The sequence below is a fragment of the Oncorhynchus tshawytscha genome, linkage group LG11 (genome assembly GCF_018296145.1).
Source record: "Oncorhynchus tshawytscha isolate Ot180627B linkage group LG11, Otsh_v2.0, whole genome shotgun sequence".
In the NCBI taxonomy this organism is placed as follows: domain Eukaryota; kingdom Metazoa; phylum Chordata; class Actinopteri; order Salmoniformes; family Salmonidae; genus Oncorhynchus; species Oncorhynchus tshawytscha.
Window position 1 is genome coordinate 31,275,315 of NC_056439.1, and position 72,089 is coordinate 31,347,403.

Genomic DNA, 72,089 nt, shown 5'->3' on the forward strand with positions numbered 1-72,089 from the left:
ATGCAAGTCTTTAAAGGGGCAATCTGCACTTCAAACAACAGCAAAGCGGGCACCCTGCCACTGTTTCGGTAAACAGTTGTGGGATGGGGCTGAAGAAATGTAACCACTCCACAAATTTGTAGACAGAGCTTCATAGACCGTCCATGATATCAAAATTATAGTTTTAACCATCTTTACATTTTTTGGGGCTATACAGCAGTGGTGTTCAAAGTCAGATGGAATCGCAGTGGGGTGGCTTCGTAAGAAGCATTTCAAGGTCCTGGAGTGGCCTAGCCAGTCTCCAGATCTCAACCCCATAGAAAATCTTTGGAGGGAGTTGAAAGTCCGTGTTGCCCAGCAACAGCCCCAAAACATCACTGCTCTAGAGGATATCTGCATGGAGGAATGGGCCAAAATACCAGCAACAGTGTGTGAAAACCTTGTGAAGACTTACAGAAAACATTTGACCTCTGTCATTGCCAACAAAGGGTATATAACAAAGTATTGAGATAAACTTGTGTCATTGACCAAATACTTATTTTCCACCATAATTTGCAAATAAATTCATTAAAAATCCTACAATGTGATTTTCTGGATTTTCTTTTCTAATTTTGTCTGTCATAGTTGAAGTGTACCTATGATGAAAATTACAGGGCTCTCTCATCTTTTTAAGTGGGAGAACTTGCACAATTGGTGGCTGACTAAATACTTTTTTGCCCCACTGTAGATGCCCTGAGAGAGAACAGAGAACAAGAAAGAAAGACAGAAAAAGCCAAATTCAAAATCCCCCTGTAAGGTTCCCTGGGATGAGGCCAGTCTTAGAGGTGCTGTGATTTAAACCATAAAGGCTTCCCTGTTCCTTTGACCGTAACTCAGTGTACTTCTCTATTCATCTTTAAACACGCAATTAAGGGATGCTCTCATTTCTCCCTTTCTTCTAAAGGGGCATCACTCCAGTGGTCTCCAAATAGAGTGGTTTTGAAACCTGCTCAAGTGGTTTGAGAGATGGAAGGGGATCGTATAAGGGGGAATAATCACATTGAGATGAGGAAGACAGAGAGAGAAGAATAATCTTTTGAACATCCTCACCCAGTTTGGATCTTCTCTAATAATCACAATTCCACTTCTACTGGCAGATAGAAGGAAAAGCTTGATGGTAATTGAGACTAATTGTTCTTTGACTGGTGCTTCTCAAAAGAAAGAACAGCCCCCAGAGTGGGCTGAGGTCTCTAGAATGTCATAGATTAAACATGTCCAGCTATTCAACAACAAATAAAAATGAACATTGCTTTTCTTTCAGCTACTTGATGTGATTGTTTTTTAGCTTTAGTTGGCTAGCTAGCAAAGCAGAAGTAGCTAGCCTGCATGGCAACCTTTTTTGCTTAGAACGTTTGGCATGGAGGACCAGCTAGTTCGTCTAGCATCTTCAGATTCTCAAAATTAACAGCTGGCTTTTGCCAGGACTATATTGTCCGGTGGAAGGATGAAATAAAACAAATGTACTCATTAAAATAAGGTTGAATGAAAACACTTTGAAAAAAAATATGTTGGTAACCATTTTATAAAAACAATAAGACCCTTGAACCTGGGAATTATGGTGAATAACACCTCTAACACGTTGGACCTTAGAGCTGCCCTTTAGTCGGGAGTTATTCACACAATAATCTCTGAGTTGTCATGCCTGATTGCTTAATTGAATTCTCTCTCAGACTACATCTGAAAAACCTATTTGAATTTCCCTCTACAAAGACAGGCTACCTTGATTTACACCTCCTGTACCCAAACTGTCAGCTGGCTCTGCTACTGTAGAAAGACCTTGCCTCTTGTTGGACGGCTTAGGAGCCTATGTCTTTCTTCTGTGTGTCTTAGCCACGGCACACACAGTGAACACGCGCCAGTTTAATTAAGAGAACAATGTGTGGAGACTGGCGTCCTGGCAGGGCAGGGGGAGGGCTGTTGGCGAGGAACCGGTTGGGGCGGAGGTGGCCTGCTGTGTTGGGTCTACGCCGGGCCTGCTGCTCCTGGCTGATATCTCCAAGACAGAACCCAGGGAACTGGGTCTGCAGCACTAACATTACCAGGACATCAGACACACACTATGGTACACACTGAGAACCTTGTGTAAAGTGGAGGTCACCCCTGCTCGACCACAGAGTCCTGAGTGACAGTTCTGCGACAATGACAAACCGATTGGACATATTACTGTTTGAATCTGAAACTGAATCTAGCATACATTCTTGATGACATTGTGTGTAGTGTTGGCATTTTACACAAGACACAGTGATCTTCAAACAGACTAAGGTGACATGTAAAACCTGTTATTCAGGGATTCTTGTTCATCCTGTCTAGAACTATAGCTACGACTTCATCGCATTAAGATTATAGTGTCACATCTAGAGACATGCATCCAGGAGTGTGACAACTACATGAGACAGTAGCAATCTACTGTAACCGATACAGAGCAGAAGACATTCCCGTTCAGTTCTCACTCTAAATCTCTGTTGTATCCAGTAGCTCCGTGAGCTGAGCTGCAGTATTGTGTCTCCGTTCATTCATTGGGCTGTAATCCCATATTGAGGAGTAATCCATAGGCTGAGCAGTCATATTGAAAGCTGCTCGATTACCCAGCCAAGCCTATCTGAGGAGGTTTGAGAGCTTTACCTCTCTATATGGTCTGCCGACAGGGTTAGTAAGGGGTGAGTAGAAGACTCAGGCATTCGTGAGGTCCAGACGAGGCTCAATGTCACAATCCACAGGGTGACAGAAGGGTGAGGATGAATCTGTGGGGAATTCTGATTAGCTGCCAGTTGTTGTTCACTGAGCAGAAAAAAACAGCAGGGGCCACGCACAGTACTGTAGATGCAGGACTGTACACTGCACACACACATGCATGTATAGACACAGACGCTTACACACAGGCACCGCCACATTTCTGTGCATAAGGCAGACTGATTGACTTGTTCTGCATGCATCATTCATAATTCTGGCTGTCAGAGAAAGATATATTCTACTGCGTAAATTCCCAACATCAGCACTCCATGGTAATTTCCTGCCATGCTCAGGGCATGCTACAGTAGGATGGCAGCAGGCTAAATTGCAGTGGGGACCATTACCTCAGAAAGGTGCCTGGCTGGCTCTCAGACAGGGGCTATTAGCACTGCAGTGTGCCCAATGATACAGAGGCCCCCAGGGAACCCATGGAGAGAGAGGTTGGAATGATGACAGCCACCACTCTCAATCTACGTGTGCTTCTGCTCAACTGAGGCGGGAAATGTAAGACACTGAATACACTGACACATTTGGATGTCCATCCATATATTCCTAATTTGAACATTAGGTTTCATGGGTAATATCTGAGGCCTATCTGGGATTTCACTATCATTTAAGGACCGGAGTAGTTACATGAGCACAAACAATATACAACCTGAACAGAATACAGATTAAGCTACAATATTATCTTTACAATATATCATATATGCCTACATATTACCATGAATAAAATTACCAGTTGAATGCCATTTAAATTTGGTTTATCATCCCAGGCTGTTTTACACATTCAAATGAATTGACAATGATTACCCTTAAAGGCCCAAAGCAGCTGTTTTTATATCAATATCAAATGATTTCTGAGTAACAACCTTACTGTAATAGATTACAATTAAAATGGCAAAAATATATTTTTAGTAAAAAACTATTACTCAAGTAAGAATGTTGCTAGAACTGTATTGGAGTGGTCTGAGTGGAGAGGGGGAAACTGAAAACTAGATGTTATTGTCAGATTGCTTTGGAACCCTCTTCATTATTGGTCAATTAACCAATTTACTGCATGGTGATATCACCACAGAAAGCCAAAACTCCCGCCCAGGCAAACCTGTTGATTAGCAGGTCCTGTGCAGATTGTATTTTCATCCAGCAAATATTATGAAATAACACAGATCAAATGTTTTATACAAATGATACACAGGAAAAACAGAATTATGACTGCACTGGGCCTTCACCAAAAGACAGTTTGATGAGAACCCCGAAAAATTATGTAAATTTGACAATAAAGAAACAAACCTGTTGAGGTTACAAATTTGTTTCCCAAAACTTCAGGAACTTTGGGGGGGAAAACCTGTGGTGCAATGGGACATTTGTGCTGGTCCCCAGCTGCACCGATACGGATGCCAGAGAGCACGGTGTACCTCGCCAAGCTCTAAGTACAACACCTGTACCACATTCACCCTGCGTTATCTCCAACAGCCAGCCCAGCGCTGCAACAAACAACCTGTAATCCTCTTAACTTAATATACAACACCCCGCAGACACAACAGAACCCACACTAACACTAACCATAGTCAGTTAGTCAAATACTTAGTATTTTTTTGTGTAAACACACTAGCATTGTCTTTCCATCCATTTCCCAAGACTGATGCAAAGGAAATTAAATCCTGGGCTTTTGGGAATTTTCAGGGATGCAGTGATGTCGCACGCACGTTTGTATACGGGAACACAATGCTGTGGGTCAGTGTTCCTCTCCATTTCTCACTCACACACACGAGACACAGGGGTGTGTGGTGTGTGTATGTGGGGGGGAGGGCCGGGGTGGCACTGATGACCTTGACTGTCTCGTGGCTGTCTGCCGCTGTCACCAGGCTGGCGCCGACTTTGATTAGGAGTAATTAATGCTCTCACATCTGGTGGCACTCCCCTCTCCCTCTCCCCCTTTCTCTATCACCCTTCTATCATTCTACCTCTCCTTGATGTCTTCTACCTCAATGCTTATTCTCTCTTTCTCCTTCTCACCTCTTTCATCTCTCTGTCTTTCCATCTCTCCTCTCCTTAACCAAGCGGTGTATCATTGATTATCTGACGTGTCCACTTCTGTACGTTGACGATACATCTGACGTGTCCACTTCTGTACGTTGACGATACATCTGACGTGTCCACTTCTGTACGTTGACGATACATCTGACGTGTCCACTTCTGTACGTTGATGATACATCTGACGTGTCCACTTCTGTACGTTGACGATACATCTGACGTGTCCACTTCTGTACGTTGATGATACATCTGACGTGTCCACTTCTGTACGTTGACGATACATCTGACGTGTCCACTTCTGTACACGTTGACGATACATCTGACGTGTCCCCACTTCTGTACGTTGATGATACATCTGACGTGTCCACTTCTGTACGTTGACGATACATCTGGCGTGTCCACTTCTGTACGTTGACGATACATCTGGCGTGTCCACTTCTGTACGTTGACGATACATCTGGCGTGTCCACTTCTGTACGTTGACGATACATCTGGCGTGTCCACTTCTGTACGTTGACGATACATCTGGCGTGTCCACTTCTGTACGTTGACGATACATCTGACGTGTCCACTTCTGTACGTTGATGATACATCTGGCGTGTCCACTTCTGTACGTTGACGATACATCTGACGTGTCCACTTCTGTACGTTGACGATACATCTGGCGTGTCCACTTCTGTACGTTGACGATACATCTGACGTGTCCCCTTCTGTGCGTTGACGATACATCTGACGTGTCCACTTCTGACGTGTCCACTTCTGTACGTTGACGATACATCTGGCGTGTCCACTTCTGTACGTTGACGATACATCTGGCGTGTCCACTTCTGTACGTTGACGATACATCTGACGTGTCCACTTCTGTACGTTGATGATACATCTGACGTGTCCACTTCTGTACGTTGACGATACATCTGGCGTGTCCACTTCTGTACGTTGACGATACATCGTGTCCACTTCTGTACGTTGACGATACATCTGACGTGTCCACTTCTGTACGTTGATGATACATCTGACGTGTCCACTTCTGTACGTTGACGATACATCTGACGTGTCCACTTCTGTACGTTGACGATACATCTGACGTGTCCACTTCTGTACATTGACGATACATCTGACGTGTCCACTTCTGTACTTTGACGATACATCTGACGTGTCCACTTCTGTACATTGACGATACATCTGACGTGTCCACTTCTGTACGTTGACGATACATCTGACGTGTCCACTTCTGTACTTTGACGATACATCTGACGTGTCCACTTCTGTACATTGACGATACATCTGACGTGTCCACTTCTGTACGTTGACGATACATCTGACGTGTCCCCTTCTGTACGTTGAAGATACTCTCCATCCCTTCCCTAGTCTAACTTCACCCCATTCTTCCAGCCGTTTGTCTGTCAGGGTGGATACGGGTGGGTCTCTGTCATTGTCACCTTCAGTTTTACTTCCTTTTGATCTGGTTTCCATGCTAAGCTGCGCCGTTTGAGTGCGCTGGAGATGAAACGGCTGTTTTCTTGGAACCTGAGCAAAGGAAGTCCCCCAGCAGTGATCCCTAACCAGCCCGGGCTCTCTCAGGAATCACACATCACATGCTCTGGAAACAACACAGGAAGAGAGAAAAATAAACAGTTGGCGAGAAAAGGGCTCTCTTCAATTACCAACGACAGATGTGAGCAGGGGGAGATAGACAGAGACACACAGGGAGGGAGATGGAGGTGTAGGAGTTATAGCACAATTATATATCAACAACATCTCAGAGTTGGGGACAAGAGGTTAAAAATGATTACATACTGTAAGGCTTAATAGCCTAATGTATCATAATTGATGTATACGTAATTGATTTATGAACTGTATATGTATGTACATTAAAAATGAGTTGGTTTATGACAATACTCATGCAGGGACCTTTGTCCTTACACATACCCACCGTTCCTCCCATCCATCCATCCCTCCCTGCCTCCCTCTACAAAGCCAAACCTGCCTGCCTGATACCGTTGGGCCCAGAACACTGGCCTGGCTCTGGGTTAGGTTACCCAGACTGGACTATGATGACTAGCCAGGCCTCACATTCCTGTTCCCAGCTAGGGCCGCCAGGGGCTTTGCTGTCAACACCAGCCCAATGACTGTGGCCCTGAACTGGGTCCACCAAGCCACCTGCCCCCTCCCTCCTCTGGTTTCCCTGGCCAAGGACAGAGAGCAGCTGCCTGCCAGGGAGTTGGCCATGTCCAGCCATTATCACTCCGAGCATGGGGCATTGCAGCAGGGAAGGGAAGGGCGGGGGATCCTTCAGGCCACTCTTTGCACACCACATTACACCATCTCCTCCCTCCATCTCTCTGCCCATCCTAAACCACACAGAGAACAAGATCACAGAAAGGGATGACACCTCTTTGTCTGTTTCTGAGGTGATGTCATATTTATATTTATGTATCTTTTTATTTATCTGGAAATATATCCTATGGAATGCATACTGTCAAATACTGCATGTGTCTGTGCATGGGTGAATGTATGTGTTGGGTATGTGTGCATGTTGGTGCCTGTCGTTTGAAAATGCATTTATCATCCTTTTTTCAGTAGTGACTGTAATCCGACCAGTTTACCTTGAAAATGATACATATTTTCCATATGTGATACAGACATGGCTTGGTGCAGATGGTAATGGGAGAGTGTGTACATTTGAAGAAAGGTTTATGGTGTGTGTTTTGTGGTGTGTGTACTGTATGTGTAAACTAGTCTAGGGGGATGGGGCTTGTGTGTATTTGTGTCTGTATGGAAAATTGAGGTGGCAGGGGGTCTGGGGGAAGGACATGTGTGTGTGTCGTATCTGGGGAGTAGAAGATGAACACAGATACATATTCAACAGAGATACACACAGGTGAAAGGCCAATAACGCATGACCGCATGAATAAACATTGTCTCCTATCCTGCTGCAATTATGCCCAGCAAGCAAGTGGTCTAGCTAAGTGATTCAGGCCCCAAACGCTCTCAGCTCAGCGCCACTGGACCAAACTGCAAATTGGGTTTCCACCCAGGTGATAACCAGGGATGGCTCCATCACCCCCACTTGTATGCTCTTTTGTAGTTGTGTTTTCATCCATTACTAGAAAGCGTATGTGTGTCTGTCCCTGCCTGTATGCATCCGTGCATTTGCGTGTGTGTGGGGAAGTGGGGGGCGTGATGTGTTTTTCTAGCCCCACACAGAAGCAGTGAACTCTGCCACAGTGCGCCAGCCGCCAGGCAGCCAGCAGGATAGCAGGTCCTGCTCTGGGTCTCTGTATGCGGGGCGAGGGGCCAGGACTACTGGTCATTCCCTTCAGCAGGACACACCTACTCTATTAACTCTCTCTACAACACTACAACCTCAGTCCAACAACCACATGCTCTTCCATCCCAAAACAGTTTCAATTCTGAGGTAGAGTGGAGATTGAATGATCCAAATTTCACAATAATTCTAAAAGTGCTAACCAACTGGACAAAAATAAGATATCTGACTGCAATTCCATGCACAACAATCCAGACCGTTTTTTATTCTTCCATATACACTCAGATTGGAGTGAATCATTTGTCGTTCTAACCCCAATATAAAATCATCAGCACAGTAGCTTATGCAAACAAAACAATTAGATAGAATTCAAATAGCATAATTGTAATCGTAAGACAAATGAGAGCTGAAAGGAGTAATCTTGAGACGGTTCCAACAAACACTCAAATGAGCATAGCGAAGAGCTTCAATTTGCTTACCCATGTTGCCACTGTGATTTCCCACCTCATTTAAATGGAATCAATAAATCTGGAAAATGTGAAACTAATCAAGGCTGTTAAATTATGCAGGAAGGTGTGCTGTGTGACTTGACAGGCCCATCCCCTGGAAGAAAGGAAGGGGAGGGGGGAGATCTTAATTCCCTATCCATGATTTATATGATGTTATAAAATGGAGGACAAAAGACCAAGCATGGTCGACTGGCTGCTCCATGTTAGCCCCACATGTAAAGCACTGATGGTCCCCTATGGCAGGGTTTCCCAAACTCAGTCCTGAACACCCCCCGCCCCATTTTGGTTTTTGCCCTGGCACTATACAAGTGATTCAAATAACCAACCAAGCTTTGATTTGTGTGTAGTGCTAGGGCAAAAAACAAAATGTGCACCCAGGGGCGGCCAGGGCCGAGTTTGGGAAACCCTGCCCTATGGAGACACAGATAAAAACACAGCTCGGATCAGAATACAACATTAATCATGTGATTTTCAGCACGTGGGAGACATGAAATAGAAAGAAGCCGGAATTTATTTACTCTCACCACTAGCTCAAGAGCTGCAGCAGCAGACTCCTCTGTACTAGCAGGTGAAATTCTAATGCAGATTATGGTGAATGTCACGTTCTGACCTTAGTTCCTTTGTGATGTCTTTGTTTTAGTATGGTCAGGGCGTGAGTTGGGTGGGCAGTCTATGTTATTTTTTGTATGATTTGGTATTTCTGTGTTTGGCCTGGTATGGTTCTCAATCAGAGGCAGCTGTCAATCGTTGTCCCTGATTGAGAACCATACTTAGGCAGCATGTTTTCACCCTTGAGTTGTGGGTGATTATACTTTCTGTTTAGTGTGGGTTGCACCTGATGGAGCTGTTTTGGTTGTGCTTTTTTTTTTTCTTTGTTAGATGTTGTTCAGTTTAAATAAATAACATGAACATGTACCACGCTACGCTTTGGTCCTCACCTTCTTCCACCGACAGCCGTTACAGTGAACCCCTGACCTGAGTGGCTGTTCACTCAGATTCATGATATGACTCTTCGATGCTTTGTTTCCGTAAATATTTGGCATCTATGTACAAGTTGGGGATTTGTTGGGTCATCTGACTGGGTTTATAGTGGTCTTAACAACAGTTGAGTTGAGGCACCACCAACATGCATTAAGTGAGCATCAGTATTCTCGGAGGAAACCCAGAGGGGTCATTCTATTTTAAAAGGCTAATGTGTACCTTTGGATGTGCACATCCAACTGGCCAGAGCACAATGCATGCTAATGTCCAATCTAGGATGAATACACACAATCACGCACACACACAATTGCAGCATGGGGCTTATCCAACAAGAGAACATACCCCCCGGGGATTCCAATTCCAATCCCCAGATTACAGAGACTGGTAAAACGTTAACAGAAGATGATTAATCATCTGCAAGAGTGTGTCTATGAATATCTCAACCCAACAAAGATAGAAAGAGGATTCTGCTCTGGGAGCATAAGTATGAAAATCCTAACCAGAGTCGACTAAATGAGCCCTTATTTCTGTCCACAATTATAGAAATCATATACTTAGACTAGTGGAGCTGTACAGCAATAGCCAGTTGGATTCTTTAACACCCATGTATGAAAGCCTATCAAGGTATTCCTAGGTGTTGATTGAGTGCAAAGTAATATATCATGAAAATAGTAATGTAAAATAGTTTCCACTACATTCAGTGCCATCTCTTCAGCTTAGTTTATATCCCACAGTGTTGCCATGGCCTGTGTTCCTCACTGCTCAGTAACTGTGTAGGCCAGTCCAATTTATGTGCTGTCTTGTCACCTGGGGATGCAAGGCAAATAATCCAGGAACACAAGGACAAAATTCAAGGGCCTGTCAGCCCTCCCCTCGTCAAGAGGACAAAATCTTTCTCTCTCTCTCCAATTCAAAGGGGCTTTATTTGCATGGGAAATATACACTGTACAAAACATTAACAAGACCTGCTCTTTCCATGACATAGACTGACCAGGTGAATCCAGGTGAAAGCTATGATCCCTTACTGATGTGCAGGGGAGAAGACATGTAAAAAAAAAGTTCACCCCTTTATCGTGATATCCAATTGGTAGTTACAGTCTTGTTCCATCACTCTCCTTCTTGGTCAAATAGCCCTTACAGAGCCTGGAGGTGTGTTGGGTCATTGTCCTCTTGAAAAACAAATGATAGTCCCACTAAGCGCAAACCAGATGGGATGGCAAATCGCTGCAGAATGGTGTGGTAGCCATGCTGGTAATTGTGCCTTGAATTCTAAATAAATCCCAGACAGTGTCACTAGCAAAGCACCCCCACACCATCACACCTCCTCCTCCCTGCTTCACGGGGGGAACCACAAATGCGGAGATCATCCATTCACCTACTCTGCGTCTCACAAAGACACAGCGGTTAATACCAAAAATCTCAGATTTGGACTAATCAGGCCAAAGGACATATTTCCACCAGTCTAATGTCCATTGCTCGTGTTTCTTGGCCCAAGCAAGTCTCTTCTTCTTATTGGTGTCCTTTAGTAGTAGTTTCTTTGCAGAAATTCGACCATGAAGGCCTGATTCACGTAGTCTCCTCTGAACAGTTGATGTTCAGATGTGTCTGTTACTTGAACTCTGTGAAGCATTTATTTGGGCTGCAATTTCTGAGTCTGGTAACTCTAATGAACTTCTCTTCTGCAGCAAAGGTAACTCTGGGTCTTACTTTCCTGTGGCGGTCCTCATGAGAGCCAGTTTCATCATAGCGCTTGATGGTTTTTGCGACTGCACTTGAAGAAACTTTCAAAGTTCTTGATATTTTTCGGCTTGATGGAACTTCATGTCTTAAAGTAATGATGGACTGTTGTTTCTCTGTGCTTATTTGAGCTCTGTTCTTGCCATAATATGGACTTTGTCTTTTAGGGCTATCTTTTGTATACCACCCCTACCTTGTCACAACACAACTGTCTTAAACGCATTAAGAAGGAAAAAAATTCCACAAATAAATTTTTAACAAGGCACACTTGTTAATTGAAATGCATTCCAACTACCTCAACATTCTGGTTGCAAAGAGTGTGCAAAGCTGTCATTTGTTTAACACTTTTTTGGTTACTGCATGATTCCATATGTGTTATTTCATAGTTTTGATGTCTTCAGTATTATCCAAGGATGTGGAAAATAGTAAAAATAAAGAAAAACCCTTGAATAAGTAGGTGTCCAAACTTTTGACTGGTACTGTAAACAGTAACACCTTTTTTTTTAAATGTTGTGGCTATTGTATTCAACTCTAAGGCAAGTGGGATCAGACACTGAAAACTGTGATTTTTTACAGTCAAAGGTTCCTCTGTGGATTTCATATGTTTAGCACCTACTCTTACAATTACATTAGGGGGCACCCCTAGATTTGATTCCGAATCCAATATGGCGTCCAAAATCCAATGGCTGCCAAAATAACATTAATTGGTGTTTTAATCACCTGTGTATATACGAGTTTAAAATAAAATATGAATAATTGTGTACTGTGCTTATGACGTGTAGTCAAGACTGTTTTGGTGTACTTCAATTATGTAAGACATCCAATATGCCCACCATATACACTCAAACACGTTTGTCTGGCAATATAAAAAGGCAGCAGACTGTTTGGCATCGCAACACTAAGCATTCCAAGGCACAAACCTCTTTAGGACAAATGAGGCAACTGGGAGGCTCCAACGAATAGAAGAGAATCCAACCCTGAATGCCGACACCCTCTCCCTATCTTTACATCTTGCCCCCACTGTGGTATAACCTGAGCCTCCAGGATTGGTCTCTTAGGTCACTTTCTTATCATTTATCATTTGCCACATTCAACATAAAAAACTCCACCCACAGACCAATTAGACATTGGAAAGCTCTAAAGGCAAGTTTGCTTGTGACAGCCCTTGCATGGACTCTCCTTCACAACCAGACAACAAACCATTCCACTACTGGAGAAACCCCAGCAACATTCAGACTGGGATATCATTTTCCAGTTAGTCAATAGGTCTCATCAGCATGCAAACTGCATCTGCTGACTGCCTGCACCCAACTGTAGAAAAGGAAACTGAGGGACTCCCGAGTGGCGCAGTGCCACAAGAGATTCTGGGTTCAAGTCCAGGCTCTGTCGCAGCTGGCCGTGACCGGGAGACCCATGAGGCGGCGCACAATTGGCCCAGCGTTGTCCAGGTAAGTGGATGGTTTGGCCGGCAGGGATGTCATTGTCCCATTGCGCTCTTGTGACTCCTGTGGTGGGCCAGGTGCAGTGCACACTGACATGGTCGCCAGGTGCACGGTGTTTCCCCCGACACATTGGTGTGGATGGCTTCCGGGTTAAGTGGGCATTGTGTCACGAAGCAGTGTGACTTGGTTGGGTTGTGTTTCGGAGGACGCACGGCTCTCGACCTTCGCCTCTCCCGAGTCCGTATGGGAGTTGCAGTGATGAGACAAGACTGTAACTACCAATTGAGGAGAAAACGGAGTAAAAAAATGGAAACTGATCACCCTACAGCCCCAATACCTCACCAGTCATACAGGAAGGATAATGCCCTTCTCACTGCAGATTGCCCAGAATGGCCAGTTAGATGGTAAGGCCCCAGAACTACAACCTCCACTGGCTACTTTGTCTCCTTACCCTATTTGGAAACACTCATGTCCTGGTCAGCTCAAAGACTTTGAATCAACCTTGCACACTTCGTTTTGGTAGGGAATAAAGGGCTGTGCATTCTGAAAGTATTCATACCCTTTCACCTTTTCCACATTTTGTTATATTACAGCCTTATTCTAAAATTGATTTAATAGGAAAACAATCTCATCAATCTACACACAATACCGCATAATGACAAAGTGAAAACATTTTTTTTTTTTTTGCAAATGCCTAATAAAACGAACAGAAATGACTTATTTACATAAGCATTCAGACCCTTTGCCACGAGACTTGAACTTGAGATCAGGTGCATCCTGTTTCCATTGATCATCCTTGAGATGTTTCTACATCTTAATTGGAGTCCACCTGTGGTAAATTCAATTGATTGGAAATGATTTGGAAAGGCACACACCTGTCTATGTAAGGTCCCACAGTTGACGGTGCTTGTCAGAGCAAAAACCAAGCCATGAGGTCAAAGGAATTGTCTGTAGATTTCCGAGACAGGATTGTGTCCAGGCACAGATCTGGGGAGGGGTACTAAAACATTTATGCAGTATTGAAGGTCCCCAAGAAGATAGTGGCCATCATTCTTAAATGGAAGAAGTTTGGAACCACCAAGACTCTTCCTAGAGCTGTCCGCCTGGCCAAACTGAGCAATTAGGGGAGAAGGGCCTTGGTCAGGCAGGTGACCAAGAACCTGATAGTCACTCTGACAGAGGTCTAGAGTTCCTCTGTGGGGATGGGAGAACCTTCCAGAAGGAAAACCATCAATGCAGCACTCCACCAATCAAGAGGTGGTTAGAATAGGATGGGAGGCCACCTCTCTCCGGCTTTGTATTCATGCTACCTGATGCAATTGCTGTATGATATGATCTTGTTGCCATCTGATGCACATTCAGATGTCATAAATCAACACTGCAGAGCTCTCCCTGTACTATGCCGTGCCTTGATTGTAATACTGATGATGATATCTGGAAATGTACATGTACACCCTGGCCCACCTACTGTTGCTATCTCCAATTCTGACTTGTGCTGATATCTGCTTCACTGATTTCTGTTCTCGTAAAAGCCTGGGTTTTCTGCATGTTAACACTAGAAACCTATTACCGAATATGGATCAATTGAAAGCTGTGGGTTCACAGCTCCAATCCAGATATGTTGGTCATTACTGAGACATGGTTATTCAGAAAGAGTGCTTTGAATACTCATGTTAACCTTTCTAGTTATAACCTTTTTCGGCAAGGCAGATCTTCCAAAGGTGGGGGAGTGGCAATCTTTACCAAGGATCACCTTCAGTGCTTGAATTTGTCCTGGTAGGTGACCTAAACTGGGACATGCTTAATTAGGGATAGGGTGCAGTATTTTCACGTCCGGAAGAAAAGCGTGCCCAAAGTAAACTGCCTGTTACTCAGGCCCAGAAGCTAGGATATGGATATAATTGGTACATTTGGATAGAAAACACTCTAAAGATTCTAAAACTGTTAAAATAATGCATGTGAGTAATAAAACAGAACTGATTTGGCAGGCAAAACCCAGAGGAAAAACCATCCAGGGAAAAAACAAATTGAGGTCATAGTATTTCCCAATGAATTTCTATGGGAAGCCCTATTTAATAGGAACCTGGTTGCAGTTCCTATGGCTTCCACTAGATGTCAACAGTCTTTAGAAATTGTTCAATGTTTTTCTTTTGAGAAATGAAGTATGGCTGTTCTTTGTAAGTGTCACTCCAGGTGGACTCAAATGTTTGGTATGTGTGAACAGGAACACGCTTAACGTTGTTTTTATCCGGTATTGGAAACAGTTTATCCCGTCTTAATTTTTTTATTGGTTATTTACGTTTTAGGATACCTGAAGTTGGATTAGGAACGTTATTTGAAATGTTTGGACCAAGTTTACATGTAACTTATTAGATACTATGTAGTCATGTTGGGCGAGTTGGAACCGGTGTATTTCTGAATCAAACGCGCCAAATAAATTGACATTTTGGGGATATAAAGAAGGAATTTATCGAACTAAATGACCATTCGTTGTGTCACTGATGCATTTGAGATTGCAAAAAGAAGAAGATCTTCAAAGCTAAGGCATTTATTATATTGTTATTTCTAACTTTTGTGTCGCCACCTGCCTGGTTGAAAATTATTTTCATGTGTTTGTATACGGGGCGCTGTCCTCAGATAATCATATGATCTGCTTTCACAGTAAAGCCTTTTTGAAATCTGACACTGCGGCTGGATTAACAATAAATTAAGCTTTATTTTGATGTATTACCCTTACACTTTCGTGGAATTTAATATTGATATTTCTGTAGTTTGAATTTGGCACTGCAATTTCACTGGATGTTGTCAAATCGATCACGCTAAAGGGGTTGGCGTGCGAAGGGATCACTAACAGGTTAAACTGCCTGACCAAGTCCTAAAGCAATGGGACTCCCCAAATCTTTCTCAGATTATCACCAATCCCACAAGGTATGACTCCAAACACCCAGACAAGGCTACTCTCCTCGATGTTATCCTCACAAATAATCCTGATAGGTATCAGTCTGGTGTTTTCTGTAATGAACAGTGATCACTTTTTTACATTATGTGTTCGTAATGGCTGCTCAGTGAAATGACCTGTCCTGAATTGTCATAGATGCTTGCTAAAAAACTTAAATGACCAAGCCTTCTTTCATGAACTGGCCTCTGTAAAATGGTATAGAATCAGCTTGATCCCTTCTGTCGAAGATGCTTGGAACTTCTTTTTTGATATTTTCAGTGGTATTGTTAACAAACATGCCCCCATAAAGAAAATGAAAATGAAAAACAGGTTCAGTCACTGGTTCGACCGTGATCTTGTGGAGTTACTCCACCTCAAGAATTGTATTTGGCGAAAGGCTCGGCATACTCAAACTGACTGGCTATCGTTCAAATGAGAAATAAGTGCACTCAGGCTGTCCGGAAGGCCAAAGTTAGTTACTTTAAGGAGCAGTTCTCTCTCTGTGGGTCTAACCCCAAGAAGTCCTGGAAAGCGGTTATAAACCTGGAAAATAAACCCTCCTCCTCACAGCTGCCCATGTCCCTTAATGTTGATGATGTGGTTGTTACTGTCAAGAAGCACATGGCTGAGCTCTTTAATCACCACTTCATTAAGTCAGGATTACTATTTGACTCAGCCATGCCTCCTTGCCCATCCAACATTTCCTCATCTCCCACCCCTTGTAATGTGACTATCCCTGATGCTTCTCCCTCTTTTCCCCCTGCCCCGCTACAAAGTTTCTCCCTGCAGGCAGTCACTGAGTCCGAGGTGCTAAAGGTGCGCCTTAAACTTGACCTCACAAAAACATCTGGGTCAAATGGTTTAGACCCTTTCTTTTTTAATGTTGCTGCCCCTAACATCACCAAGCCTATCTCCAACCTTTTTAACCTGTCTCTCCTTTCTGGGGAGGTTCCCATTGCTTGGAAGGCAGTCACAGTTTGTCCTTTATTTAAAGGGGGAGATCAAGCTGATCCTAACTGTTATAGGCCTATTTATATTTTGCCCTGTTTATCAAAAGTGTTGGAAAAACGTGTCAATAATCAACTGCCTGGCTTTCTTGATGTCTATAGTATTCTCTCGGGTATGCAATCTGGTTTCTGTTCAGGTTATGGATGTGTCACTGCAACCTTAAAGGTCCTCAATGATGTCACCATTGCCCTTGATTCTAAGCAATATTGTGCACCTATTTTATTGACTTGGCCAAAGCGTTTGATAAGGTAGACCATTCCATTCTTGTGGGCCGGTTAAGGAGTATTAGCGTCTCTGAGGGGTCTTTGGCCTGGTTTGCTAACTACCTCTCTCAAAGAGTACATTGTATAAAGTCAGAAAATCTGCTGTCTCAGCCACTGCCTGTCACCGAGGGAGTACCCCAAGGCTCAATCCTAAGCCCCACGCTCTTCTCAATTTACATCAACAACATAGTTCAGACAGTAGGAAGCTCTTTCATCCATTTATATGCAGATGATACAGTCTTTAACCCAGCTGGCCCCTCCCTGTATTTGTGTTAAATGCTCTACAACAAAGCTTTCTGGTCATCTCTGTATACCTGTCGCAAGACCCACTGCTTGATGCTTATTTATAGAACCCTCTTAGGCCCCTCATCCTCCACATACAACACCCATTCTGCCAGTCACATTCTGTTAAAGGTCCCCAAAGCACACAATCCCTGGGTCGCTCCTCTTTTCGGTTCGCTGCAGCTAGCGACTGGAACGAGCTGCAAGAAACACTCAAACTGGACAGTTTTATCTCAATCTCTTCATTCAAAGAGTCAATCATGGACACTCTTATTGACAGTTGTGGCTGCTTTGTGTGATCTATTGTTGTCTCTACCTTCTTGACCTTTGTGCTGTTGACTGTGTCCAATAATGTTTGTACCATGTTTTGTGTTGCTACCATGCTGTGTTGTCCTGTTTTGCTGCCTTGTTATGTTGTTGTCTTTAGGTCTCTCTTTATGAAGTGTTGTGTTGTCTCTCTTGTTGTGATGTGTGTTTTTGTCCTTAATTTATATTATATTTATAAATGTAAAACAATTGCAGGCCCCCGTCCCCACAGGAGGCCTTTTGCCTTTTGCTAGGCCGTCATTGTAAATAATTACTTGTTCTTAACTGACTTGCCTAGTTAAATAAAGGTTAAATTTAAAAAACTGACAGAGATTGAGACGATCTGCAGAGAAGAATGGGAGAAACTCTCCAAATACAGGTGTGCCAAGCTTGTAGCGTCATCCCCAAGAGGACTCGAGGCTGTAATCGCTACCAAAGGTGCTTCAACAAAGTACTGATTAAAGGGGCTGAATACTTATGCAAATGTGATATTTATGTTATTTTTTACTTTATAATTTTGCTAACATTTCTAAAAACCTGTTTTTGATTTGTCGTTATTGGGTATTGTGTGTAGGTTAATGAGGGGAGAAAAGCTATTTAATACATTTTAGAATAAGGCTGTAATGTAACAAAATGTAGAAAAAGTCAAGGGATCTGAATACTTTCCGAATGCACTGTATGCTCTTCAAGAGGTGACGATATTACAACCAAATATTCTGAACAAAAATATAAACACAACATGCTACATTTTCAATGATATCAGGAAATCAGTAAATAAATAAATGAGGCCCTAATCTATGGATTTCACATGACTGGGCAGGGGCGCAGTCCTACCCACAGGCCCAGCCAATCAGAATGAGTTTTTCCCCACAAAAGGGAATTATTACAGATAGAAATACTCCGGGTGGCTGGTCTCAGATGATCCCGCAGGGTAAGAAGCTATGAGACTCGTGGTCTGCGGTTGTGAGGCCGCAGACCAATATATAAATTAGACGTACCTACAAATTCTCTAAAACGACACTGAAGGTGACTTATGGTAGAGAAATGAACATTCAATTCTCTGTCAACAGCTCTGGTGGACATTCCTGCAGTCACCATTCAAATTGCACACTCCCTCAAAACTTGAGACATCTGTGGCATTGTGTTGTGTGACAAAACTGCACATTTTAGAGTGACCTTTTATTGTCCCCAGCACAAGGTGCACTTGTGTAATGATCATGTTAGTGGACTGATTATCTTGGAAAAGTAGAAATGTTCACAAACAGGGATGTAAACAAATTTGTGCACAACATTTGAGATAAAGACTATTTTTGTGCGTACTGATTTTTTAAATTTCAGCTCATGAAAAATGGGTCCAACACTATATGTTGCCTTTATATTTTTGTTACGTATATTTAACATTTATTTAACAATCACTTGAAGACACAATTGTCAATGGTTTTAGGGAGCTGTTCCCTAATGGTTTTATGGATCTCTCCTTGCCCACCAGGCAGGCAAATTGAATGCTCTACACGTTATTGTTTGTGACATTTTATTGAAAACAACCTATAGTTAGAATCCATGAAGTGTTATGCTAATTTATGCAAGTAATTTTTTTAAATACACTACATGACCAAAAGTATTTGATCACCTGCTCGTCGAACATCTCATTCCAAAATCATGGGCATAAATATGGAGTTGGTTCCACTTTGCTGCTATAACAGCTTCCAGCATTAGTGGGGTCGAGCACTGATGTTGGGGACTAGGCCTGTCTAGCAGTCGGCATTCCAATTCATCCCAAAGGTGTTCGATGGGGTTGAGGTCAGGGCTCTGTGCAGGCCAGTCAAGTTCTTCCATACTAATCTCAACAAACCATTTCTGTGTGGCCCTGGATTTATGCACGGGGGCATTGTCATGCTGAAATAGGAAAGGTTCTTCCCCAAACTGTTGCCACAAAGTTGGAAGCACAGAATCGTCTAGAATGTCATTGTATGCTATAGCAGATAGTGTTCTCCTGGCATCCGTCAAACCCAGATTCGTCACAGATGGTAAAGCATGATTCATCACTCCAGAGAATGCATTTCCACTGCTCGAGAGTCCAATGGCGGAGAGATTCACACCACTCCAGCCAACGCTTGGCATTGCAAATGGTGATCTGAGGCTTGTGAACGGCTGCTCGGCCATGGAAACCATCTCATGAAGCTCCCGATGAACAGTTATTGTTCTGACGTTGCTTCCAGAGGTAGTTTGGAACTCGATAGTGAGTGTTGCAACTGAGGACAGACAAGTTTTACATGTTACGCGCTTCAGCACTCAGTAGTCTCATTCTGTGAGCTTGTGTGACCTACCACTTCACGGCTGAGCCGCTGTTGCTCCTAGACTATTCCAGCTCACAATAACAGCACTTACAGTTGACCGGGGCAGCTCTAGCAGGGCAGAAATTTGACGAACTGACTTGTTGGAAAGGTGGCATCCTATGTCGCTGCCACGTTGAAAGTCACTGAGCTCTTCAGTAAGGACATTCTACTGCCAATGTTTGTCTATGGAGATTGCATAGCCATGTGCTCAATTTTATACACCTGTCAGCAAATGGTGTGTCTGAAATAGCCTAATCTACTAATTTGAAAGAGTGTCCACATACTTTTGTATATTTAGTGTAGTTTATAAAAGTGTTAGAGCATTAGAAGTTATGATAGCCTGAATGCTGTAAAGTTAGTCTTATATATTAATTGGCCAAGGAGCAGGACCATTTTGAATAGCAATCACTTTATTCCTATCATTCTCATTCAAAACCATGTTAATTCATGCAAACGTTAAATTATATTTCTAAAAGTATGCATAGTATCCATAAATCCTTTGACAAGCCATCTAAGTTGGGCCAGTCTGTGTCACATCTGCTCCTGCCCTTTAGTGCTCATCCGGTGTCTCCCTGACCTGCTGCCACTCCCCCAGTGCTCTCTCTCTCCCTCTCCCTCTCTCTCTCTCTGTGTGTGTGGGCGGAGACGTGTGCTGGCGTCAGAGCAGATCCCCACCAGCTGCAATCTGTTCCATAATCAAGACCTCTACAAATACTCAGTCCTGACACTTTCACACTGCCAGATCGCAACTGTTTCTAGCAGTTTGTTCCTGGTTTCCCTTGCCTGATGCTGTTTTCCTCTCCGCTACAGTTCTGCCCGCTCTGACTCTGGTCCCTGTCTCCAGTCCGACTTCTCATCAGTCCTGCTACTCTGTCTTGGATTCTACGCTCCCTTGGAATCCCCTCCAGACCTGCTTACACAGTCACCACACCTCTCACCTCAGCCTCCGCACATGGTTTCCAGCAACCCGCCTGAGCTTCCCCTGACCTGCATGCAACCCCCCCCCCCATGTTTCAATAAATACCTTGGTTACCTCATCCCAGTCTCCTCGTCTGAGTCTGCTCTTAGGTTCACCTGTTCCGCGTGACCGTCTGCACATCTCAACGTTAGTTTGGAGGTGGCAGCGTAAACGGTGTATTCAAATTCTAGACAACTGGAGATTTCTTACATACTAATATTATTAGTGTGCTTGCTGAAGGCATTTCTTATATACTCATATTATTATTCCGTTAGCTCTAGCGCTTAAACCGCTTAAGCTATTAACACTAAACCAAATTTAGAATGTGACAGACCATCTTCAGATTGCTTGAATATAATGTAACATTTATAATATTAAATGGAGTCAGATTTATTAAACAATATTTAACCTTCTACAACTGTCCCCTGGGTGTCTGACGAGCACCAAGTTGGCTTCTCACTTCATGTGTTGGTCTGTTAATTTCAGTGGCCTGGGAGGAAAACTGCATCTTGAATTAGACAACATAAGCAAAAGCATCTTTCCTTACCAACGAGCTGAATATGAGAGAGAATATACTAGCTCTGGCTGAAAAGCTTAATTTCATTGGACAGAAATAGTAAATTAGCCCTGGGTTTTCCCAGTGAGCCAGCTGAAGGTTGAGGCTGTAGATGTCTCAGAGGCCAATGGAAGTTTAAATGGTTCTGGAAGGGGATCTACAGATTAGAGTTTTCCACCAACACAAAGTCAATGTAACACTGGGCTTGGCCATATACCGTATACCGGGTATTTGGAAATAGCCATAGGATGGTTTTCAATACCGTTAAAACCTTTTTAAACAAAAAATATAAATTAGAATATTTGTAGATACTTTTTAATATATTTGTTTTACTTATCTTCAAGTAGGTGCTCTCCTTTGCGAGGCATTGTAAAACCTCCCTGGTCTTTGTGGTTCACTGCTCGACTGAGGAAACTTACAATTATCCATATGTGTGGGGTACAGAAATGAGGTAGTCATTCAAAAAATCATGTTAAACACTATTGCAACTTGTGACTTGCTAAGCACATTTTTACTCCTGAACTTATTTAGGCTTGCCATAAAGAGGTTGAATACTTATTGACTCAACATTTCAACTTTTCATTTTTAATACTATTTTTTTTATATTTCAACAACCCTGCACTTTTAATGGGAATATGTGCATGTTTAGAACAAAGTAAAGTGAATTCCTTTTAGAACAGTAATTGGTGACATATTTTATCTAAACCTAGACTTTCAAATCTCTTATCCCCCCCCAATCCCCAAAAAGAACTGGACATTTCAGTTTCCTTTGGTCTGCTGTATCTCAGGCTCTGTAGTAGTCATATAGGCTCTGTAGGAGTTGTATAATCTCACAGGTTTGACCTTTCTGGCAGTACTAAGAATGTTTGTAAGACATATAGTTTTGAAACTCGAAATGTACTTTGAGGGTAGTGTACAATATTATGCGTTGTTTAGAAAACGCCACCAAAAGTGGTCAGTGTTTAATTAACAGGTTGTGTACATACCAGTTGGGGCAATACATTAGGAGAAAAAGCAGATTACATTCTTAATTTCACCTGTCACATTATTTTTCATTATGAAGTTTACCGGTAGTCCCCAGACACGTTTGTTTAGAAGCACACAACGACGAGAGACCAGAGCCTTGTGAGTCACTCACTGTTGTGCAGCATGCAACAATACAGTATATACCAGCTAGCTATTATAACTATTAAGTTACCTGTCTAAAATGTGCTAAATGCTCTGCAGTTGTGCATTTAGTTTTCTAATTTAGTAGCTAGTTATCTTGCTTAGTAGTTAGTTTCTTGCAAAATCAAGCTTCTCTTGGTAACAGCAGAGATTCGCCTCCTGGTTCAAGAGCCTTGCTGCCTAATATTTGTTTTGTGTATGCAGCAAACTGTGAGTAGCATGTTTTAGTTAGTTGTATAACTTTATGAGCTGGAATGTATGTCCTGCAAATAGTTTACGTCAGACTGTATGAAATGTTTGCAACACTTAGCGAGCATTCGCTCAGTGGGGTTTGAAAATAGCGCCTCTGTTCAGTGCCAGAATTACTGAATACACTCAATTAGTGTTTGGCAGCATTGCCTTTAAATTGTTTAACTTAGGTCAAATGATTTGGGTAGCCTTCCACAAGCTTCCCAAAATAATTTGGGTGAATTTTGGCCCCTTCCTCCAGAGCTGCTGTAACGGAGTCAGGTTTGTAGGCCTCCTTGCTCGCACACGCTTTTTCAGTTCTGCCCACACATTTTCTATAGGGTTGAGGTCAGGGCTTTGTGATAGCCACTCCAAGACCTTGACTTTGTTGTCCTTAACCCATTTTTCCACAACTTTGGAAGTATGCTTGGGGTCATTGTCCATTTGGAAGGCTCATTTGTGACCAAGCTTTAACTTCCTGACTGATGTCTTGAGATGTTGCTTCAATATATCCACATAATTTTCCATCCTCATGATGCCACCTATTTTGTGAAGTGCACCAGTCCCTCCTGCAGCAAAGCACCCCCACAACATGATGCTGCCACCACCGTGCTCCATGGTTGGGATGGTGTTCTTTGGCTTGCAAGCATCCCCCTTTTTCCTAAAAACATAACGTTGGTCATTATGGCCAAACAGTCAGACCAGAACATTTCTCCAAAATGTATGCCCTTTGTCTCCATGTGCAGTTGCAAACCGTAGTCGGGCTTTTTTTTATGTCGGTTTTGGAGCAATGGGAGCTTGCTGAGCGGCCTTTCAGGTTATGTCAACACAGGACTCGTTTAACTGTGAATAAAGATACTTTTGTACCTGTTTCCTCCAGCAGCTTCACAAGGTCCTTTGCTGCTTTTCTGGGATTGATTTGCACTTTTCGCACCAAAGTAGGTTCATCTCTAGGAGACAGAACACTGTTGGAAAAATGACTTGTGTCATGCACAAAGTAGCTGTCCTAACCAACATGCCAAAATAGTTTGTTAACAAGAAATCTGTGGAGTGGTTGAAAAATGAGTTTTAATGACTCCAACCTAAGTGGATTTAAACTTCCTACTTCAACTATAACACACTGCTACATATGCACACATACCGTACTTTGCCACACTTACGCACACACACACACACACACACACACACACACACACACACACACACACACACACACACACACACACACACACACACACACACACACACACACACACACACACACACACACACACACACACACACACACACACACACACACACACACACACACACACACACACACACACACACACACACACACACACACACACACACACACACACACACACACACACACACACACACACACACACACACACAGCCTTGGTCTAGTGGGAAAGAAAAGTAATAGCTCAATTAGGTGCCAAATGGCTTTCTGGGGGCTAGTATTTAATCGCCAATGCAGCAGGAAGCAAAGTAGATAGAGGCAATGCATTCTGAAATGTAAGGAGAGACATAAATTTCCTATTACAATGATTTTATAGCCTTTAAAACATACAGGCTTGATCAAGTCTGTTGATATGGGCTTAAACTACCTAGATAACCTGCATTCTGCAAGTAGTTCATGTCCTTTGCCAAGGTAATCATTGGTACATTGAGAGCAAAATGGTACTTTCATCGACATGCAAGGCTATGCAACTGATTAGGAAAGCAACAACCGACTCAGGACTAAACCGACTAAGGACTAAATCAAGGAAAGTCACAACAGCCTCTCATTGCTTTTTGTCACTGATAAAGCACTGGTTTTCTATAGCTACTATATGAGGAAGCAGTCACACTCCTAACACTGCTCCAGAGTCTGCACTACACACAGAAAACTATAGAGATAGATTAGGAAGAAGTTATCAGAGCCATTATTCCACCAATTCCCCCTGTATGCATGCATCCAAATCTATTGGCATGGTGTATAATTGACAGTTGCATCTGAATATTGAGTGTCCAACACTGTCAATGACCTTTTTTAGCAGGGAGGAATATTCAACATTCAAATGCTTAGAGCATAGTCAAACAAATCACTCGAGGCAAAATGAGGACCGCTGGACCAAGCTCTGGTGACAGCGGCCAAAATATTTAGCAATGCTGTCAAGTAGTGCTTGACCCAGACTGAACCTTGTCTTTGACAATACAAAACACACACACATACAAAAGACAAGATACAGATGCACACAAACATCAATGACATCACACGCCCAGACACACCTGTTCTCACCCTTATTTCCAGTGCCTGCACTACTCTCCTCCATGACCTCACATTGCACCATTTTGTTCCTCTCCGTCGCCCATGCTCTTTCAATATTTAGATGGTGAAGCATGTGATTTTTCCATTGTCTTAACATTGGAGGATTGGTTGGTTTACACACAACATTTCTGAAACATCCCTTAGATGAGCCTATTGCAAATCAAATGTTGATGTTAAACAAACCTAGAGAGGAGCAAACAGCAGCAGCTAAGTATGAGCTATTCCTGGGCTGCTTCAGCAGCAGCCCATCTAGATCAATAACACTGAGACATGTTTGTTAGACCCCACAGACCCTCCAAACCTGGATTTCTTTATCTCCAGGCTCTATACTGGGGTATTTCACCCAACGTGTGTTTTATTTACAGTGTAACTAATTCAGTATGGTCTTGTTATCTAGACCCTCCAGTGGCCTGTTCCTCCAGGGATGTTGTGGCCTAATTGTGTTCACCAGATCTGGGGTCTGGAGCAGTGAAATCCCTGACCGGAGCAGAAATGAGAATATCAATAAAAAGAATCCTGGATAATCTTTGCTTGTGGCAAAACTGTGGGCTTTGTAATTACATGCCTCTGAATAATTGAAATCACTGTCTTCTGGCTACGAGTTCATTTACCTCTAATGTTCAATATTGCATTGTTTTATGTCATATAATATATTTTAGATGTGTCATAAAACCTCTCTCTAGACATTCCATGACGGTTGTTTTTCCAGTAGGGAACATTAAAAACCCATAAAAATAAACCATATCCAGATCAGCAACAAGGACTGAACCATACTGTACATAGCTGATGATGACACTTCAGTCCAAGGTGTTGTTGGAATGAGGACTCCATTTGCATGACATAGTGCATTTCACGCAGTTTGTTTCGACCTTGCCGTCAGATATGACCTTTACATCATTTGACACCATGGACTTACTGTAAGATCAAAGCAGTCTTTAATGCAGGGACTGGAACAGTAGGCAGTACTGTATGGGGCCGATCCCAGTTTAGGAATTTATGCCTCTCATCATCACACCTTTCCTACACACTGCACAGTATTTGATATTCAGACTGGCTTTACTCGGCTGCGTAATGCACTCAGCAGGTGTGGCTACCTTGCATTCTCTGAATACATTTCATTCAACAGCTGAAAACAGATTTTCTCGTGGAGTTTTTATTCAAAGGGGTTTTCAGTGTATTTATCTTAAGCCATCCCTTTAGATACGATGCCCCTTTATTTGAATTTTGTTGACAGACAACAGACAGACAGAGAACGGCTTCAGAATATCAATGAAAGAAAGCCTATGCATATTCTCTGATCTTGTAGATAGGCACATTTTAGCAATGGGAAAGTATGTAGGAATCATTTAAAAAAAGGTTTGGAGAGCCTTTACGCACGACATACCACATACGGACGAATAACAAATACAGTGGTTTGATTCATCCTGAATATGATATTCAAGTTATATTCAAGATATTCAAGATTTTATTTTTTACAATAGGTGTTGAACAATAATCCTGTAATCTACCCTAATTCTCACTAATCATGGAATTGTATGACAATGGTCCAGTTGTCCAGCTGCTACTTGTGGTCTGAGTTCCATAATGATACAAATATCAAATCAAATCAAATGTATTTATATAGCCCTTCGTATATCAGCTGATATCTCAAAGTGCTGTACAGAAACCCAGCCTAAAACCCCAAACAGCAAGCAATGCAGGTGTAGAAGCACGGTGGCAAGGAAAAACTCCCTAGAAAGGCCAAAACCTAGGAAGAAACCTAGAGGCTACATATTGTAAATTATTGCACAAAGTTAGACTAATATGATCCACTAATGCTAGCGACCCCCAAGAACAATTTACAAGGACTTGACAGAGGAAAGAAAGGTAAGGGAATGTATGTTTTTCATAATGAGGGGTACCTGGAGAAAATAATACCTCTCTGAAATGAAAATGGATGGCCCTCCCTTCAGTAAAATATATTTTTACCTGACCCTCCCTGAAGGTTTGATAACAAACAAGTGACTCTCCCCATACCCAAAATAATAATGAAAACATAAAGTGGATAGCAGAGAAAATGCCTACCGTTTACCTTCACTCCTAGGACAGACCAGAGCCTTAGATACAGCGCATTCGGAAAGTATTCAGACCCCTTGACTTTTTCCACATTTTGTTAAGTTACAGCCTTATCCTAAAACTTACCCTCATCAATCTACACACAATGTTTTTTCTACTTACGCATAAACACACACACACAAACACGCACACACACAAACACACACACGCACACACACACAAACGCACACACACACAAACGCACACACACACAAACACACACAAACACAAACACATGCACAAACACAAACACATGCACAAACACAAACACACGCACACAAGTAAATCAGTACCACGGACAGCAAAATGATTGTTTTTACTGGATTAGACTAAGCACAGGTGATTTGATGATGTTGAAATGTTGAAATGTTGATGTTGAAATGGTGCTGGAATAGTGGAGGCAGCTCCTGTTTTCTTTGCGACTTGCGGTAACTCTCCAGTGTTCTAACTCAATAGTTGTTAAGTAGTCCGAAAATGTCAGAAACATTAACTTGATTGACCATGTTGTATGTCATGTAGCTGTTTGTTAAATGCAATATGCTTTATGGACTCCACCGGTTTTGTGATAGAACAAAGGTGTGGTTGAATTTATTCTGCCACTGTGTCTTATTGTCTCAGGCTTAGGTCTGTATATCATGGTGGCAAGGCATATGAACTAACAGGTCTTAGAGAAAACAACGCAATTATCACAACACATAGATTGTAATATGTTTTTTCCCCCCTGGCTTGGCTTCCCCAGTGATTTTACCCACGCACCACCCCTGGAAGCCATATTTTTTAAACATTATTATTATTATTATTATTATTATTAACATCCAAACACGGCGGCTGAACAAGACTGTTAGGCGATAAGAGCTACAACGTATTTCAAAATGAATCAGCCATGTCATTACAGGGATGACCTTGGGCCTTGTTTGGATAATCAGAAGTAGTGGAACCAATTGAAACAATGTGATGAAGCACTGTTGATTTGCTGTCTTCTCCACAATGCAAACAGCACAGTCATTCAGTCAGCAGCACATGCCGACCTTTCACAGTCAATACTGTATAAGTGGCTCTTATCTAACTCCGGCTTAATTAGCTATTCATATCCCTACACCTTTACATGACTACAAATACCCCTGCTTTATTGTTTTGTTATCACTTCTTCCAGGGGGTTAATATCTTTCTCAATTCTCATTAGCTGCCGATACAGCCCCTGTACCGGTGAGATAGTGAGACTGACTGTGGCCTGAGCACACAATGGTTTGACCAATGCGGTCCCAACTCCGGTCCATGAGTACCCCCGACAGCAGGCTTGATAATTAGTTGACAAGTAGAATCATGTGTGCTTGTCCAGGGTCACAACAAAAATATGTACTGTTGGGTGTACTGGAATACTGGAATTGAGAAACACTGGGCTAGAGGGTCCATGTATAGACCAGAATGGAAATGGAAGACAGCCACTATACTTGAATAGCTCTAGAGATGGTGTCTACATGTTAGTTCCGATACTGTAGGTGGATAACAAATGAGAGTTATATTTCTGTTGAGAGGAAACAGCAGCAAAAAGATTTTCTCCATACCGCACTGGTACAACAGAATGTCAAACCCATCCCAGGCCCACATTAAACAGGAGGATTTTTTTATGTGTCATCTCCATAATGGAGATATGCCTCTAAACCCAGGAGTCTGCAACACTCCGGAACAGACAAGTACTGTATTTATCACTCCCACATCACACACTGCAAACACACACACACACACACACACACACACACACACACCTGAACGCACACACGAGGAAGTAGGAAGATCACTATTGCTCCATCCATCCCTCTGCCAACCTCCCAAGACTTGATCTAATAAGTGACATTTATTAATATGCGTATTCTAAAGTTCACAAATTTAATTATGAAAGAGCAAAGTTCCCTGGCTGTTATTGCTGATTGTGATTGATGGAGTGTGGTGTGTTTGTGAGGAGGGGACCTCCATATGGAAACATAAAAGCATCGCTGGATTTGAGGAGCAGCTAAATCATTTAAGGCAGTAAATCTGATTAAGCATACAGGGAAACAGTGGAGGGGGAGCAGTGTTCAAACTCATATTCACTGAACCCCCCTCTGCCCCTGTAGGTTTCTTATAAGTACCTTATCAAGTATTTATGAATTCCCCTCATGTCTCAGGTATGGAATCCACACTGTTTCTGCTTTAGTAAGTGTCAACGCCATATATCTCAGCTCAAATGGCTAGCTGGCAGCCCCCTGTATGACTGAAACACTCTTACTTAAGCTGTGATGAATGGGACGATACAATACATGGTAAGCACCACAGATCTAAAAGACAGATGTACTGTAATACATATAGGAATACAATGAAGGTGAACTAAAACAGGCCTATAGAAGGCAGCCAAGGTGTTCATATTTTAGGTGTGATCATACTGTATATTCAGGTCTGAGATCATCCTCAATGTCTCCTCTTCCTCAATCATAGATTCATTTCAAATCAAATGTATATTTGCGCCGAATGGAGACCTTACAGTGAAATGCTTGCTTACAATCCCTTTCCCAACTATCTGGAGTTGAAAAGTAAGAAAAATGTGCCAACAAATAACATACAAAATAGTAACACAATAAAATAACAATAACGAGGCTATATACAAGGAGTACCAGTACTGAGTCAACGTGAAGGGGTACGAGGGAGTTGAGGTAATATGTACATGTAGGTAGGGCTAAAAGTGACTAGGAAATCAGGATAGATAATAAACAGAGTAGCAGCAGCACATGTGAAGAGTGTGAACGAGTGTCCGTGTGCATGAGCGTATTTTGAGAGTGTGTGTGTGTGTGTGTGTGTGTGTGTGTGTGTGTGTGTGTGTGTGTGTGTGTGTGTGTGTGTGTGTGTGTGCGTGTGTGCGTGTGTGCGTGGGTGCGTGTGTGCGTGGGTGCGTGTGTGTGTGTGTTAGAGTGTCAGTGTAGTATGTGTGAGTAGAGTCCAGTGAGTGTGCATAGAGCCAGTGCAAGAAAGTCAGTGCCAGTAAAAAGAGGTCAATGCAAATACATAGTCCAGGTAGCCATTTGATGAACTGTTCAGCAGTCTTATGGCTTGGGGGTAGAAGCTATCTGGACAATGCCCCTGTGCACAAAGCGAGGTCCATACTGAAATGGATGGTTGAGATCGGTGTGGAAGAACTTGGCCTGCACAGATCCCTGACCTCAACCCCATAGAATACTTTTGGGATGAATTGGAACGTGGCGGATGTGGTGTTGCCTACCTTCACCCCCTGGGGTCGGCCTGTCAGGAAGTCCAGGATCGAGTTACAGAGGGAGGTGTTCAGTCCCAGGGTCCTTAGCTAAGTGATAAGCTTGGAGATCACTATGGTGTTGAACGCTGAGCTGTAGTCAATGAACAGCATTCTCACGTAGGTGTTCCTTTTGTCCAGGTGCAAGTGGGCCGTGTGGAGTACAATAGAGATTGTGTCATCTGTAGATCTGTTGGGGCGGTATGTGAATTAAGGTGGGTCCAGGGTTTCTGGGATGATGGCGTTGATGTGAGCCATGACCAGCCTCTCAAAGCATTTCATGACTACAGATGTGTGCTACAGGGCGGTAGTCATTAAGACAGGTTACCTTGACTATGGTGGTCTGCTTGAAACGTAGGTATTACAGTTTGGGTCAGGGACAGGTTGAAAATGTCAGTGACGACACTTGCCTGCTGGTCAGCGCATGCTCCACCATTATGTATGGACATTGTACACTATTTGAATTGTCTCACCTAACTAAATTATCTGAAATAATAATCCAATAAGACAACAGTTCAGGGATGTCCCGAGCCCTCTGGCTGAAACCTGTGAATACATGAATGTAAGCTTTACATTGATTTAATCACAGTCAGTGGTTCTGCCTAATGGGACCTCCCTCCATTCATATGCATGCAGAGTGTGTGCAACATTGAATAATATTCTCCCATAGTCTCACACACATATGGCCTTTTCAATCATGTGAAGGACTGACTCCATATTGCGTCCTAGGGTTCAAAGGAGGGGATGATTGCTGTATGTCTCATTATATAGAGAGGAGGAGGGTAATTTGCCTCGCCAGGGCAGCTCTGATGGCCAACCCCAAGAGGTGATTCATTTTGACTGTCCCATCACTCATCTGGTTGGGTGGAGACTGGGACTACCTCTGACAAATGTGTCTGACGTGTGATTGGTGGGAGGAAGTGAAACCCCAAGGTCTGTAATGATGTGATTACTTATGAATATAGTGACCAGAATAGCTTGAATAGCATTCTGGAACATTTAAAATGTCTACAATGGAAATGTTATACTTGAGACAGAGGAGAATAGAGCTTGGAGACGGAAAGAAGAGTTCCACCCACGTTGACGGCCATAAAGAGCCCTCCAACATGTCAACAGTCCTATGGCTTGGCAGGCAACCAGTGTGAATACATGGTTTGCTTGGTAAAGTATCAGAGGCACAGAGCCTGAGCTTTCCAGATGAATACTCTAGAGACAGGGAGGAAGATGTACACATGCAGAGTAGAAACACTATGTCAGATAACAAATGGGATGTCACGTGCATACAGCATGTGATCTTTAGGTGTCTTTCCAGTCAAAGCACACACTTGCACACTAGCAGAAAAAGGAGGGCTTTAAACCATCTAGAAACCTTTGCCGAGGAAAGGGAGGGGACTACGTTTACCTCATGCAATACAAACAAGGAAACTCATACATATTTCATTTCTAAACAATGGCTTTAGAAAAATACCCTTATTTTGGTATTCATGTGGGATGATAAAAGCATCCAGCTCACACGTCCTCTCCTCTGCCTTTCCATGTCTACTGGTTCTCCCTCTGCTGAGCAGTGGATCATAGGCCCTATTGCTGGCCACAAAAGCCTTTAGATAAAAGACAAAGAAGACGGAGAGGAATAGGGATTACCTCCTTCAGGTGACCTTCCACAAGGAGAAAGAGAGAGGGAGGAGAGGGGAGAGGGAGGAGGACGGGATCTAACAGGGTGAATAGTATAATCCCACTTTCTCTTATTGTGAGAGCAGGACCATGACCATCCATGCATGGATATCACTTCTGACAGCATGTGTTCCTTTCTATAGAACTAAACCCGTTATCTCTACTCAAAGATACTGTAGGGGTGGATTCTGCCAGATTCAATCAGGTGAGGATGCAAGATTCCCCACTTCCAGCTTTCCTGTGAGACATACAGGTAAAATACAAGCCCTCAGATGTAACAATACAGGTATAGTATATCACAGTAAAGGGACAGGGGAATTCAACGGGAGGGGGATTCTGACACTAACAAACACACTGTTCAGAAATAAATTACCTGGACAAGGACAATGTTCTCCACAAGAGATATACATATACTCAGGCTCCCAAGTGGCGCAGCAGTCTAAGGCACTGCGTCTCAGGGCTCGATCCATCACTACAGTCCCTGGTTCGATTCCAAGCTGTATCACAATCGTCTGTGATTAGGAGTCCCATTGGGTGGTGCACAATTGGCCCAGTGTTGTCCGGGTTAGGTTTGGCCGGGGTAGACTGTCATTTTTTTGTTTTTAACTGACTTTCCTAGTTAAATAAATAAAATGTTAAATACATGGGACAATTTTTATTTATTTATTTATTTCACCTTTATTTAACCAGGTAAACTAGTTGAGAACAAGTTCTCATTTACAACTGCGACCTGGCCAAGATCAAGCAAAGCAGTTCGACACATACAACAACAGAGTTACACATGGAGTAAAACAAACATACAGTCAATAATACAGTAGAAAAATATGTCTATATACAATGTGAGCAAATGAGATGAGATAAGGGAGGTAAAAGGCCAAAAAAGGCCATGGTGGCGAAGTAAATACAATATAGCAAGTAAAACACTGGAATGGTAGATTTGCAGTGGAAGAATGTGCAAAGTAGAGATATAATGGGGTGCAAAGGAGCAAAATAAATAAATACAGTAGGGGGAGAGGTAGTTGTTTGGGCTAAATTATAGATGGGCTATGTACAGGTGCAGTAATCTGTGAGCTGCTCTGACAGCTGGTGCTTAAAGCTAGTGAGGGAGATAAGTGTTTCCAGTTTCAGAGATTTTTGTAGTTCGTTCCAGCCATTGGCAGCAGAGAACTGGAAGGAGAGGCAGCCAAACAATATAACCAAGAGTAATTTACTACCTAAATGACAGTGTCAGCTTTACAAGGGTTTGGTGTGCTTAGCTCTGTTTTAGCAGGAGGAAATCTGAATATTACTGGGATGTGTTATACCTCTCAGAGACTCAGAGGGATTTCCAGCCCTGGCCAAACACTGACTTCATTACATAGGCCTAGCACTACTGTCCCCCAACTCTCAGTCCAATAAATATGGATATGAGAAGAGATTTACTGGCGAAAGTTGTTGAATGAAGAAAGCGCACCGCAAATTGGCTCTGGAATATTGCCACTTGGATGAGCCGTGATGCCCTATTGCAAATTACATGATGAAATGATTTGTTCTGACAAGACCGGTCTGGAGACTAATTAGCTCACTAATGCTCTCTTTATTAGCTGTTTTTGTTTCTGGGAGACAATCGCTGTCTCTCTCCCTCTCTCCACAGGAAAGGTAAAACAGTCTTTGAACTGAATTAGAAAACAGTAATTTACAACAGCATGGAGAGTAAAAGAAAATGTAGTCTATTAAATGTTTTCACATAGTTCTGATGCATTTACATCCATTATGGCCAGACGGGCAACAACGGTGTTTGTATATCCAGCCAGAAGATCAGGTTGGTGATCTTAGGAATTGGATGGGGGCCAAGGCTTCACCCATCCAGCCATCTGGCTAGCTGGCTGGCTGCGACCCAGTGGAGCAAGTCTCCTAACCCCATTCATCAGAGCCATGGATGGCTACATTAAAGCCAGCCGCACATGGTTCAAGATTAAGGCCGTCGGACCAACCAGTGACTGGAAGTGGACTTTTAATCTAACTCCAACATCACCATCCATCACCAATGTGTGGAGAAAACTAAAGACGGGCCCTGTGCTGTGTACTCTGAGAATGGGTTGGAGAGAAATCTGACAGAGTCTTTAGTCAACTTTCTGCAGCCTAACCCAATACATTTCCAGGCCTGACAACACAATAAAGCCACTTATTTCTCATTGTTTTTTCCAGGTATGTACACATACTGCACAGTACCAGAGGGCGCATGTTACCCTGGTCTATAGGGACACTACATTATGAACAGAGGGCCTTCAACATCTTTGTTGATGTTCAGAAAAATAGAAGAAAAGTACATGCCAGAATGTTTTCCCTTATTCTCAGCATTGAACTTGCCCTCACTCCATTAATATCAAGCAAACCCTATTGCCCCTTGCCGTTCCAAACAACATTCCCAAATGTGTGTCCCGATGTGCCTTCACAAATGACATTCCTCAAACCCCTCTGCACACCTCAGCCTGAAGGCTCGCCTGTCAACTCTGGCTCACAGGTTGACTCACCAGACCACAGCCCTCCCAGCCCCCTCACATGTCTCTTCTGCCTTTCTATTCCTATAATATCCTGTACCAGTGACCTCTTTCCATGTTTTTCTTCCACAATCTCCTCACCACATCCTGGGCAGTGAAGCAAACTCCCTCCCCTGGATGCCTGGAGCCTCTGATGAGTCTTTCATTAAGGCTAGTGTCAGGATGGAGCCCCCTCCTCTTCTCCTGCGTTCTCAGCCACTGAGGGCACTGCCAAATTGTTTCAGGATGGATGACCTGTCAGGAGGATCCAGAGGAAATACAAACATCCTCATCCATCACAAGGAGCCCCCGACCCACACACACAAGCATATACACACACGGACACACAGAGACACCCACCCCATGTACAGCTACAGTGACATGCCTGCTGACTTTCTCAGACACTGCCGGGCCTGTCTCTGTATTCAGGGGTATTACCAACAGAGCCTGCCTCTGTATTCAGGAATCTTACCAACAGGGCCTTCCTCTGGCAGAGCACTCCATAAGAGCAACCCGGGTCTTTGTGCTTGGGCACTGCCACTTCTCAAGGCCCATTCTCTGCAATAATGGAAGACTCTCAAATGAATCATGACCAAAAAAAGACATGCAGAGAAACACACGGTAAGGGACCTGTTATACTTAATGTGTGTTGTACTGTTCTAATGGGTAATCTGTGGTGAATTAATTGCAAATAAAACAGAAATAATTGGATACTTTATTTTACTATATCCTAATCATCTAAGACCAACTGACACAACTACTAGCATACTTGAGGGTAGAGACAACAAAGGTAATCAAGCAACACCATCCGTAACAGATACCTCTCTGCCACAGGGTATTTATGTTGTGGTCTTGTGAGTGTGAGTGTGCGTGTTTGTGTGTGTTGTGAGTGTTTGTGTATGTGTGGGTGGGTGGGTGTCAGGATCGACCAGGAGGTTTCTGGGGGGTCTGGGGAGAGAGTTCCCTGCCTTCTCAGCTTTGATCTCCACTTCCTCTCCCAGGGACATGCTCTTCTACAACAGGGGTTCTTAAAAGTGAGGGGTCAGCGAAGGTACTGCAGGGGGTCTGCACCCAGATCTCAAAATATACTATGTTTTTCAATGTTTTTATGAATATTACTAAAACAACAGATTAAACTCATTTTTACCAAGGGATGTGTGGAATACGTTTAGAGGATGTAATACAATACAATGTAATATTATTAATCTACAATTTATGTTTTTAACCCTAGGCAACATGAGACGCTCACAGGGATATTGGTATCCACAGTACTCCACCAATTATACATTTTCAATTCAATACTTATTGTATACTGTATTTTTTCATAATTGAACTGTGATTTTAGCTTTAAAACTGCTAAGGTTTCTCTATGCCTCATGGAAGAATATGTAGAATTGCAGGAAAATAGCTTGAAAAATGGACAATTTTCTCTCTGATGTCAAGAGGCAGGCCTTTAAAATGTTCCTTCCCATGGCCTGAGACTTGGTTCATCTGACCATGCACTGCCACAGTCATAGTAAAACTCATTTTATGCTACTTTTATCTCACTCGAGTTGTGTTCTGATTATGAGGGGTCCTTGATGAATTTGCTATCACAAATGGGGTCCCAGGCCCCTATTTTAGAACACACGACATCTCCATAATTGATCTGCCTTTAACAGATATTCCACCATTAATGCATAAAGTTTCAAATGCCTCTATAGTGGAGACTGGAGACACAGAAAGCTATGTTTCAACCTTCACATAACCCCTGCAACAAACATACAGTGCAGTTTCACACAGAGGACTCCACAATCACTCAACTACACTACTATACTGTATGTACATGCTACACATGCCAACCTGTGTACCAACATCAATACATTTTGTCATAAATAGCTGAAAATAGAGTTTATCTCAAACTCCAATTCCATGTAAGAGTATCCCTCACAGTTGCTCTGCATTCACACAGCCTTAGTGATTTTACTTGAGCCTTGCTGGTGGAGGGACGGCCCCAGCCTGGTCCCCACTGAGCCCTGTTATGTCTGAGGCCAACCCCACCCTGACAGCTCAGGCATGACCTTTCAACTCTCCAAACATTACTGGAGCATCTGAGCATGTCAGGCAAGAGAATGGAAGTTAGCGGGAGGGTCAGGAGGAGGTCGAGGAAATGCAAAGAGACTGTACGACTGTTCCAGGAGGATGGTGGGGGAGAAGGGAGGGGGTGATAATGGAATGGAGAATGGGTGGGGGAAGGTGGTACCTTTGGGGGACTCTCAGGGGTCAGGTAGCACTGTTGATCATTAAGGAGCCCCTATAAAACCCTGGCCTCGGCCATGATTACACTGTCAGGGTGTAAAACAGAGGTTGCTGGGGTGAGGGGAGGAAAGGGAGACTGATAGGAGTCGGGAACCCACAATGTAGAAACACCATACTGTACCTTGATTTGAACAAAATAATCAAGCTGTATTTTTTTTCAGAGCTTATCAAATGATCCGTGCTGCTAAACCCCCTTAAAGGCAGTAAGTAATACATTACACTATACTCCTCTTTCCAGTAGGACACAGGGCCATAGGCTACACGCGTAGGTCTACTACCGTAACTGAAGCTCTATACAGTCATTATTTAGACCGTGTCACAAAACACAACACAACATTACCTCTCATGGGATGCCCACATCAGATACATGCTGAAGAGAGCCCAACCAAGAATCCACTGCCTGGTCTTTCTTCAGATGTTCTAACCAAAATATGCAGTATGTGACATTCATCCTGGAATATTCTTCACCTGTTTGGGCAGGTCCAAATAGAAGGCCTTCAGTGAAGATGTCATTGGAATACCCCATGACCATTCCCCAGCCTGGAGGCAAAAAGAGATGAGGATAACATACTGAAGGAGGGGACCCACCCACTTCTCCAGGCTCTGACCACAAAACCAAACTACTTTAACCTGTGAAATGGATGCACACAGTCAATCAGTAACACTAAAATACACCAACTGTCCTTTCTGCCTAGAGCAGACGGATGGACCCTGTAGTCTACCTGTGCTTATTTCTTACATTCTTAACTGTAATGTGCCCAGTGGTAAAATCTGAACCTTTTAGATTACTGTTTGTATTTTTATATTTCATATTGTGATGCAATTCTGTTTTATACAATGAACTTGAAACTTGTCCAACCATCACAAAGGATGTGTTAGGAAATCAAACCCTAAGGCACTTCTCCACTGTATAAATACATGCATCTATCTAAATACATTTATCTGTCTGTCTAAGGCCTATTATCCAAGAACAGTAATTCGTCATGGTCACTGGAAACAGAGGTTTAGGAAAGTCCCTAAGAGAAGTCTGTGGAACGGAACATAAGCCCTCTATTCTGGAAGGCTGAAGGTGCAGTAGTCACTAGAGAAGGATTAGAGTACATAGAGTACATAGAAAACAGCCAAAAGTGGATGTGATATCACAGAAAGCATAGTGTCAGACTTGAATATCCTTTGGAAATACTGAACATTTTGCTTTAGATACTGATGTTAAGGCACACGGCTATATAGGTGGCCTCTTTTCACACTCATCAACTCACAAACAATTAGCAACAATTAGCAACGAGATGAAGAACAGCAGATACAGTGCCTTCGGTTAAAGTATTCAGACCCCTTGACTTTTTCCACAATTTGTTACGTTACAGCCTTATTCTAAAATGGATTCAATTAAAAAATATCCCATAACGAAAAAGCGAAGAGGTTTTTAGACATATTTGCAAATTTATATATATATTTTTTAAAAACAACGTATTTTTGTAAGTATTCAGACCCTTTACTATGAGACTTGAAATTGAGCTCAGGTGAATCCTGTTTCCATTGATCATCCTTGAGATGTTTCTACAACTTGGAGACCACTTGTGCTAAATTCAATTGATTGGACATTATTTGGAAAGGCACACACCTGTCTACACAAGGTCCCACGTTTGAAAGTGCATGTCAGATCAAAAACCAAGCCATGAGGTCGAAGGAATTGTCCGTAAAGCTCCGAGACAGGATTGTGGATCTGGGAAAGGGTACCAAAAATGTCTGCAGTATTGGAGGTCACCAAGAACACGGTGGCCTCCATCATTCAAGTCAAATAAAATAAAATACAATTGTATTCGTCACATGTGCCGAATACAACAGGTGTAGACCTCACAGTGAAATGCTTACCTACGAGCCCCTAAACAACAATGCAGTTTAAATATATATATATATATAAAAATATGAATAAAAATAAGAAATAAAAGCAAAAAGTAATTAAAGATTATCAGTAAAATAATAATAGCAATACTATATACAGGGGGGTACCGGTACAGAGTCAATTTGCGGGGGCACAGGTTAGTCGAGGTAATTGAGGTAATACAGTTGAAGTCAGAAGTTTACATACACCTTAGCCAAATACATTTCAACTCAGTTTTTCACAATTCCTGACATTCAATCCTAGAACAATTCCCTGTCTTAGGTCAGTTAGGATCACCACTTTATTGAGGAATGTGAAATGTCAGAAAAATACTAGAGAGAATTATTTATTTCAGCTTTTATTTATTTCATCACATTCCCAGTGGGTCAGAAGTTTACATACACTCAATTAGTATTTGGCAGCATTGCCTTTAAATTGTTTAACTTGGGTCAAATGTTTAGGGTAACCTTCCATAAGCTTCCCAGAATAAGTTTGGTGAATTTTGGCCCATTCCTCCTGACAGAGCTGGTGTAACTGAGTCAGGTTTCTAGGTCTCATTGCTCGCACACAATTTTTCAGTTCTGCCCACAATTTTCTATGGGATTGAGGTCAGGGCTTTGTGATGGCCACTCCAATACCTTGACTTTGTTGTCCTTAAGCCATTTTGCCACAACTTTGGAAGTATGCTTGGGGTCATTGTCCATTTGGAAGACCCATTTGCGACCAAGCTTTAACTTCCTGACTGATGTCTTGAGATGTTGCTTCAATATATCCACATAATTTTCCTGCCTCTTGATGCCATCTATTTTGTGAAGTGCACCAGTCCCTCCTGCAGCAAAGCACCAGCATAACATGATGCTGCCACCCCCGTGCTTCACGGTTGGGATGGTGTTCTTCGGCTTGCAAGCCTCCCCCTTTTTCCTCCAAACATAACGATGGTCATTATGGCCAAACAGTTCTATTGTAGTCTGGCTTTTTTAATGGTAGTTTTAGAGCAGTGGCTTCTTCCTTGCTGAGCGGTGTTTCAGGTTATGATGATATAGGACTTGTTTTTTGTTCTGGGATTGATTTGCACTTTTCGCACCAAAGTATGTTCATCTCTAGGAGACAGAACGCATCTCCTTCCTGAGCAGTATGATGGCTGCGTGATCCCATGGTGTTTATACTTGCATACTATTGTTTGTACAGATGAACGTGGTACTTTCAGAAGTTTAGAAATTGCTCCCAGGGACGAACCAGACTTGTGGAGGTCTACAATTTTATTTCTGAGGTCTTGTCTGATTTCTTTTGATTTTCCCATGATGTCAAGCAAAGACTCACTGAGTTTGAAGGTAGGCCTTGAAATACATCCACAGGTACACCTCCAATTGCCTCAAATGATGTAAATTAGCCTATCAGAAGCTTCTAAAGCCATGACATAATTTTCTGGAATTTTCCAAGCTGTTTAAAGGCACAGTCAATTTAGTGTATGTAAACTTCTGACCCACTGGAATTGTGATACAGTGAATTATAAGTGAAATAATCTGTCAGTAAACAATTGCTGAAAAAATTACTTGTGTCATACACAAAGTAGATGTCCTAACTGACTAGAGTTATTAAAGTGACTATGCATACATAGATTATATCAACAGAGAGTAGCAGTGGTGTAAAATAGGGGGGGGCAATGCAAATAGTCTGGTAGCCATTTGATTACATGTTCAGGAGGAGTCTTATGGCTTGGGGTTAGAAGCTGTTTAGAAGCCTCTTGGACCTAGACTTGGTGCTCCAGTGCCGCTTGCCGTGTGGAAGCAGAGAGAACATTCTATTACTAGGGTGGCTGAAGTCTTTGACAATTTTTAGGGCATTCCTCTGACACCGCCGGGTATAAAGGTCCTGTATGGCAGGACGCTTGGCCCCAGTGATGTACTGGGCCCTACGCACTACCGTCTGTAGTGCCTTGCGGTCGGAGGCCGAGCAGTTGCCATACCAGGCAGTGATGCAACCAGTCAGGATGCTCTCGATGGTACAGCTGTAGAACCTTTTGAGGATCTGGGGACCCATGACAAATCTTTTCAGTCTCATGAGGGGGAATAGGTTTTGTCGTGCTCTCTTCGCGACTGTCTTGGTGTGCTTGGACCATTTTAGTTTGTTGGTGATGTGGCCACCAAGGAACTGAAGCTCTCAACCTGCTCCACTACAGCCCCGTCGATGAGAATGGGGGTGTGCTCGGTCCTCTTTTTCCGGAAGTCCACAATCATCTCCTTTGTCTTGATGACGTTGAGGGAGAGGTTGTTGTTCTGGCACCACACAGCCACGTCTCTGACCTCCTCCCTACAGGCTGTCTCATCATTGTCGGTGATCAGGCCAAACACTGTTGTAGCAAACTTAATGATGGTGTTGGAGTCGTGCCTGGCCATGCAGTCATGAGTGAACAGGGAGTACAGGAGGAGACTGACCACGCACCCCTGAGGGGCCCCTGTGTTGAGGATCAGCGCGGCGGATGTATTTTACTACCCTTACCACCTGGGGGTGGTCCGTCAGGAAGTCCAGGATCCAGTTGCAAAGGGGGGTGTTTGGTCCCAGGGTCCTTAGCTTATTGATGAGCTTTGAGGGTACTATGGTGTTGATAGCTGAGCTGTAGTAAATGAATAGCATTCTCACATAGGTTTTCCTTTTGTCCAGGTGGGAAAGGGCAGTGTGGAGAGCAATAGAGATTGCATCATCCGTGGATCTGTTAGGGTGGTATCAAGTTTTTTAGGGAGTGTTTGACAGTGATGATGGGTGGGTACAAAAAACTTGCTTTTCTTTCAAAAACAAGGACATTTCTAAGTGACACCAAACTTTTGAATGGTAGTGTACATGGTCCGTCGCCCCTTGTCTTTCCAGACGCCGCTGTTCTATCCTGCCGATACAGCGTATAACCCGCCACCTGTATGTTGATAATGTCATCATTCTGCCACGACTCCGTGAAGCATAAGATATTATCGTTTTGAATGTTTAAATATATACTACCCATTGGTAGTTACTCTTCTGCGTAGGTCATCAATTTTATTTACCAAAGATTGCACGTTTGCTAGCAGAATTCTCTTCACGCAAATTACAGGGATCTGGGCCTGGTCCCGAGAAAGCAGTATGTCATTCACGTCGGGCTTGTCGGGCTCGTTAAATGAAAGAAAGGATTCTGCCAGTTTGTGCTGAGTAATCGCAGTTCTGATGTCCGGAATATATTTTCGGTCATAAGAGACGGTAGCAGCAACATTAAGTACAAGATAAATAAATAAAAAAGTTACAAACAACACAAAGAAACAAACAAAAAACACAATTGGATAGGAACAAGTAAAACAGCCTTCTTCTTTGGCGCCATCTGCTTCCATTCTTAAATGGAAGAAGGTTGGAACCACCAACACTCTTCCTAGAGCTGGCCGCCTGGCCAAACTGAGCAATCGGGGAAGAAGGGCCTTGGTCAGGGAGGTGACTAAGACCCTGATGGTCATTCTCACAGAGCTCTAGAGTTCATCTGTGGGGATGGGAGAACCTTCCAGAAGGACAACCATCTCTGCAGCAATCTACCAATCAGGCCTTTATAGTAAAAGGCACATGACAGTCCGCTTGGAGTTTGCCAAAAGGAACCTAAAGACTCTCAGACCATGAGAATATTAAGATTCTCTGGTCTGATGAAACCAAGATTGAACTCTTTGGTCTGAATGCCAAGCGTCATGTCTGGAGGAAACCTGGGACCATCCCTACGATGAAGCATGGCGGAGGCAGCATCATGCTGTGTGGATGTTTTTCACCATCAGGGACTGGGAGACTAGTCCGGATCGAGGGAAAGATGAACAGAGCAAAGTACAGAGAGATCCTTGATGAAAACCTGCTCCCGAGCACTCAGGACTTCAGACTGGGGGCGAAGGTTCACCTTCCAACAGGACAATGACCCTAAACACACGGCCAAGACAACGCAGGAGTGGCTTCGGTGCCAGTCTCTGAATGTCCTTGAGTGGCCCAGCCAGAGCCCGGACTTGAACCCAATCAAACATCTCTGGAGAGACCTTTAACCGGTGTGAAATGGCTAGCTAGTTAGCGGGGTGCGCGCTAATAGTGTTTCATTCGGTGACGTAACTTGCTCTGAGACCTTGAAGTAGTTGTTTCGCGGCTTTTGTGGAGCGATAGGTAACGATGCTTCATGGGAGGCAGTTGTTGATGTATGCAGAGGGTCCCTGGTTCAAGCCCAGGTAGGGGCGAGTAGAGGGACGGCTCATGTCAGTCTATGTACCTGACAAGGCTTGATTTCAGCATAGGAAAAAGAGAAAGTAATATACAATGGAGCAGTTATGATGTCATAATGGATTACGATAAAGAGTGAGGGAGAGAGGAAGATAGAGAGAGGATCGACAACGATTAATTAATGGATGTGATCGTATAATTTAATGAGTGCTCATAATGTTAATCATGCAATACCCTTAAATAGGCTGGCATGCCATGCTCCCTACTCCTTAATTTAATTTCATTGTATTTCCTTTAGCCAGGATAGTCCACTCAGTAACGATTGCCACTGTTTTCCAGGAAGTCCTGGGTTCCATAGAATCAATAAAATCATTCCCATCACATAACAGTTGTCTAGATAAAAACCCACCATCCACACTCCTCATAGTGCCGGCGGTTACATTTGGCTTGTGTAGATTTTTGTCTTGTATCAACACAACTATAGCCACATCGAGAGTGCTTTTTCTTTTTTTTCTGCCATTAAGACAAACAGTCAGCATCAGTGAGTGCAGTAGTGGAATGTCTTATACTGTATCAGAGCCAGGCTGTCAGTGGCACTGTGGGGCTGTTGAGCATGGCTTTCTCCTGGAGGTGAAGGGCAGTTAGAGGACACAGATATTCCCCTGATCAGATGAAGGCTATAAATACAGGGATAGCAAACAGAAGCTCAGACTGTTTCCATCTCTGGAGAGGGATGGATGGAACACATGTGTACAAGCACTTAGGACAGAGCATATGGGCCAAACAACCAACACATTATCTTTTGACTGTCTATTTGACTACACTTCTTTAAAGTGCTGAGATACCCTATACTGTAGAGAGTCTGCATCTCATACAGTGGGCTTTACATTATATATGCACTTACTAGACACTCTGAGAAGTGCTGCTTGCTTCCTGACGCTTCAGTGGTTGCGAGGATAGTAAGTAATGGCACAAACTTGTATTGTTCATTCTAAATCAATTCCACACTACAAGGGCATACGAGAATAAAAGTGTGAAAATGGTCTCCCTCCATCAACCACATCCATCACCTACTGTGCAGTCGAGCGGTAGTGGCCATAGGGGACTAATGGCATCAGCACTGCCTCATGTAGATTCTTACAACATGCCTTAGAAAAGCATCATACAGGTGACCCACTGGAGCTAATTTAATGATTATATTTTGTGAATACCCCAAGGAGTGGTGTGGGGATGCCTGTGGGCCAGTGAAAAGGAAGTAGGGCGATTGAGAGGGTCTGTTCTGTGACTGGCTGCTGAATTGACTTTTCACAACATGCCTTGAGAGGTAATCAGTCATGTTGAGTGGCAGGGGTGTTGGTGCGCCCCTATACGCCTCCATGTGCAAAACCTCCATCTGTCTGTCTCATGCATGTTCCTTCCTGTCTGGAAATGTTGTGATCCCACACTCCACCGATCGCCAAAAAAGACAGCATTCCGGCATCATCAACACTGCTAAAATGATGTGTGTGTCCTCTATATCGCTGGGTGAAGGGAGCATAAGCCTATCTGAATCTTCTCTCGTCTGCATGGGGAGGATGCTGTATACTAACAGCCTACGTCTTTTCCTCACACGGAATTGTTACGTAATTCCCCCTTGCTGCATCCGCATTAGCTCAAGATAAGATGGTAATAGCTCATCACAGGTGATTGTCTGTTAGTGATTTTAGGTTGGATGACAATTTCTGTTAGTTTCCACTTTCAACACAAAGCCTTTTTTCAATGTACAACAAAACCTTCCAATTTTATGTAAGCCATGAACGAAAGCCTTGCTTTTATGTTCTGTTGTCTCACTGTGGGTGTTGAAAGCATACGGGTGGGGGTGAGGCTGGGGTGTAATGCTGAATATAACTACACAGTCATTGCTAATGTTCAAACTCAATCCAAAGTACATGATTGTCTACTGTAGGAAATAAAGAGAGGGGGAGATGGGGACTGTTACAAAATGGTGCTAAAGATTTTTGTTCAGTTAATTGAACACTCTCCTTGAGATCAAGAGATTATATCTGTTTTGATCTAACAACAATAGAGAATACCTTCCAAACTGCATCCCTCCAGGCCTCCTGCTGGCAGGTATATTGTAAATTTGTTTTCACCAGGATCCTCCAACCCCCCACTATGACCTCCCATGGAACAATCTGTGGTGAGGGAGAGGCAGTCAGCCCAATCTAGACCCAGACACCCTCCATGTGCCTAAGCCCTGGTAATGACATGGTAACGAGAGAAATGGGCACATAAAGAAGATAAAGAGACTGTATTCTGGGCCAGCACTGCTATATCAATAGTGCTGTAAAAACAAGACATAACTTAAGCTCAATACAGGCACGGAATGGATGGTGAAGTGTAAAGGCAGGAGGATTGGGGTGGTAAAACACAGGAGGCCAGAGTAATGGAGTTTGAGATTTCTTGAATGTGATTTTTTATGATTCAATCTTCCTCCAAACAACCTTTTCACTTCAACTGCCCTCTGATGTCTTAAGCATGCTGACTAGAGGTCGACCGATTAATTGTAATGGCCGATTAATTAGGGCTGATTTCATGTTTTCATAACAATCGGAAATCGGTATTTTTGGACACCAATTTGGCCATTTTTTTACACCTTTATTTAATCTTTATTCAACAAGGCAAGTCAGTTGAGAACACATTCTTATTTTCAATGACGGCCTAGGAACGGTGGGTTAACTGCCTCGTTCTGGGGCAGAACGTCAGATTTTTACTTTGTCAGCTCGGGGGATTCAATCTTGCAACCTTACAGTTAATTAGTCCAACGCTCTAACCACCTGATTACATTGCACTCCACGAGGAGACTGCCTGTTACGCGAATGCAGTTAGCCAAGGTAAGTTGCTAGCTAGCTAACTTATTAAATTATCTTATAACAAACAATCAATCAATCAATCATAATCACTAGTTAACTACACATGGTTGATGATATTACTGGTTTATCTAGAAGAAAAAGAAAAGCACACCTATTAAGACGAGGTGGTGGCTAGCTATATTCCTGAACAACGTCTATTTGCGCCCCCACTGGATGGAAATGACAAATGTAATGGCTGTGCTCAATGCAATGGCACTTATAAATGTAGATCCTTCAAACACCCACAAACAGGGAAATCGATCCCAATAAAAGGTGTTATTACGTGCTCCACTAAGGCAGTTATTTTTCTTATAACTTGTCCTTGTGGTAAAAATTATGTAGGTAAAACAAAGCGCGAATTAAAAGTACGTATCTCAGAGCATCGTAGCACCATTAGGTGTAAAAACTTTACTTATCCAGTTGCGGCCCACTTCTTGGAGGCAGGCCACTCGATTTCGTCTCTGCGTTACATTGGCATCGAACATGTCACCCTCCCTAGGAGAGGGGGTGACCTTGATAATTTATTGTTAAAACGAGAGGCTGCCTGGATCTTTAATTTAAAGACCCTTGTGCCTTTCGGTCTCAACGTAGACTTTGATCTGAAGCCATTCTTGTGATTGTTGTGACTTTGCCATTGTAATTGTTTGTAAACTTGTGTAGTTAAATTAATCTATGAGCGTATGCTATCCATTTGTTGTTTGTATGCTGTACTTTGTATGACATTTTAATATTTGATTATTAACCGATGATATTAGGCCACTCTTGGCCATGATTACAGACATCTGTGTCTTTTGACACTATATAAACGAGTCATCCCGCAGTGTTTGTGATTATACCCTGATGAAGACAGCTTAGCTGTCGAAACGTTGGTATTACATTTTTGCATCTGAGCTCCTAGAGTGTGCGGCTCTCTTTTATTACTAGTTTATCTAGCGTGTCCTGCACTGCATATAATCGATGAGGTACGTATCATTGCTCCAATGTGTACCTAACCATAAACATCAATGCCTTTCTTAAAATCAATACACAGAAGTATATTTTTTTAAACCTGCATATTTAGCTAAAAGAAATCCAGGTTAGCAGGCAATATCAACCAGGTGAAATTGTGTCACTTCTCTTGCGTTCATTGCACGCAGAGTCAGTGTATATGCAACAGTTTGGGCCTCCTAATTTGCCAGAATCTTACGTAATTGTGACATAACATTGAAGGTTATACAATGTAACATGAATATTTAGACTTATGGATGCCACCCATTAGATAAAATACGGAACAGTTCTGTATTTCACTGAAAGAATAAACGTATTGTTTTCGATACGATAGTTTCCAGATTCGGCCATATTAATGACCTAAGGCTCGTATTTCTGTGTGTTATTATGTTATAACTAAGTCTATGATTTGAAAGAGCAATCTGACTGAGCGATGGTAGGCAGCAGCAGGCTCGTAAGCATTCATTCAAACAGCACTTTTGTGCGTTTGTCAGCAGCTGTTTATGACTTCAAGCCTATCAACTCCCGAGATTAGGCTGGTGTAACCGATGTGAAATGGCGTTTCAAACGTCACTCGCTCTGAGACTTGGAGTGGTTGTTTCCCTTGTCCGGCATGGGTAACGCTGCTTCGAGGGTGGCTGTTGTCGTTGTGTTCCTGGTTCGAGCCCAGGTAGGAGCAAGGAGAGGGACGGAAGCTATACTGTTACACTGGCAATACTAAAGTGCCTATAAGAACATCCAATAGTAAAAGGTTAAGGAAATACAAATGGTATAGAGAGAAATATTCCTATAATTCCTATAATAACTACAACCTAAAACTTCTTACCTGGGAATATTGAAGATGTTAAAAGGAACCACCAGCTTTCTCATGTTCTGAGCAAGGAACTTAAACGTTAGCTTTCTTACATGGCACATATTGCACTTTTAGTTTCTTCTCCAACACTTTGTTTTTGCATTATTTAAACCAAATTGAACATGTTTCATTATTTATTTGAGGCTAAATTGATTATATTGATGTATTATATTAAGTTTAAAAAAGTGTTGTAATTGTCATTATTACAAATAAAAAATAAAAAATAGTCAGATTAATCGGAATCGGCTTTTTTTGGTCCTCCAATAATCAGTATCGGTATCGGCATTGAAAAATCATAATCGGTCGACCTCTAATGCTGACCCTATGCAGCAAGATGAGTTCCCAGCCTGAATAATCAATGGCTTTAAGGATAATTTACCTCACATAGGCCAAACATGTTCTACACTTTATTTAGGAAATACATAATTTAAACTGTGATGATCTGCGTTTGACTTTAGGCTAATCTTTAAAGACTTTCCAAACCTTCCTTAACCTTTCTTCCCTACCCCAAACTCAAGTCCAGCAGTGACCAAAGGGGCAAATGTTCTTATTTGTCACAGTGCCACATCCAATCAGTCAAACATCAGTGGTGGAAACCTTGCCAATTCTAGGCATGCAGGCTGTCACCTAGCAAATGCCATGGCGACAGGTCATTACAAAATCAACAGAACCATTTTATTCAGCCTGTGTTCATTGGCTGCTTTATCCCAGCCAAGCATGGTCCAGCCTACAGAACAGATTGACATGGCTAACACAATGCAAGTCTCCATCTCTAGCAGCAGCACACTTTCACTCTGTCAGGGACAATTACAGTGCTGTACTGCTGCCATCCACGGCCATCAGACAAGGCCTACATGTGTCCAATACAGATCTAGCTGTGAAAAGAGAAACTATACACAGTTTGTTCAGACGAACTTGAGAGAAGCAGCTTTTGAGCCTTTCAATATACAACATTTCAAAGGCAAAATGTTGCATAAAACTGAGTGTGGTTTTGGAAGATTGAGCATGAAAATAATGTATTGGGAAAAGGCTTGTTGTGTCTCTTTTAAGATTAAAATGACAAGACGCCAATGGAGCTGTCTTAGTATTCAGCTGGTATCGTCTTTATATGCATCTTTCCCATAGTCAATATATGCAAGGACTACAAATGACCTCATTGCGAGTTTCTCCCCAACCCATGCAATCTGTTAGCGGTTATAAGATTAAAGAAGACAAGCTGTTATCCTCGGCAATTCATTCATCAGCAATGAGATTGTCATGCAAGTGAAGTATTGAATATTCAGACACACAGCTGACATTCCCTTTCAACAGCAAAGCTAAAGCAAAGGTGGCGCCGACAGATAGAGCAGCCATTGCTTCTAGCTTCCAAGAAACTTTACAGTATTTTGTTTTTTTTGTATGTGTTATTTCTTACATTATTAGCCCGGGACATTGTTTTATTACATACAACTGAAAAAAACGTTTGGATATCAGTGTAACGCTGGTCGGAAGTAGTGGACCATGGTGCAGTGTGGTACGTGTTCACGATTCTTTATTGAATCCGAACACCAAACAAAACAACAAAAGAACAACGAACATCACGTTCTGAAGGCTACACAGAGCTAACAAAAAACAACATCCCACAACCTAAGGTGGCAAAACATGCTGCCTACGTATGATTCCCAATCAGAGACAACGATAGCCAGCTGTCCCTGATTGAGAACCATACCCAGGCCAAAACATAGAAACCCAAAACATAGAAATAAAGAACATAGAATGCCCACCCAAATCACACCCTGACCAAACCAAATAGAAACATAAAAAGGCTCTCTAGGGTCAGGACGTGACAATCAGAGCGGCAGTAACTCACCAGCATTACCAGCAGTATGACCAATTGAATCCTTTGTGCGTACCTCCCAGAGCAATTTAACTGATTATAGAGGCTGATCCAAAACACCGGCAGCGTAATAGAGGTATTCGGAGTGGACTCCAAGTCCAACTCAGGAGGTGCGCACACCACCTACCGCTTCTGAGTATATTACTAGCTAAAGTTCAGTCTCCGGATAATGAAGTTGACAAGCTCAGGGCAAGGATCTCCTTCCAGAGAGACATCAGGGATTGTAACATACTCTGTTTCACGGAAACATGGCTCTCTCGGGATACACTGTCTGATTCCATACAGCCAGTTGGGTTCTCAGTTCATCACTCAGACAGGAATAAGGATCTCACCGGGAAGAAGGGTGGGGGTGTGTGTTTCATGATTAACTATTCATGGTGTGATTGTGATAACATACAGAAACTCAAGTCCTTTTGTTAACCCGGCCTAGAATACCTCACAGTCAAATGCCGACCGTACTACCTGCAAAGAGAATTCTATTCGGTTATAGTCACCGCGGTGTATATTACCCTCAGACCGATACCCCGATGGCCCTTAAATAGCTACACTGGACTCAATGCAAACCGGAAACTACATATCCTGAGGCCGTATTTATTGTAGACAGGGATTTTAACAAAGCTACTCTGAGGACAGTTCTACCAACACATTGACTGGAGCACTTTGCTACTCAGCTTTTTGAAATGCCTAAAGGGCCCTCCAACCGTCCTCCTCAAACAAGAAGTACCCGTGCTACAGACTATTCAACGCTGGTCTAACCAATCAGAATCCACACTTCAAGATTGTTTTGATCACGTGGACTGAGATATGTTCCGGGTAGTCTCTGAGAATAATATATCCAAATACACAGATACAGTGACAGAGTTTTATCAGGAAACGTATAGGAGATGTTCTACCCACTGTGACTATTAAAACCTACCCAAACCAGAAACTGTGGATAGATTGCAGCATTTGCACAAAAATGAAAGTGCGAACCACATGCGGTGGTTGGCAAGGTTGGCAAGGTGACTGGGAATATGGCCGAATACAAACAGTGTAGTTATTCCTCCATAAGGCAATCAAACAGGCAAAACGTCAGTACAGAGACAAAATGGATTCAATTTAAAGAAAAAATTTAAAGATATATGTGGCAGGGTCCACAGACAATCACGGGCTACAAAGGGAAAACCAGCCAAGTTGCGGACACCGACGTATTGCTTCCGGATAAACTAAAAACCTGCTTTCAGGATAACATAGTGCCACTGACACGGCAAGCTACCAAGGACTGTGGGCTCTGCTACTCCGTGGCCGATGTGAGTAAGACATTTAAGCGTGTTAACCCTCGCAAGGCTGCCAGCCCAGAACGTTTACGGACATATTCAATCTCTCCCTATCTCAGTCTGCTGTCCCCACATGCTTCAAGAAGTCCACCATTGTTCCCTTACCCAAGAAAGCAAAGGTAACTGAACTAAATGACTATTGCCCCGTAGCACTCACTTCTGTCATAATCACATATCACCTCTAACTTACCTGACACCCAAGACCCACTTCAATTTGCTTACTGCCCCAATAGATCCACAGACGATGCAATCACCATCACACTGCACACTGCTCTGTCCCATCTGGAAAAGAGGAACACCTATTTAATAATGCTGTTCATTGACTATAGCTCAGCATTCAACACCATAGTACCCTCCAAGTTCATCATTAAGCTCGGGCCCTGGGTCTGAACCCCGCCCTGTGCGACTTCCTGACTGGCCTCCCCCCTGGTGGTGAAGGTAGGAAACAACACCTCCACTTCGCTGATCCTCAACACAGGGTCCCCACAAGGGTGCGTGCTCAGCCCCTTCCTGTACTCCCTGTTCACCCATAACTGCGTGGTCACGCAAGCCTCCAACACCATCATCAAGTTTGCAGACGACACAACAGTAGTAGGCCTGATTACCAACAATGACAAGACAGCCTACAGGGAGGAGGTGAGGGCCATGGGAATGTGGTGCCAGAGGGTGGTGCGGTCTGCCTAATGCAGAAACTACCTTCTCTTCAGGACATCTACAGCACCTGATGTCACAGGAAGGCCAAAAAGATCAAATGACAACAACCACCTGAGCCACTACCTGTTCACCACGCTATCATCAAGAAGTCGAGGTCAGTACAGGTGCATCAAAGCTGGGACCGAGAGACTGAAAACCAGATAAACAGCTTCTATTAAATAGCCATCACTTAGAGGCTGCTGCCCTATATGCATAGACTTGAAATCACTGGAACACTTTAATAATGGAACGCTAATAATGTTAACATATTTTGCATTACTCATATCATATGCATATACTGTATTGTATTCTAATGTATTTTAGTCTATGCCGCTCTGACAGTGCGCATCCAAATATATATATATCCTTAATTCCATTCCTTTACTTTAGATGTCCTGGTATTGTGTGTATTGTTGTGAAATTGTTAGATACTACTTGTTAGATATTACTGCACTGTTGGAGCTAAAAACACAAGTATTTCGCTACACCTGCAATAACATCTGCTAAACATGTGTATGTGACCAATAACATTTTATTTTATTTGAAATGAAAGCATGTGTTTATTAATGTGTAGACTGTCTGTTATGATTTCAGACAGAAGATAAGTCTGTGTACAGCCAGAGACAGCATATTTCCTGGTTAAACGGCCATAAACCTTGCATTGATTTTCAATTTGGAGCTCTATATGGTCACTTCAAAAGATATGATGCAGTTACCAACTGCCACCTCTACTCAAGTTTCCCATATGTCCAATGGCTGTGTGGTTGTGTGGTCTCTCCACTGTGCCAAGCACATTAAACCTCATTAAAACAGGTGCTTATGTTCTGCAAGCTGGAAATGTCTGAAGTTACTCTGTGAAGTACTCATAGAAACGATCCATAGTCAGGCAGACATGACAGTTTGGAGAGGCAAATTAGGACAAGGAAAAACTTGACTAATTGGTGCATTAGTAGGATCAGATGAAATAGTGAAACAGGCAATGCAGAAATAACCAATGAGGTTAGCAAGGACAGCAAGTTCAATGACAGGAGTGGCATGATGTTCTTCTAATGCCCTTGAGGAAAACTTTACATGCCGTTAAAACTATGCAACTATGCCATATAAATACCTGCTGCTTTACAGAATGTCTGTGACGGCATGGATAAAAAGAGTCAGCTCATAGGATAGATAATAATAGCAATGAATGATAATTACAAATGTGCCACCTTGTTAAGTTGTCATTGGCTCTCAGGCACCTCGAAACCTGGGGTGCTGTTCTGTCATGCAGAAGATCAGCCGCTCCCTTTCTCCCTCTTCGCTACAGCAGACTACTGTGCAATGTAGTGGTGTTGGTACCTGTCCTGGGTAATGACAAGACTCTCTCTTTCACACCAGGCTGAGTCTTCACTCCTCCATCTCTTCCCAGGCAGCACCCCTCAGTCCAGGCCCAGATAGCTCAGATTCAGGCGGCGCCGGCCCTGTAATTATACAGTCACTGAGACGTTTACGGCCCAGTGAGTCAGGGCCACGGACAGATTTACCATGGGCCTCTGAGGGACTGTTCCCGTCATCTCCCCGACAAGAACAGACAAAACCCCCTGCTAATGACAGCTGAACCTGCAGCATGCTACACGTTGATGGATGGCTTACTTAGCAGCATCGAGGATTTAGCTCATCTAATAGCTTGCTTGGCAAATCCCCTTCTCAATTATCTCCATAATTGATGAAATGTTTAGATTGGGGGTGTATAGTTTCAATCTAGTGTTCTAAAATACTAAAACATGCCTCCTCTCCTCAGGATACAGATGCTGTTTTGGCCACCTGTTTTCTGTTTTGTCCCCTATGGTCCAGTCTGATTGTATTGATGTTCAGACCACTGATTGGTGAGTCTCTTCGCTTGGAAACGCCGGACATTAAAGGACACTTTTCCAGATCGATTCCCATCCTGTATTCCATGGGGGAGTTAGAAACACTTTCCCCTTCCCTGCTCTTCCCTCATTTGTTCCCTACTCTCATTCCCTCACTCTCTCTGTCTCTCTTTCTCTCCCCATCCCCTCTCTCTCTCTCTCTCTCTCTCTCTCTCTCTCTCTCTCTCTCTCTCTCTCCCCATCCCCTCCTCTTTCTCTCTCTTTCTCTCTCTCTCTCCCCATCACCTCCTCTCTCTCTCTTTCTCTCTCTCTCTCCCATCACCTCCTCTCTCTCTTTCTCTCTCGCTCTCTCTTTTGCTTTCTCTCAGCCTTGTGTCTCCACGGGTTCTTCCCATTACCGCCTATGCCTGGTTTCCAGTCTGGTGAAGTCTGTTTTTAAATCAGATTAGTAGTGAGTGTAGCTCAGGGGGCTGGGGGACCGCAGCATAGAGCAGCATCCTCACCATATCCATCCTCCACCCTCCACTGGGAAAACGCCAACCCAAGCACCCAGGAAGAAACTCATTACTGCTCAATTCCTCAGTGGTGCTAAATGGGCTTGTTGAGTTCCTTATCGGGTTTTCAAGAGCGCACGGAGCCGTAGAGAAAAACACAAGGCATCTCCTAGATTAATCTGGGCTTCTGGTCTCCCAACAGGTGACAGGAGAGTCTCAGGGAAAGTAGCACAGCTCCCCAGGACTGCTGATGACACTGATTCAGCATGCTGAGCTGAGACACTCTCTGTGCTAACAGTGTTACAGTGTTTTCACTTGCCTCAAGCATTGCAATACCTATCCACAGTTATAATTTCTCTCCACAAGTACATTTTGCCTGTTTGGAAGTTTAATTGCAATCCTGTTGGGATATAGATTGTCCATGTATCACCTGAGGAAATACTGATAAAAGCTAAACAACAAACTCCTCTGCGTTGAATTTTCTGACTATCAGGAAACATCAATGAGATTGCCAAATTGCATTTCTGAGGAGTCATCGATACTGAACACTAAAAAGGTATTAATCAGTTCTTGCAGTCAGGGAATTGAGCAGAGTATAAATTAAAATCGAAATGTTTCCAGAGAGCAAAACAGTTGAAAAACAGAAACTACATAAGAATGCAGATTTATGATTTAGATGAATGTCAAACGTACTATATCATGCAAGTTTTATAATAATGTTGAATCTGGATATGAGAAGACAAACCACAGTGGCACGTAGTGTCTGTCTGTCTGTCTGTGTGTGTGTGTGTGTGTGTGTGGGTGGGTGTGTGTGTGTGTGTGTGTGTAATTAAATACACTCCAATGGCCCGTTAGATGTATCCCTTATGGATCAGGGGCAGGGTCACTCTCCTGCCACACAGCCCCATCAGGAATCCTAATGACTCTCGTGCATAAATACACACGCTGTGGACCCCCACCCCTGCCCCAGCATTCAACTTGGGGGGGGGGGCTGTTGCCCCTCCTCGTTCCCTCTCTAGACCAACCAGGCATCCAGCTGGAGGTAATTTACTTTCAATGCTTCTAATTATCCACAAGGTCTCTTTTTAAATAGACAGTCCTCTTCATTTCTCATTGTCTTCCAAATATTCTGGGGTTTGAGCTATTGTCACTGTCCTTGACCCTTGGATGTCTTTAACCGCCTGTCATTGGCTGTCATCTGACAGCATGTCTTCAGTATTCAATTTTCAGTCAGCAGCCCATGCTTAAAAACGTGTCCAGAAACCATGGGAGGTCATCCATTTCCCATTGTGTGGCAACATGAACAAGAATAAATGAATATCTCTTACCAGTTATTGGCCATGGTCTCTAGAAGGACATTTTAGAGCTACACCAACATGAAGGTCCAACTAGCTGAATGCAGGCATTATTAGCACATTCTACCGATCTATATCATACACAATTTTAAATATGTTTTTGAATAGCCACATTCTACAACAGTTTGGCTAATTTCTAATGGGAAATCAAAGGGAAGAAAGCTGTCAATACCGCAGGAATATTATAAATTGTATTTCCACCATACTAATTATTAGCAACTATCCATCAACAGCTATTTTTTAGATAGGAGCTAGTATCTCCTTAATTGGTCCCAGCATCTAATCGATTACATTTCAAACTGATTGCCTATACATCATCTCGCAACAACGGAAACAGCTACCATAGATTTACACATATGCCAATATACTTTACCTCCATATATTTATATCCATACTATGCTCTATTAATACAGCATATAGCAAATCACAGTGTGCTCTATGGAATATTAATACCATGGTTGTTGTTTCAGGTATAGTTTGCATAGTTGTACAGTTGCCAGTCATTCCTGAGCCTGATTACTGTATAACTATAGCTTTAGGATACTGTGGTTACACATTCGGGGAAGGAATGATGACAACCACTCATTTTGAATCACCCCTTGAGATGTGACTGTAGACTACCGTGCATGTCTCCATGCAGGATGCTCAGGTGTGGCTACACCATCATTAGTGTTCAGTGTTTCTGGGAATCCCGCAGCTGGGGAATGCAGTGGTGGTAGTGGCTGATGGACTGGGTTTTGGATGGGCGCATGTTTTCCACCTCCTGGGTAATAGCTATGGATCAACATGCAATCCCCGCGCTTTGTTCTGCTGTGCCAAACTGGCTGCTGTGGTATGATGGGGGTGTGGTGGGAAGGTGCAGTCCAGGAGGGTTTGGTTGCCTGGAACTGAATGGAATTTGGCTGAATTTAATGGATACACCTAGGAATGGCAGCCTGAATCACCTGTCTACGTTGGTTTGGGATTAATCAGGAATCCACCTTAAATGAACATAATCAAGATGTTTAGGTCTTTCGCTAGGCTCAAGGCTGTGTGCATAAATAAATCACAAATTTTACATTTGATACTGAACCAGGTGAAATATTATCAGTCCTTCTTGACCCTGTAGCTACTTCATAGATCAGAATGTTGCCACAGTCAAGGTCATGATACTGTAACATAAACCTCTTGCATCGCAACAAAAAAACTCTGAGGTTGTTGCTTGATAAGAAAAAGAAAACCCAGGTGACCCAGAAAGCAAAAGTGAATTCGAGCCAGATAACTAGGAATAAAACAGATCATTAAAACGGAAGAAAGCAGCAAGCATGTCAGGGCGCCTTATAAATCACTCTGCCAAAATATTATGATTATCATTTCAGTAGAGAGAAAAATCCCTCTGCATGTAATGAAAAGGGGCACAGGGTTCACAGAGCCCTTCTTCCCCTCTGACAGCCTGATTACTGACTGAACACAGGAAAGCGGCTTTTATATACACTGTGATTTAGAATGCTGCCTGCTACAGCATAGCACATTGACTGACACACAGTTTATTTATTTTTTCAATACAAGCTGACCAGAGAACGAGATTGATGAATGGCAGACCCATATTTAATGATTAGGCCTGTATGAAAAAAGTTTCACCGTGAATCACCTACATTGTTAATTGTTGCCATAGTATTAGTGTCTTTTTTGACCTGTTGATCTTCCTGTAAAGGTGCATTGTCTTCAGGTTCATTGTCTCCAGGTTCATTTTCTCCAGGTTTCTCCTACAATGTCTCCATTGTCTTTCTGTCGCCAGAGCGGTAGGAAATTGGAATGGCAGATTGGTAACAGTGCCTGAGGCTTTAGGGTTAAGTTAATAGCACTACAATGTCTTGATTTGGATCATGATCAATTAGTGGAATGTAACTCGTCTTATACGTACTGTATGATTAAAGACATCAGTTCAAGAGTTTCAGACAGCTTAGATGTACAGTACGGCAGCCCACACAGTAGGTGTAAGGAGTTAAAGTCCATTAAGTCTAGCTCAAGCATGTGGCTCATATCAAATGTAGGGTTCAGTGGTTGTGTTGCCCTGCAGAAATAAAAGCCTCCACAGATGGGAGTACCCTCTCTATGACCTCTAATGCTCAGGCCCCTTCTCTCTCTCTCTTCGCTCACTCTGTTCACTCACTCTGGAATAGGGGATCATAGAGAGGGTTAGGGGATAAAATGACAGTGGAAGGTGGGGATAGAGAGTAAAGTTGTAATGGATTGGGGGTAGGGACATTGGAGGATAGAGGGTATAATTGTGATGAAGTATAAAGAAGGTTGGATGGGGTAAGTTGGAGTTCTTGGCACACTGCCTTGCATTTCTCTGGACTAATTTGTCATTGAGACCTGGAAATATACTGTACTGTATAATGATCCTCATTCACAGTGTTAGACTCATTCATAGGTTTTCTCCAGGACTTACCGATGGGGCCTCCAGCCACCTTGAGGGCAAAGACTGAACTGATTCTGCCGATAATAAGATCTCTCATTATCATAAAGCATAATACTCATCAAAAATATACACATTTATTTTGTAATTATTTCCTGCAAACAACTGGAATTGCAGCTCACCGTAGTCAACCTATAAATACGAATAGTGCTCCTGCTGTAGCGATTCCCATTATCCAGTTCTGGAGCACATACAGAAATGTTACAAGCAAATAAAGGACCTTCAGCGAATGGCCCTCCAGGATTATAGAGAAGCCACTGCAAATATCTAAATGTCAACTGTGCATAAACACTTTCCAATTAGGCTGCACGCACACAGCAGCTGGGAGGTGACCAGTGCTTTGTCAGCCCCTCCGTACCCTAAGGCCCTGGAGACTGGCTGAGTGACACGTGGACGTGCACAGACATGACACACATACTCAGGGACCAGTCAGAACACAATGTCCAGACAAAGGAAACAATTAAATAAATTGTGTTACTGGACTGGTAGCATTGCTCTTCCTGCCTTTATGATTTTATTTATTTATTTTACCTTTATTTAACCAGGTAGGCAAGTTGAGAACAAGTTCTCATTTACAATTGCGACCTGGCCAAGATAAAGCAAAGCAGTTCGACAGATACAACGACACAGAGTTACACATGGAGTAAAACAAACATACAGTCAATAATACAGTATAAACAAGTCTATATACAATGTGAGCAAATGAGGTGAGAAGGGAGGTAAAGGCAAAAAAGGCCATGGTGGCAAAGTAAATACAATATAGCAAGTAAAACACTGGAATGGTAGTTTTGCAATGGAAGAATGTGCAAAGTAGAAATAAAAATAATGGGGTGCAAAGGATAACTGATCATATACTGTATGTAGGCTATGTTTGGGTGACATTTCTTAAATTCAATTTATGAGTCTCTCTCTCTCTCTCTCTCTCTCTCTTAAATGTAACCTTTATTTAACTATATTGCTATATTGCATAGAAAATAACAGCAGGAGAGAGAGAGAGAGAGAGAGAGAGAGAGAGAGAGAGAGAGCCTCATTCAGGAATATTTATTTAAATGTAACCTTTATTTAACTATATTGCATATGCATAGATAATAACAGCAGGAGAAGTCCACTCTACACTAGCCCCAACAAGTACCACCATCTCCTCATGAGTGTTGTTGATGATGACTGTTGTCTGTGTGTCATCACCACTCCACTGGCACTCCACTCATTATCCTGACGCCAGATGATGGGTCATTTGCACCTCACTGGTGCAACAGGCGTCTGTGGAACAGTTCCTAATGACACCCCTAGGGCCTGGGCCTGGCCAATCAGACTGTGCCCTTGGCCTCCATGAGGTACAGTAGAGGATATGCTGTCTGCAGGCCAGCATGCCATGTGGCCTGGAACTCCATTGTCCTTGAGTCTGAGAGAGAGATGCCCAGACCTTCAAACAGGCAGTCCCTCTCCCTCAGCGACCAGGGGAACAGGTGAGGCTGTGTGAAATAGCCTGTTGCCCTGCCTCAGTGATTCTTCTTTCTTAGTCCCCTGTCAGACTGAGGCTCTCCAACCCCTGAGGCTCCTCTGAATCGTAATACTGAGTGTCTTCAGTGTGGGAGGGTTCCAGAGCAGTGGAGTGGGATGGCGGAATGAGAGAGAGAGGTCAGATGTGTGTAGGGAGGTCTGCTGAAATAATGCAGATGAGCTATTTCTATTCCATGTTTCCAGAGGCTAATTGCCCACGCTATTAGCATAAATACCACCCCCTGCACCCTAGACTGGGATGCTCAACTCCCTCCCCAATTATTGCAGGCACTGATACTGTGGCGGGTATCACGACCATTCTTGGGCAGGGGAAGGAAAAGAGTTTAGCAGAGTTATCTAGCAAGCCCAGTTGTAGCACAGCAGCTGCAAACCTATTCTGGTTGGCTTCCTGGCGGGCAGTGACACAGCGGGGCAGGGACTACGCTAAGGATGAGTGTTGGTTCGATTGAATGTGAACGACTCAAGCTCTTGGAAGGGCCTCAAAGCAGAAACAGTGAGTGTGCCTCGAGGGTATCCATGGCTTTTCCAGGGGTCTTTTAAGAGTCTGATGTAGGCATGGATCAGATGCACCCATACTTTAACCCTGCCAAGCCCCTGTGGGTATCCATCACAAGCACCATCTCAAGAGCTGCTCCCCCCCAGTCTCCCAGTCCCCCTCACACAACCACACTGCAATACCAACATGCTCTGCTCTATCCTAACATCTCTCCCTTTATCTCTCGCTCTTTCCTTCTCCCTGCCTCAAGGACGAGTTTGCATCATTTATGTTATTCCTTCTGGATGTAGATCTTATAGATGTTTACACATTCCCAGTCTTGTTCCCCAGCCTCTCTTTGTGTACTGGTGGAGGACATTTGTATCAGCTTCATTCCAGCCCCAACATATTACTGCATTTTTTTCTGTTTGACTTTGTATTAACACTTAAAACCATGTTCTTCCTACAATACCACAGTTTCAACTCAGCCAAGTACAAGACCAATTTAACAGGTGTTATATCTGTTATGGCACTCATCCATACAGAGATATCACATACTATGAAAACAATTAAATGTACATTTATATGAAAACCCAAAACACTTTCTAAATCAATGTACAAGGGCCTGTTTCCACTCAAATGTATATTTATTTCTCACGCTCAGCGCCCTTCATGGCTTTAACCTCATTAAGCCCAGCCTGGTCTCCGAGACTAGACATAACATAGTAAATGTAAATCTGGGACACTGAAATTAGCATGATGTGTTACATTTGGTATGGTTACATAAGACAGATGGTTACTTAAGGCAAAAATGAAAGTAGGGGTGTTGGTTGGGGTAGGCGTATAACACAAACGTCTAGCAACTGAAAGGTTGCGAGTTTGAATCACATCAAGGACCATTTTAGCATATTAGCAACTTTTCAGCTACTCACCTCTTTTTAGCTACTTGCAACTACAATACTTAGCATGTTAGCTAAACCTTCCCCTAACCCTAACCTTAACCTTAACCTTTTTAGTTAAACCTTCCCCTAAACCTAACCTCACTCCTCCCTGACCTTAACCACTAATCATAACCCCTAGCCTAGCTAATGTTAGCCGCTAGTTACGTTAGCCACCTAGCTACAATTAGTAACATATCAAACATTTTGCAAATTCGCAACATATAGTACGTTATGCAAATTCGTAGCACATTGTACATTTTGCAAATTCATAACATATAATACGAGTTGTAGTTTCGTAATATGTCATACAAAATGGGTGATGGACATCCACAAATGAATACATACCATACAAAACGTAACATATCATACTAAATAGAGTGTCTCACCTTTATGTACAGAATAATACGAAATGTTCTTAGACAAGGTTGTTAATAAGGATCCACCCCTTTTTTTAAATTCTAAAATGACATAACCAAATCTAACTTCTTGGTACCATTTGAAAGGAAACACTTTGAAGTATATGGAAATGTGAAAGGACTGTAGGAGAATTTAACACAATAGATCTGGTAAAAGATAATACAAAGAAAAAAACAACCGTTCTTTTGTATTTTTTTTTGTACCATCATTTTGAAATGCAAGAGAAAGAACATAATGTATTATTCCAGCCCAGGTGCAGTTTAGATTTTGGCCACTAGATGGCATCAGTGTATGGGCGAAATTTTAGACTGATCCAATGAACCATTGCATTTCTGTTCAAAATTGTGTATCAGGACTGCCAAAATTAGCCTAATTTGTTTATCAATAACTTTTCATGTTCAAAATTGTGCACTCGCCTCAAACAATAGCATGGTATTCTTTCACTGTAATAGCTACTGTAAAATAGACAGTGCAGTTAGATTAACAATAATTTAAGCTTTCTGCCGATATCAGATATGTCTATGTCCTAGGAAATGTTCTTGTTACTTACAACCTCATGCTAATCGCATTAGCCTACATTAGCTCAACCGTCCCGTGGAAGGGACACCGATCCCGAAGAAGTTTGCTGCACATACTGGAGATCCCAGATAACAGCTTACACAAACATCTACAGCATACCACTCCCATAAAGAACGGTTAGGGTAGTGGGATTGAGCATAAGTAAATAGACACTTCACATACAGTACAGTATAGAGCTTACTATTCCTCAAGGAGTCAGTGTGGCACACAGCGCATAAAGAGCATGCAGACAGAAAGCCATACAATTTCTCTCCATAGAAAACTGATACACAGACAGCCACAGATAGATGTGGGTGCTGCAGTAGTCCATAGTGCAGTCACATATTCACTGTCTATTCCATTGGTTAAGTTACCAGTATAGACAGCAAAAAAGACAGCCAAAGTGATCCACAGAGGTGCACTAAAGTCTATTGTACAGTAGTACATTTCTGAATGGTTTTGCTTAATGTCTGTACGGGTCAGCAATAGAACGCTGGTCACCAGGGCTAATGAATAGGAAACTGAATGTAAATGTTAAAAATACCCAACGTTCTGTGGCACAGAGGGATGAGAGGATGAGTGGATGACTCCTGAGAAGTGAACGGATGAAACACTCCCTCCTTTCAGCCTCCTCCTCGGGGTACTGGCCCCGTGCCAGATCAGATATGTGTGAGTGCTTCTCCTCTTCCTCCTGAAGACAAACTCAACAACCTACAAATGATTCAGCCCTCCCTCCCCACACTGAAAAGCCCTTTGTCAGGGGGTCCATTGAGCTGTGGGGCTCAGATAATAACACGGCTGTGCTGTGGAGGAACACATTCTTCAGAGTAGAGCAGAGGCAACGCAGGGCCAAGAACAATAGGCCAGACCTGTCTGGATGACTGCAGCCATGTAAACGAGTGCCAGGAAATACGGATATTTGTATGCAGCTCAATTTGACATATTGATTAGCACTGCTCTGGAGAAAACAACAACAAAATATCCTGGTTAATTATTTATGCCATTGAGAGGGATGCTTTTCCACTGATTTGTCTTGACGAGACTGATTAGGTTTATATTTATGGTCGGTAACGCGCAGAATGTGACACGGGTGTCTGCTCCGTCTATTCTATACTAGCTTCTACTGTATGTGCCTGCTTTAGCTATATAAAAAACTATAGGCCTATATCGAATCTTCCATTCCTCTCAAAAATTTTAGAAAAGGCTGTTGCGCATCAACTTACTGCCTTCCTGAAGACAAACAATGTATACAAAATGCTTCAGTCTGGTTTTAGACCCCATCATAGCACTGAGACGGCACTTGTGAAGGTGGTAAATGACATTTTAATGGCATCGGACGAGGCTCTGCATCTGTCCTCGTGCTCCTAGACCTTAGTGCTGCTTTTGATACCATCGATCACCACATTCTTTTGGAGAGATTGGAAACCCAAATTGGTCTACACGGACAAGTTCTGGCCTGGTTTAGATCTTATCTGTCGGAAAGATATCAGTTTGTCTCTGTGAATGGTTTGTCCTCTGACAAATCAACTGTAAATTTCGGTGTTCCTCAAGGTTCCGTTTTGGGACCACTATTGTTTTCACTATATATTTTACCTCTTGGGGATGTTATTCGAAAACACAATGTTAACTTTCACTGCTATGCGGATGACACACAGCTGTACATTTCAATGAAACATGGTGAAGCCCCAAAATTGTCCTTGCTAGAAGCATGTGTTTCAGACATAAGGAAGTGGATGGCTGCAAACTTTCTACTTTTAAACTCGGACAAAACAGAGATGCTTGTTCTAGGTCCCAAGAAACAAAGAGATCTTCTGTTGAATCTGACAATTAATCTTAATGGTTGTACAGTCGTCTCAAATAAAACTGTGAAGGACCTCGGCGTTACTCTGGACCCTGATCTCTCTTTTGAAGAACATATCAAGACCATTTCAAGGACAGCTTTTTTCCATCTACGTAACATTGCAAAAATCAGAAACTTTCTGTCCAAAAATGAAGCAGAAAAATTAATCCATGCTTTTGTCACTTCTAGGTTAGACTACTGCAATGCTCTACTTTCCGGCTACCCGGATAAAGCACTAAATAAACTTCAGTTGGTGCTAAATACGGCTGCTAGAATCCTGACTAGAACCAAAAAATTTGATCATATTACTCCATTGCTAGCCTCTCTACACTGGCTTCCTGTCAAAGCAAGGGCTAATTTCAAGGTTTTACTGCTAACCTACAAAGCATTACATGGGCTTGCTCCTACCTATCTCTCTGATTTGGTCCTGCCGTACATACCTACACGTACGCTACGGTCACAAGACGCAGGCCTCCTAATTGTCCCGAGAATTTCTAAGCAAACAGCTGGAGGCAGGCTTTCTCCTATAGAGCTCCATTTTTATGGAACGGTCTGCCTACCCATGTCAGAGACGCAAACTCGGTCTCAACCTTTAAGTCCTTACTGAAGACTTATCTCTTCAGTGGGTCATATGATTGAGTGTAGTCTGGCCCAGGAGTGGGAAGGTGAACGGAAAGGCTCTGGAGCAACGAACCGCCCTTGCTGTCTCTGCCTGGCCGGTTCCCCTCTTCCCACTGGGATTCTCTGCCTCTAACCCTATTACAGGGGCTGAGTCACTGGCTTACTGGGGCTCTCTCATGCCGTCCCTGGAGGGGGTGCGTCACCTGAGTGGGTTGATTCACTGATGTGGTCATCCTGTCTGGGTTGGCGCCCCCCTTGGGTTGTGCCATGGCGGAGATCTTTGTGGGCTATACTCAGCCTTGTCTCAGGATGGTAAGTTGGTGGTTGAAGATATCCCTCTAGTGGTGTGGGGGCTGTGCTTTGGCAAAGTGGGTGGGGTCATATCCTTCCTGTTTGGCCCTGTCTGGGGTGTCCTCGGATGGGGCCACAGTGTCTCCTGACCCCTCCTGTCTCAGCCTCCAGTATTTATGCTGCAGTAGTTAATGTGTCGGGGGCTAGGGTCAGTTTGTTATATCTGGAGTACCTCTCCTGTCCTATTCGGTGTCCTGTGTGAATCTAAGTGTGCGTTCTCTAATTCTCTCTTCTCTCTCTCTCTCTCTCTCTCTCTCTCTCTCGGAGGACCTGAGCCCTAGGACCATGCCCCAGGACTACCTGACATGATGACTCCTTGCTGTCCCCAGTCCACCTGACCGTGCTGCTGCTCCAGTTTCAACTGTTCTGCCTTATTATTATACGACCATGCTGGTCATTTATGAACATTTGAACATCTTGGCCATGTTCTGTTATAATCTCCACCCGGCACAGCCAGAAGAGGACTGGCCACCCCACATAGCCTGGTTCCTCTCTAGGTTTTTTCCTAGGTTTTGGCCTTTCTAGGGAGTTTTTCCTAGCCACCGTGCTTCTACACCTGCATTGCTTGCTGTTTGGGGTTTTAGGCTGGGTTTCTGTACAGCACTTTGAGATATCAGCTGATGTACGAAGGGCTATATAAATACATTTGATTTGATTTGATTTAGCTAACAGGCAGCTAATACAGTATAGATTTCCTTACCTCATATTTGACCTTTTTGGTTTCATTACTTAAAAGAAATGGAATAGTATTTCACATAATGCCTCCCTATTTAGTTTCTGGTGCCAGGCGGAGGACTTGCAGTGCTAGCCAAGGGGTCTCATTTCATACGGCGAGGAAAAGTGATGCAGCATAGATGAAAGATGAAGTTCGTGAAAATAATTAATTGGCGATGTGCCTGCTTCTCTTATAATTGCTGCCAGGTGATTCTCCTGGATATTAACGACACAAATGGCGTCTACTGTCACATGGATTTTCTGGAGAATTTAATCTTGGCACAAGAACCCGTGCATCCAAAAGAGATGAGTTGTCTTATTACAAGTCTACACCCCACAACTCAATAAACTGGAAACCATGACCTACGTACGATTTAAACATTGGTATAATTTATTTATAATGTATGGGGTGACTAAGTCATTTGGCTACTGCAAAACAGTCAATACCGGAATTAACTGTAGAAAACCGCCAGACAGTACTTCACTTACAGCACAGGTCATGTGACCATTTCTGAAACAAAATGTTAACCCCCTAAATCACTTTACCTACAAGCAGCATTATCACCTGAAGCGTCTCTCAGTCCTGCTGTGGCAGGGATAAGACAGGCAATTAGAAACCTCTGCATCCGATAAGAGGCGATTCTCTACCCTACAGACTGAACACCCCCATAAGTCATAGTTACATTATCGTGAGTCCTACTAGAATTATGCTGTGTGTGGGCCCAATTCCTGTGGCAATGTTCCATGTTCCTTTTCAATGTTCCATCTCCTGATGAGTCTGGGCGAGGGGTGCTGACCTGAAGTTTAAATCCCTGGCGAGGCCATTATGTGGAGAGTATGGATGGAGGAGAGAGATGGAGCACAGAGGACAAATAACACACAGGACCACCTGCCTATAACATCTACCATACAGCAAGGCAAAGGTCTGTTTGTAGTGTGTGTACAATACAGTCCGTGTGTGTGTGTGTCTGTGTGTGTGGTCCATAGGGGGGAAATGGGGAAAGGAAAATAATGAATTATTGAGAGGAAATTACGGCCATAGGGTCACTATACTATACATTCGAGTTATGGTCAGCAACACCACACAGCCTCTCTCCCCCAGCGATATCAAATCCCCCCCAGAGGATCAAACCCATGTGAGATTAGACTGGACAGCTATCACTCCATTTCATCAACAGACACGCTGTGCAGGGGGGAGATTACACAGAAAGAGGGTGATGACAGGGATATATCTGGGCTGTTTGGGATCATTGTGGTGATGGCTGGCTTATCAGGTAAACTCTGATGTCTCTTTACCTAGAGAATGAATTACTTAAAGCTGCAATATGGCACTTTTTGGCCGACCCCGACCGAATTCACATGTTATTTATAAATATGTCATTCTCATGGAAAGCAAGTCTAAGAAGAGGTAGATGTGTTCTATGTGCGCTTTTTCTATGCTTCCCGTTCTTAAGTTTAATTTTTGCATCTTTTACTTTCGGTTTTGTACACCAGCTTCAAACAGGGGAAATGGCAGCTCTGCATATAATACCTTATACAGAGACATGAAATGTTAGGAAGGAGTCACATTTATATCAGTTGGATGTGAGGTAGAAGGGAAGGTTGGCGTGTGGCCATGATGGCAGACCTTATTCGCTGCCCTATCAAGGAAATACAGCGCCATCCCATCACAATGAAATGCACTGAACCTCTTCCTTTTTTGTCTCAGCACATGTGATAACAGCTGTTATAATTTAGTGTCAGTCAATGCTACATCATTGACTGGCATATTTCTGTCTAGGATAATCTATAGTATCTATTATATTTTGACAGAGCTACAATGCATGGGCTTCAGTCCCCAGTAGATGGGAATTATGGTAATCATCACACAGAGCCACACATGGATAATGTTATTAAAACCTCCATTAACTTTCTCTGCATCAAACTACAATCACTGGGCTTGTTTTACATTTACACAGACACATCATCTGTGTTACGCTCCACAGTCTCTGTATTACTGTCCAGAACCTTCCATGTAGGCTACACAGTGGCTGGGGTAGAACAGAGATAGCTAGCTGTCCATCTGAAGAACGCTCACCTCATTAACCCTTACATTATTATGTCTCACATGGGGCTAATAACAAAATGATTCAATATTGGACGTTTTACACTCTATTCTACTTAATCATTCTCAATCTCCATGTTTAATATCCTACATTCAGAGAAATCTGACCCCGGGCCACTGATTGGTAGGCTTGTAAACGTAAAACAATGTTCAATCGGCTCTTAAAATAAAAAAGGAAATTTGCAGTAAAATGGGACACAGGATAGAATGAGAGATACCAAATGAATATACAGACACAAAACATTCACAAACATGTTATTAGATGAATACCTCTCACAGAAGAACATAGAATGATCATGTTCAAAGTCATTGCCAATAGACAGCTACACCGTTACCATTTGCCAACTGTCACGTCTACTCCCACTCCCCCTCCCTGGCGCTCATTGTCGACAGTTTACTTATTATTACGCACACCTGCCACCATCATTACACGCAAATGTGCCTCATGAGACTCACCTGGACTCCATCACATCTATGATTACCTCCCCTATAGCTGTCACTCCCTTTGGTTCATTCCCCAGTCAGTATTAGTTATGTTTCTCATGTCCAGACGCTACTCTTGTTTTCGAACTAATAACGATAACGAGATACGATGCCATGAAAAATACGATAACTATTACAATTTAGTTGACAAATGTACTGGTACCTTTTGTATTTAACCAGGTGATCATTACTCATTGTGTATCTATTGTTACTTTTATTATTATGTGTTTTACTTTTCTATTATTTCTCTATTTTCTTTCTCTCTGCACTGTTGGGAAGGGACGTAATTAAGCATTTCGCTGTTAGTCCACACCTTTTGTTTACGAAGCATGTGACAAATCAAATTTGATTTGACGACGAGAATTCCATGGGAGACTAATGGTCATTAAATTTGACATGCAGCTCCTTTTCATTTGTTTTGTCCAATCATAACAATGCATGGGTGCATGGGCCATTGTAGAATATTTAATTAAATACTCTCATTGGCCGATAACGTCTTTCAGTTGCGCGGGCTTCTTGAGCAGACCTGGCTCTCCCACAGGTCCCTGGAGGTCACATCAATCACTCTTCTCTCTTTTGAACTGATGCGCAGTTAGGACACTTAATTTGTAACTTACCTAATTTAGAAACAATGTATTTGATGATCTTTGCCTCCAATCTAGGTCATTTGCTCTGATCAGTGATCACATCAGAAGCTCTATTACATGCGCTGTTATTCATCTGTGTTGTTGCTCTCACGGTCTGCAAAATGAAGTTGCAGTTTCATTTTTTAAATTAGAAAAACATATGCTATTAGCTGAATATTAGGAGTACAGTAATACCTCTGGCATTGTTGGAAAGTTTAGATTATCCCATTTTCAAGGAAATCGCTGTTAATCGCCCCACTCCGACAGTTATGATGGGAAGAAAATCAGTGCTGTAAATATTTTAAACTGTAGCCAAGCATTTATAGACTGTAAGGTTAATCTATAATCTGCCACAATAGCAATGTTGCCAGCAAAGTTACACGAGGGGATATTAGGCCTAGTTGGACAAGGCTATCTGAATGTGCAAATGATGGAAGTTAGAGGTTTTAATTATTTATTGGGAAAAAAATGACTGACTAAAACTAGACTAAAATGGTCTAGAGTTTCAGTCGACTGACAGTAACTAAAACTATTGAAGGATGAAATGACTCAAATGTGACTAAGACTAAAAGGTATTTTAAGACTAATACTAAGATCAAATCAAATCAAATCAAATTTATTTATATAGCCCTTCGTACATCAGCTGATATGTCAAAGTGCTGTACAGAAACCCAGCCTAAAACCCCAAATAGCAAGCAATGCAGGTGTAGAAGCACGGTGGCTAGGAAAAACTCCCTAGAAAGGCCAAAACCTAGGAAGAAACCTAGAGAGGAACCAGGCTATGTGGGGTGGCCAGTCCTCTTCTGGCTGTGCCGGGTGGAGATTATAACAGAACATGGCCAAGATGTTCAAATGTTCATAAATGACCAGCATGGTCCAATAATAATAAGGCAGAACAGTTGAAACTGGAGCAGCAGCACGGCCAGGTGGACTGGGGACAGCAAGGAGTCATCATGTCAGGTAGTCCTGAGGCATGGTCCTAGGGCTCAGGTCCTCCGAGAGAGAGAAAGAAAGAGAGAATTAGAGAGAGCACACTTAAATTCTAAAATAGATGCCAATATGAAACACTGACACACACAAGGACAGAGGTTCTAATGGACTCAGAGCACTCTGCTGATCAAAGCCTCACCTGACATGGTTCTTCTGGTGGACCTCACACATATCTCTAGTCTGTCAATAGCTCTTCATCATCTCCACGTCTCACATTATTTACACCCAGCCGTCCCAATCCATAGCAAAGACAATAAGGGGAATCACACTGATATCAACAACAACCCCTGGACCAGGACAGAAAAGGTGAGAAGACAGGCCTTTACACAACATGATGTGTCTATATCTATCTCTACTACTGGGCTGGACTGGTAGATAGGCCTACTGCTTCTTCGTTTGTTATTAAAACATAAGACGTCATTTGAGTGGGGAGTGGTGACGTAGCCTGTGTACACCCAAAGCAACAAAGTCTTTGCGAATGGGTCTGGAATGGAAACAGTGATGAACATACAGTAGTGGAGCGATTCCTGAGCCGCTCCAGTGGTTTAGCACTGCTCTAGCTGACAGACAGCCAGTTGATTTGTTGCCCATTGTTCTTCAGGCTCAGTAAAGTGTGACTTGTGGTAGGATCCAGACTGAGAGGAAACCCCAGCAGCCCCTTTTGAACCAGTCACGGCCCACTGGACCAGTCTGACCAGTGAGTCAGTCAGACAACCATCCATTGCAAGCAGCAGGCACACAGTGGAGAGAAAAACCACAGTCACAAATAACAGAGCTGAAAATCTCTTGTTCATGCTATTGCTTGTCTTTCTCATCCACTCCCTAATGTATGAATCACAACCTCTCTCTCCTGATATCACTGTGGAATAGGAACTATGAAAGAAAGCCCATTTGTTTTACATTGAATATCCAGAGTACAGGTAGGCTAGAACTAACCCCTTCCCATGCATAGAAGACCATGTTTGGAATGACTTAATGGCTAAAACAGACCTCGCTGCTCACGAGTGGACGACCCATTACAATCATCCAAAAAACATATTTCCTCTTAGAATTTATTTAAAGTAGGCTATAGGGATGAAATCTATCAATTGTTATTCCTACAAGTCTCTAGTCTAACATTCAATTCCACTTCAAATAGCTAATGTCATTTCCACATTTCCTTTCACAGCCATTTTGCATAAAAGGTATCATAGAAAAGCATTTCTCTCCAAAGGTTTTCAATGACTCGCTTGCCTTTAGAAAATGTGAAACGCAAGAGAGAATGTATTTCTTTAGGAAAAGCAATAGCAGAAATGCCATAATGCCTCCACTCTACTCTCTGCTGAAAGAGAAATTAGAGTTACTCTGAGGATATAACTCTGAAAGAGCTGTGATTACTCCACGAAAGAGACAAAGGCCTTCAAGTGATGCTTGAAAAAGTTCTGGAGTTCACAGAACAACATGTCTCCTCTGTAGAGACAAACTCATTGCACACTATTACAGATAATTACATCAGTCTGTCAGTGATTAGTTCCCTCGCCTTTCCATGTGAACAAGACTAGCCGCTCCATGCTGATGGATCTATGGTTTACTATACAGTAAAGACAATGTACGAGAGGTGCTGTATGACAGGTGGCTGATGGATAGTGCAGTATTAGCAGCAGGGCCTTTCTGATGGAGGTGGAGTGAAGCAGAACTCTCTCCTCTCCAAAACACCCACACAGAGGGAAAGAGCCTGGAGGGCAGATACAATCGACCATGGGGAAACTCACTGGGGAACTCACTCCTTTTGTTTTATCATGGTTCAGTAACAAGAGTGAGAGAATATCATGCATCTCCCTGGAGTCCTGAATGGCACTTAATTTTTTTATCACTGAGTCAAGTTCAGAAATGAGCAACATCTCCACCCTCTATTCAGTGAGGCCAGTACTCAGGGGTCCACACATTAGACGGTCACTGTTAACATTCACTCTCCATAGACCTACTGTTGGATCCCTAACCATGCCACCACCTGAGCCCCTTTCATATGGACTGTATAATCTCACTAGCTATGACGCCATGGTAACAGAGTGACGATAACTGAGACTCCAATTTTTCACTTTAAAATGTATGCCAAACAAAAACAATTATTGCAAAGTTAAACAAACCAACTCTATGCACTAGGACTACTTAACAATTTCCACAACAAAAAATGTACTGGTGCACTGTTCTTCAAGTAAATGTGTTTTTGCTAAAATGTCAATGGAAATTGTTAAAAGTAGTCCTTGTGCATAGAGTTGTATGGTTTGCAATTGTTTGCTTTTTGTTTGACATACATTTTAAAGTGACAAATCTGAGTCTCAGCATCACTCTGTTGCTGTGGACTTGCCCCCAATGCTACTGCCCTGTTGTATGTGGGTCACTAGTTCAGTAGAGAATAAAGCTTAGAGAACATTATTCAAACCTAAACGACTTCAATCCCACAGGATTGCTCATCATAAGAACGGACTCAATGCCGAATGGGTTCAACATCATCACTGTTCTTCAGAGAGTGAGTTCAGCTGTATGTGGGTACAACATTATCACTGTTCTTCAGAGAGTGAGTTCAGCTGTATGTGGGTACAACATTATCACTGTTCTTCAGAGAGTGAGTTCAGCTGTATGTGGGTACAACATTATCACTGTTCTTCAG